This window comes from Enhydra lutris, unplaced genomic scaffold, assembly GCF_002288905.1.
Source record: "Enhydra lutris kenyoni isolate GAN:26980312 unplaced genomic scaffold, ASM228890v2 scaffoldscaffold39, whole genome shotgun sequence".
NCBI lineage: Eukaryota > Metazoa > Chordata > Mammalia > Carnivora > Mustelidae > Enhydra > Enhydra lutris.
In genome coordinates, this window is record NW_019154123.1 from 28,846,822 (window position 1) to 28,917,164 (window position 70,343).

Sequence of the window (70,343 nt, forward strand, 5' to 3'; positions counted from 1 at the left end):
CCGGCTGTGTGGGTGCTGGCAGGCAGCTGGGGTGGTGTGGCCGCGGCTGCCCAACCCTTGCGTCGCAAACACAGCACTGTGCTCTGGAAGTCAGCAGTTCCGGTGCTGGCCTCCTGGGTCGCCTTCTCCTGACAGAGCCACAGAGGCAGCAGCTCCTATGGAGGGTCAGTGTTGCAGTGTTCTAGAAGTCAAGACCTTGACCATCCAGAAGTTCCCAAGGTTCATAAGCAGCTACTTCCCTATATTAAATCCTGTGGTGATTATAGTTCTTGTTTGGAGACAATATCAACAACAAAAACTTTGATTCACACAGGCTTTAACAATTCATTACATCATATGACAAGAACACCAGAGCTTGGTGCCAGTGGGGCTCCTTTGCTACTTTCCAGTGACCCTTATGATTTCTGCCTCTTTGTGTGGACATGGTCCTCAGGCTGGTAGCAAGACAGTTTGTCTCAGCCATTCCATCCAGACACGACAACACTGAGAGAAGAGTCTATAGATTCCTCGTGTATCACTTTTATTGTTGCTTCTTTTGCAACAGTTTTATTCAGATATAATGAACATACTATTCACTCACTTAAAGTGTTCAATTCAGGGGTGCCTGGGTGGCTGGTCCATTAAGCATCTGACTCTTGATTTTGGCTCAGGTCTTGATCTTAGGGTTGTGGGAGTGAGTCCCACATGGGGCTCTGTGCTCAGCACAGAATCTCCTTGTCCCTCTCCTCTCTCTTCCTCGAATAAATAAATAAAATCTTTTTTTTTTAAAGTGTTCAACTCAATAGCTTTAGTATCTTCACATATTTGTGTGACCATTGCCTCTGGTCAATTTTAATCTTTTTTTTTTTTTAAAGATTTTTATCTATTTATTTGACAGAGAGGGAGCTCACAAGTAGGCAGAGAGGCAAGCAGAGAGAGAGGGGGAAGCAGGCTCTCTGCTGAGCAGAAAGCCCGATGCGGGGCTTGATCCCAGGACCCTGACATCATGACCTGAGCCGAAGGCAGAGGCTCAACCCACTGAGCCACCCAGGCACCCCACCTCTGGTCAGTTTTAGAACATTCTGATCACCTCAAGAAGAATAATGCATACCACTGATTTAATCATCTCCCATCCCCCCACTCCCCCCCAACTCAGCCCTAAGCAAGTGCTACCTACTTTCTCTCCCTATTTCCCTATCTCCCAGATTTCCCTATTCTGGACTTTCATATGACTAGAATCATACAGTATGTGGTCTTTTGTGGTTTGCTTCTCTCACTTAAAATGATGTTTTCAGAGTTCATTCACAGTATAGCCTGTGTCAGTACTTACCTGCTTTTATGGCCAAATACAATTCCACTGCTTGTATGTAGCATACTTTGTGTATCCATTCATCTGTCAATGAACATTTGAGTTGTTTCCACCTTTTGGCTATTACAAATAATGCCACTATAAATATCTGTGTGTAAGTTTCTGTGGGACCTAATTTTTTTCATTTTCCCAGGTATTATACCTAGAAGTAGAACAGCTGGGTCATATGGTAACCCTATGTTTAATTGTTTGAGGAACTGCAAGATTGTTTTCCAAGTGGCTGTTCCTTTTTACGGTCCCATCAGCAATGCATAAGGGTTCTAAATTCTCCAAATCCTGGCCAACATGTGATGTTATCTGACTTTTTGATTCAGTCATCCTAGTTGAGTGTGAAATGATATCTCCTTGTGGTTGTCGTCTTCATGGGCATCTTTTTTTTTTTTTTTTAAATTAAAGAAATCTTCCAGAAGTCCCTCAACAGACTTTCCATCAGGTCCCATTGGCCAGAAAGGGATCAAATACCCTTCATAAACCTTCACTGGCAAGGGCAATGGGATAACCAGGGGCAACCGTGCTGCTGGTTTCAAGCTGGGGCTGTGGGCTACCTTCTCTGAGACATACAGAATCCAGAATGTGCTGACCCTGACAACATCAGGTTCTGTTAGGAAGGAGGAAGAAGACAGAGGATCAGTCAGCTGTGTGGCTCCTACATATGGCTTCCTCGGCACCAAGCTTTAGTGGCTTTCCTCCTTCTTCTATAACCATTTGTTTTTATGCTGCTCTTCCTCTGTCTACCCCTGAAATGCCACGGCTCCTGGTGTTCAACTTCCACCCTTCTCAGCCTCTACACTCTTTTTGATCATCTCATTTACTCTCCTAGTTTCAATTTCCATTTGATGACTTCTGAAATTGCTTCTTCTCTGAGCTTCAGATTTACGGATAATAAATAATAACAATGATAAGAGTTGCCATTTTTCAATATGTACCATGTCCCAGACACCGCACATTGTCTCCTTTTATTCTCATTTTATCCCAACCCTAAAATTCTATTACTGTTGCTATCTTATGGATGAATTAACAGGTTTAAAGAAATCAAGTTTCTTGCCCAACGAGACAGAACTAGTAGGTTGATGAAGGTAGGCGCTGGACCCAGTCTGTTTGACCCTGGAGCATGGAGCCTGGAGCCACTGCCAGTTAGGCTTCTGCCCCCACATCAAACACAGGGAAGCCAACCAGAACTCATCACTTTCCCGAAAACCAGCTCTGCCCCCATCCCCTACAGCAGGAAGGGAATGACTGTTTGCCCAGTTATTCAGTCCAGAAATCCAGGGGTCATCTTCCTTCTTCACCCCTGGACTAAGTGATACTAATTTTCTTTCCTCCCTTCTTTCCTGCCTCCCTCCCTCCCTTCCTTCTTCCCTATCATCTCTACACCCAAAGTGGGGCTCGAACTCACTGAACTCACAACCCCACAATCAAGAGTGGCATGCTTTAACAACTGGTAACGGCTTACAAGGCCCACCAGTCCCCACCAGCCCCACTCTCACCCCTGTGGGTGCAGAATTTAGCGCTCCAGAAACATCACGTCCTTCTGTAGTTACCCCTTCTGTCCTGCCTTCTCACCCCAGTGCCTCTGCTCACATTGCTTCCTTGGCCAGATATGCTTATAATATAAAGGTTAAAACCCTCTTTGGAGTCCGAGGCCCAGTTTCAAATCCTTGCTGTCACTTGTTCATGACAAAAATGAAGTTAACAATAGTACCTACCTCAGAGCTGTTGTGAAGACAACATGAAAAAACAAACATAGGGATGCCTGGGTGGCTCAGTCAGTTAAGCGTCTGCCTTCAGCTCAGGTCATGATCCTGGGATCCGGTCCCACAAGGGGCTCTCTGCTCAGCGAGGTGTCTGCTTCTCCTTCTCCCTCTGCTGCTCCCCCTGCTTGTGCTTGCTCTGATAAATAAAATCATAAAAAAACAAAACATAACAGTGGTTTCTTTCATTATTCATTTTGCTTCAACTGCTGAGATCCCCCAGAAGCCCTCCCCAATCTCATTTCCACAGAGTCTTGTGCTTCACGGTGCAGACCCTTGGCGCTGTCTGATTGCTTCTCCGCTTCGTCTGGTTGAGATTCCTCCAGGTCTGGGATCTGCTGGTACCTATCTCAGCCCCTAGAAGCCACCCGGTGTGCTTACTGTGGGGCGAGGGTCAAGGACAGTCAGAGGTCCCCTGAGGAGCTGACAACGCAGCAGGACACTGAACTTAACAAGTGCGCGAAGTTCTCCAGAAAGACCAGGGTGCAGCTCCCCTGTGGCTCCCCAGGCGGAGGCGAGGCTGGCTGCAGGACTGGTCCCTCCGACCAGGTGTTCAAGGGGGAGGAGCCAAAACTACGGGGTGTGGCCACTACTCACCTAAACCCAATCAGGATACGAGGCTGCTCATGCCTGCCCAGGAGCACGCTAAACTACCGGCGTGGAGATCCAGTCCTGCGGCCACAGCTGTGTGGCCCTCTCCAGGACGGGGATGAAGGGAGGGTTGGGGGTGATAGGGTCAGGGTGACTGTCTCCAGGAGGGCAGTGGAACAGCAGGTTCTAGAATAAAGGGACAGCGCCCGGGGCCACGGAGCTCTAATTGCGGGGCCGGGGAGCGGGCGCTGATAACCACAGACCGGGGCATCCCAGCGTGTGTGCGGGGGGGGGGGGGGGTTGTGTGAAGGCGGGCATTAGGGAGAGACCATCTTCGTGGCAGGGGTACTCTGAAGCGGAAACCACTGCTCCGGGCGCGGGGATGGCCGGGAAGCTGCGGACGAGATCGCTTCAGTGGGGCGAGAGGACGGGAAGGGAGACCGCGCGGCTCGGGGTTGCTGCGGGTGTACAGAGACACTGGTCTTTCTCGCTGAGTCAGAGGGCGGGGCCGGCTCTCGGTGCCCCACCTCTCTCCCGCGCCCACTGCTTGGCCCTGGGGACACAGCTGTGAGCGAGCGTGGTCCACAACGGCAGCCATGGTGTGGTGGCTTCTTCCAAGGAATGTCCCTACCTTCAAACTCAGACTTTCTCAACAAAGCTCTGGGGCACCGCTTTACTGGAGGGGGGTGGGGGAATCCCACGATTCCGCCCCTTCTGGGGACCCAGCATTCGGAACAGGTTTTTAAAGACAGCAGGACAGGGAGTGTCGGAGGAAGAGGCCCCGGCCCAAAAGCCAAAGGCATCTTCAGATAAGACGTGCAAGGGCCGTGTCCCTCAAGGCCAAGATCTTGTCCAAACTCTGAAGCCCATCGCACGGGCATAGGGCAAGAGCGCTGTCCTGAGTCCGTTTGCCTGTTCGGCGTCGATTTCATCCTATATCCACCCTGATGGCCCCAGTAAGCCCTGCAGGGCACCCCACCCTGGAAGCCTAGGGAGGCCTGACTCTGGCTTCCTCCTTCCCCAGGCTGGCCAAACGAGTCCCTGTTTATCCTTTGATTAAGAGAGAATGCAACGCAGGGCACGCGACACCCCTGCGGGAGAGTGGAAGGCACTAAGGGATCTCCACTGACTGGCATGTATTCATGAACAACCTATGACCGCAGGGCTCCCATCTGCAAAATGGGAACTCTGTATGGGGAATTTCTGGGTGTTAATAACTGTGACACTGGTTCCCGGTTTTATGAGGCCTAAGTGTCTGAGGGCGAAGAATGACGTTCAAAAGTAACGGTGAAGGATGTCCCCCTTAAGGAAAACTGAAGCCATCTTTGCCATAGAGTATGTTCGCCATCCCCCTCCCCCGCGAAGGTCCAGACCGCCACCAACCAGAGCAGTAGGTGCTCACTCGCAGGGCTACCTGAGCCTCCTGGACTACAAGCTTTTGCCCCTGTCCCTGCGCGCATGCGACTCCTGGGCAAAGAGCCCATCCTCCCAGTCTGTGAAAGGGCAGGCATGACCCGAAGTGCACCCGGCAGGACCGGAAGTGGAGATTCTTCTCGGCTGAATTAATGCAGATCTTTCTGTGCTTCACAGACTGAGTGCTGAGCACTTTGCAGCGTCTTTTGGGTTCGTCCTCACGGGGACCCTGAGAGATAGCATGATATTCCCATTTTATAGATAAGGAAAGTGAGGCTCCGTAAAGTTGCAGAACCACCAAAGAACAGCTGCTCCCAGGAGAGGAGCCAAGCCTAGGCCTCTGTCTGGATCCCAGGCTAGCGCTCTAAATAAAGTATACTCACGGCCTCGCCTCCCTTTCCCGAGAAGGCGTCACGGCCAGGCTCCTGTCTCCCCTAGGCTGGGTCCGGTCAGTGCTCAGAGCCCGCAGACCCGGGTCTGGGGGAAACTGCCCGCCTCACCAGTCTGGAGCATCTGCTGGTCTCCTGGAAGCTAGCAAAAGTGGGAAGGGAAGCAACTGCCCGTCCTCCCTGCCTTGCCCTCCTACCTCCCTGACCCCCATCAACTAACTCTGCTGGAGCCGCCCGGGCCGACTCACCCGCGCGCGGCCTCTGGGCTGCACCTGCGGCGCTGGCGTCGACCGCCCCCCAGGGCCTGCACTGGGGGTGGGCCCGGAGACACCGCGACCACAGCGCGGGAGGCGTGCGGTGTGAGCTCAACGCAGCTGCGGCTCTGCGGAGTTCGGGAAACTAGGCGCACCACGCAGTGCGCCAGACGGAGCGGAGAGGGCTGGAGACAAGTGCGCCGGCGGGCGGGGCCGTCCAAGTGCGTCCCCTGAGGTCCCCTGGTGGGTTGCGGCCACGGAGCGGAGGGCGAGGAGGGAGAGTGATTACGGAGGGTCCGGGTGTCCCCGGGCCTTGGCACGCCGGGCAGTGGTTGAGCTCTCCCCTCCCCGCATTCCAGCCCATGCTCCTAGCAGCCCCCTATTGGCGCTCCACGCCTGGGGCCGCCTTATTAGCTCGAGGAACAGTTCAACATCTCTAGGCCACACTTCTGTCCTTCAAAATGACAGTTTCGGAATTCTGCATGGGTGGGTATTGGCTAAGGCTCTGAGGACCAGCTCTGAGAGGAACAAGGTCCGGGAGGAAAGAGGCGCCTCGGCGTCTTTCGGCGGTCCTTGTCGCAGAAGCGGCGCTAGAGAGGCCCGGGCGGTTTCGCCCGGAACGCAGCTGGGTCCCCGCAGCCACCAGCTGCAGCGCCTTCCACCCTGGAAGCAGACCCCGGCGGGCGCCGCTTCCCCTTTCTGCATTCCGCCAGCCGGGGCCAGAGGGCTGGCCCCACGTTGCCCGACAGCCGGTGCTGGAGTGGGGGGCGGTCATCGTGTGCCCGGAAGCCGGGGCTCCTCTGCCGGGACGCCAGGCCCTCGGAGGTGGCCGGGCAGAGCGTGCGGGTGCGGGTGCGGGACTGCGAGCCGGCCGCTGGGCCGCAGGGGGCTGGGAGGAGGGCGTGGGGCCGCACCGCGCAGCCCCCATCGGCGCAGGACGCCGCGCGGGTACCACCTCTCCGGCCCCCGGCGGGGAAGAGAGGCCCCCACCCGAGACCCCCGGGACCCCCGGGACGCGGAGCTAGGCGCGTCCCGGGGGTCTCGGCGCCACTGCGGGCGCGGGGGACTGTGGACGCGCGATGGGGCCTGGCTGACTACGACACTGCCCCCTAGCGGGGGGAATGTTTCACTCAACCTCCCGATTGAGGCTGACCCGGCAGATACATGAGAGCCTCTCTCCTTTCTCGAATCAAATTCATTTGGGAAGGTCTTTAGCAGAATCCCTTCATCTGTGTTCTCCTTCATGCCTCACAGCAGCTCTCTCATTAAAAAAAACAAAACAATAACCCTACTTTATTGAGATATTATTTACATACGGTAAATACCAGAAATTTTACATACTGTATACCGTTCTATAAATTTTGGCCGACGAACACACCAGGCTAACAACCACTGTCCCAGTTCAAGATGCAGCACGTTTCCCGGTCCGGGGCGGGCTCTGGTTAAGTGACTGCCTTCAGCTCAGGTCATGATCCTGAAGTCTCAGGATGGAGTCCTGCATCAGGCTCCCTGCTCCGCTGGGAGTCTCTTTCTCCCTCTGACCCTCTCCCCTCTCATGCTCTCTCATTCTCTCAAATAAATTAATTAAATCTCCAAAAAAAAAAAAGATATAGCATGTTTCCATTACCCCCAGAAAATTCCCTTCTGCCCCTTTGCAGCCGACGCTCTCTTTGCTGGCCTCAGACAACCGCTTATCTGATTTCTATCACTACACTTTTCTTTTCCCTGGAATTTCCCATAAATAGGACCATACAGGATGTGATCTTTTGTGCCCTGCTTCTTTTCACTTAGCACAATGCTTCCGAGAGTCATCCACGTGACTGCGAGATTGCGTGTATCAGTAGCTCCCTCCCTTCAGCGCTGAGTAGTATTTGATTGTATGCATATGCCATACGCTGTTTGTCCATTTGGAGTTGAGGTGGGTGGACTGGGGAGGCCCAGCTGGGCTGGTGGGGAGGTATCCTCTGAGGACCCCAAAGGACATTTGGGTTGCTGTTGGACACCTGGGCTGTTTTGGTTTTGAGATTTAGTGAATAAAACTGCCTTAAAAATTCCTGGGGTGCCTGGGTGGCTCAGTGGGTTAAAGCCTCTGCCTTCTGCTCGGGTCATGATCCCAGGGTCTTGGGATCCAGCCCCACATCCAGCTCTCTGCTCAGCAGGGAGCCTGCTTACTCCTCTCTCTCTGCCTACTGGGGATCTCTATCTGTCAAATAAATACATAAAATCTTAAAAAAAAAATTCCTATAAGTAGGGCTCAGTTGGTTAGGCCACTGCCTTCGGCTCAGGTCATGATCCTAGAATCCTGGGATTGAGTCCCACTTTGGGCTTCCTGCTCTGCAGGGAGCCTGCTTCTCCTTCTCCCTTTGCCTCTCCCCCTGCTTGTTCTCTCTCTCTCTCTCTGTCAAATAAAATCTTTAAAAAAAAATTCCTTTAAGTCTTTGTGTGTGGGTCCTTTGGTGGCACAGTCAGTTAGGCGAGGCCTTCAGGGTCATGATATTAGGGTTCGAGATCGAGTCCCATGTTGGGCTCTACACTCAGCAGGGAGTCTGCTTCTCTTCCTCTGCCCTTCCCCCTGGTCACATGTGCTCGCTCTCTCAAATAAATAAATCTTTTTAGAAAAAGTCCTTGTGTGTGTTAGGGTCTGTGATCAAAGGAGCAAGACTGATACAAAGCGAAGGTCAAGCAAAGCTTTATTTCATGCCCAGCATCAAGAATCAAACCGACCAGTCGGGGCCACCTGACCGGTCGGGGCCACCTCTTACAGAGAGAGCGAACCCTCCCAGCCTCGCAGACTAACTTTTATAGAGCAAAGGCCACGTGGTTGAGCCTGACCACACACAGGTGGCCAATGAGATTGTAACACACAGAGAAAGCTGCACAGTCATGCTAAGTCACACACAGGTGGCCAATTGAATTACAATTCACCCCATAGTAACTATTTGAACTAGCCTATCACCTTGGTCTGAATTGGTGCCCAAAAGGCGCCCAAAAGGCGGGGCCCACATTCTTTGGTAGTTAGGGAGATAGTATGTGGGCTTTACTGATTGGATGTCTCCACCTGGCCTGACTCGTCCTTGTATTCTGGGCTCTGTTATCAGGGACTGGTCGACCATATTTTACTGGTTTCCCAGACTTGCTTTTAAGTAAGTTCCCCTGGGTGGTGGTGGTGGGGGGAGTGGCGGGCAGGGTCAGTTTAAGTTTTACTGCATAAACAACAAAATCACTGTTTAACCGAGATGGAATCGCTCTGGCTCAATAGACCCTTACGGTGTGGATCTGTGTTTCCATTTCTCTTGGATAAAATACCTACACGTGGATGGGATGGCTTGGTTGTCTGGTGTTTTTCACTTTCAAGGAAGCTGTGTGTTATGAGCACACTGTAAGTGGCACACGTGAGTTGTGTCTTTCTACAATGTCAGCAAGGTTAACATAATTATAAAGCAGGTTCAGGATTCCAAACTCAGTGACATTTCACCGGGTGATTAACTTGGTTTCTTGCGCACAGAGCAGAATGCAGGACAAGCCACAAACAAGATAACAGAATGGCGTAGGAAGTAAACAAACCAAACACGAAGTCCACCGGGCTAGGGCCGGTCAGCTCTGGGCACTTACGCTTCTATGTTTACTCGGGGAAGGATCTCGGCTCCCACTGGAGAATAATCAGGTGGGCAGGAGCTGCCTTTTTTAAGTGGTCAGACATAGAGGGGTCAGGTGTGAAGAGTCTGACAGTTTGCTGACAAAATCCTCTCCCCTTTAAAAAAAAAGGGAATTAAAGTGCTGCGCTCCTGCAGATGTCCTCTGCCTCTGCTCTTGTCAGTTCTGGACTGTCAGCTAATGCTGGTCTCAGTCATATCTCCTAGCTGCGATACCCTTAACTGCTCCGTGGCTGCTTGACACAAGTGACCCCATCTTAATCTCCACACTGCCAAACTGTTTGTCAAAGTGGTTATACTATTTCATTTTAATTCATTAGTTAAATTAACTAATTAATTTTTATTGTTTTAAAGATTTTTATTTATTTATTTGACAGATAGAGAGAGATCACAAGTAGGCAGAGAAGCAGGCAAAGGGGGAGGGGGAAGCAGCCCCCCCACCCCCACTGAGCAGAGAGCCCTAGGTGGGTCTCGATCCCAAGACGTTGAGATCATGACCTGAGCCGAAGGAGAGGCTTAACCCACTGAGCCTCCCAGGCACCTCTTAACTAATTAATTTTTGGAGAGAGTGTGTGAGGCTGCCAGGTAGGGGGGTAGGGTGGGGGGAGGGACTAGAAGGGGAGAGGGAGAGAGAGAATCCCAAGCAGGCTCCATGCCTAGCAGGGACCTCAACCCAAGGCCAGGTCCATCACATGACCCTGAGATCATGCCTTGAGCCAAAATCAAGCTTCCCTCCTTAACCACCCAGGAGCCCCAGCCCTACTATTTTAATATTACCACCAGCCATGCACGAAAGTCCATTGTAGTTTATTTCTGCATTTTCTTAAAGGTAAGAAGCCAGTTTCTAATTATGTCTGTGTCCAATTTATCAAAAACTTTTCTTGGTGATTTATGTTTTTTGCTGTAAGAAGTCTTTGCCTGGGGTGCCTGGGTGGCTCAGCGGGTTAAAGCCTCTGCCTTTGGCTCAGGTCATGATCCCAGGGTCGTGGGATCGAGCCCCACATCGGGCTCTCTGCTCAGCCAGGAGCCTACTTCCCCCTCTCTCTCTACCTGCCTCTCTGCCTACTTGTGATCTCTGCCTGTCAAATAAATAAATAAAATCTAAAAAAAAAAAAAAAGTCTTTGCCTACCTTAAGTTGAGGTCACAAATATTCTCCTAGAATTGTATAGTTTTAGCTTTTTCTTTAGGTTTATGACACATTAAAATTAATTTTTATTAAGGTTCATTTTTAAAAATTTTTAAAAGATTTTATTTATTTATTTATTTGACAGAGACACAGCGAGAGAGGGAACGCAAACAAAGGGAGAGGGAGAAGGAGAAGCAGGCTTCCTACCGAGCAGGGAACCCAATGTGGGGCTCAATCCCAGGACCCTGGGATCATGACCTGAGCAGAAGGCAGACGCTAAACGGACTGAACCAGCCAGGCACCCTTTAATGTACATTCTTTTTTTCTTAAGATTTTATTTATTTATTTGACAGACAGAGATCACAAGTAGGCAGAGAGGCAGGCCGAGAGAGGAAGGGAAGCAGGCTCCCTGCTGAGCAGAGAGCCCGTTATGGGGCTTGATCCCAGGACCCTGGCAGAGGCTTTAACCCACTGAGTCACCCAGGTGCCCCTTTAATGTACATTCTTTATTATTATTATTTTTAAGATTTAATTTATTTATTTGTCAGAGAGAGAGAGCACAAGCAGAGGCAGAGGGAGAAGCAGGCTCCCTGCCAAGCAAGCAGCCTGATGTGGGACTCGATCCCAGGATGCTGAGATCACCCAAGCCAATGGCAGCCGCTTAACCAACTGAGCCATCCAGGTGTCCCCCTTTAATGTACATTCTTTTTTTTTTTTTTTTAAAGATTTTATTTATTTATTTGACAGAGATTACAAGTAGGCAGAGAGGCAGGCAGAGAGAAAGGAGGAAGCAGGCACCCTGCTGAGCAGAGAGCCCGATGTGGGGCTTGATCCCAGGACTCTGGGATCATGACCTGAGCCGAAGGCAGAGGCTTAACCCACTGAGCCACCCAGGTGCCCCCCTAATGTACATTCTTAATCAAAGTAATATACAAGTACAGTTTACAAAGTTCAGACAGACACCAAAAGCTTACATAAGAAACAGCAGCCTGGTATGAGAGCCTTTCCTAAGCCTGAAGATGAAATGGAGTAAGCCTAAAGCCCTCTCTTCTCTGGGTCAGGGCTCAGCCTCCCATCTTCCTGTCCTCCAGTCCCCTGCCTCTTCCTCTGTCCCCCCTCCTCTTTCATCTCCCTACTCCTCCTTGTGGCCATCTTGAATCAGGACTAGATTATGTGGGAAACTGGAAGGCAGGGGGAGAATGCCAGTGCTGAAACCATCTTTGTGCCCTCTGTTCTTGGTCCACATGGGGTGGGACCAAAGTTCACAGGCTGTGAGGGCTCAGGTCTTCCTGTGGTTTTCCTAACTCACAAGGGGCAGATCCAGCGCTTCCCTGGTCCTCGAGGGGCTGGAGTTGGAGAATGAGCTGATTCCGCTGTGAGGTGTGTGACCCCGAGCAGGCTAATGATCCCTCTCTTTGGCAGTCCCAGCAGCCCTCTGGCTCTTGCCCCCAGCTCTCAAGCCTTCAGTGATGGCGGACATCCTGCCTACTCCGCATTCTCCTGTCCCCACGTGCCTCACAGGATGGGAGGAAGCAGCCAGGGCATCAGGAGAAGGAATGTTTGGGCCTTACTATTTAGATATACCATTTGATTCAGAGGACATTTTTACTCTCAAGGAAGATTTGAATCAACACATGTAATCCAAATTACACAAATATTGCTTAATGTTTGGACAGAGAATTTTCCAAAGCAAACTTCACTAAGCTGACACTTACTTGATCAATGTTCTTTTAGCATACAGGTTTTTTTTGTTTGTTTGTTTTGTTTTGTTTTAATGAACAACTTTTTAAAAAGCGTCTTTTTTTTTTTTTAAAGGATTTTATTTATTTATTTGAGAGAAAGAGAGAACAGAGAGAGAGAGAGAGAGAGAGCACATGAGCTGTGGGTTGGGGCAGGAGGGGTGGGAGAAGCAGATTCCCCAGCCAGGACCCTGGCATCATGACCCAAGCCGAAATCAAGAGTGGGATGCTTAACCAACTGAGCTACCCCGATGTCCCTTCAGGAACTATTTTTAATACAGTTTTTAAAAACTACTCATTTAACGGCCTGTCTTGGTTCCACGAACCTCCTCCGTTCCTGTGTAATACAAAGTGCTCAGACATTCAGGAGTGTGTACCTGGACCTCAGCTGGGACCTCCGGGGATTCGGATCTCCAGCGTGGGAGCCTCATGTTCTAAGATGGGAAGGGCAACCGCTGGATGTGAGCAGCCGCGCTCTGAGTCAGGACTCTGGGTGAGCCTTCCTCACTGTGGGATCTTGCAATCCCCGGCGCCTCATTTGACTCACCTCTAAAATGGGGATAAATTCCTATCGCCTACCTCAGAAGACCTATTTGTGGCACATCAAAATAAGTAATTATTGCCATAAGCCGTGGTAGCGTTAAATAATCACTTGTGTAGAGCTCCTAATCCCAGCGTGTAGCCGGGAAAATTACGCCTGTAAACCACCACCCTCGGAGAAACAAGTTCTGTTTCTTCGCTCTGACCACTGGGTGGCAGCACAGATTTGATTCTGTGACTGTTTCCTTCTCAAAGGCAGCTTTTGTGTTTGAACCACAGCCATGTTTTGGTGGGTCAAAACCAACCGATTATTGGCGGTTTCATATAGTTCTACCTGAAGCTTGAGGTGTGACTTGCCCTGGGTGGTGTTGTTTTGGCTTTTTTTTTTTTTTTTAAGATTTATTTGAGAGCGAAAATGTGAATGAGAGAGATCATGAGCAGAGGGGAGGGGTAGAGGAAGAAGCAGACTCCTGGTGGAGCAGGGAGCTGGACTTATGACTCCCTCCCAGGAGCCTAGGATCATGACCTGAGCCCAAGACATACTGAGCCACTCGGGGGCCCCTCGTTTTGGTTTCATCTCAGCTAAACCCTGACCCTTTTCAGGGACTCATCCACTGAAGCTTTTAGGAAGACTGGGCTGTGTCCCTGTTTGAGCCTGTGGAGAATCCCCACTCACTATCAGCCGAGAATTGCTGCTAGACACTTGGGGTCAAAGGACCCATCCAAACTGGAAAGAGAGAGCCAGAAAGATAGCATCAGAGATAAGGACAGAGCCAGACACACAAGAGAAGCAGTAGACTAATGATCACAGGATCTGATTTGCAGAGGCAGAGGTCCCCCATTCGACACACCATGCCCGGTGACCCTGACCTCTCTTCCCTGCTTCCTCTTACCTCTCCCTCTCTCATGAGGATGCTGGCCTTGTACCCCCAGGGTTGTGAAAGAAGTTGAGAAACAGAAAGATCTCAGATCATTAACAGAATTGACTGGTGACCCTAAGAATTGGGAGTGGCTCACCTGAAGCCTGGGTGAGGCTCCTGGGCCCCGTACTCCTGACCCAGGGACCAGGTCATCAAGCAAAAGAGCCCATCTTGTCTGACTAAAGCTCAGCAAGGCTGCTTTTTTTATATGTGCGGCAGAGGTCCTTTGGGCCATCAGTCTGTGGCTCTCCAGCCAAAGGGACCCTGGGATTTCCCTCTCTGTGCTTTCTCTCTCTCTATGAATAAATAAAATCATTTTAAAAATCTTTTAAAAAATTAATATTCAGAAACTATATATTTCACATTTACAAGCAACAACTGTAACCGTCCCTCAGAATAATATACTGCTCAAAATATAACTTTAGATAATGAGGAGTTGTAGCGGTCATGCAAGCATCCTTAGAGATGACCTTGAGAAAGACATGTACCAGCAGCAGCCCTCTGCTGGAGGCCAGCGGCTGTGGCTGCCGGGCTTGCTCAGGGTGGAACTTCGCCTGCTTCCCTTTTTCCTTGTCTCGCCTGCCTCAGAGAAAGCCTGCTGTTAAGGTAATCCCTTTAAGTGCGCTTGCTCAACTACAAATCCACGCCGCTGGACCCCACCACACACCTTACTCTTTTTGTCTACCTCTATTACCTCTAAGACTTGTGACCAACATGTGACTCACATTCCTTCTTGTTTACCTACTAGACCCAGGGCTATTGTATAACCTTTTCTTCTCGGTTGTTGCTATCTTGTATCTGATAAATACGGGACTGAGGAGTTGGGGGTGGGGGCAACAGTCCTTCCAGCTGTGGTCCCCTGCTTCCTCTCTCTTCCAGCTGTCTTGTTTGGGCCTCATTCTTCTCCCGTGCGCCGTTGGGAAAGCAGCAAACAATTAGTTTAAAAAAAAACTAATGGAAGAAAATAATGTACATATACTAAAAAAAAAAAATAATAATAATAATAATAATAACCACAAGACGAAACAGCTGGGAATAAGCCTAATGAGATTTATGCAGTATATTTATGAATAAAATTTTAAAACTCCACTAAGGGATACAAAAGATGATCTGAATGAACAGAAAGACAAAGCCCATTTTTAGAAAGTCCATTTACTCTAGGTTGTATAAATTTAACGAGTCCCCTAAAAATAGCAGCAGGACTTTTTTTGGTAACCAAACAACTAAGAATATCCAAGACAAATGTAAAGGAACCAGACTTTATTAGAGATTTAAATGTCTTACAGAGCTAAAATAATTAAACTAGTGTGATTCCAGGCCAGCAGGAGACAGATGAGTGGAACAGAAGAGAAGGCACAGGAGTATTCCTGTATTCAAATACAAAGGAATTCAGGATATGTTAAAATTTCAAATTGGTGGAGGGAAACTATTCAGTATAAAATTGCTGGGCAAACAGGGTGATCATCTGAAAAACAAGTTTATTGCCACACCTTCAACTTCACAGCAAAATAATTCCGAGACAGACCAAATATGTAAATGTTAAAACATGAGACCACAAAATACTGAAGCAGCAATGGGAGAATGAAAAAATCATTTGGGGCCGGGGAAGCATTTCTAAGTATGGCACGGCACCTATAAGCCTTGAAAGAAAAGGAGAAAACAGTGCTACATACAAGGAAAGAAATTCACTATGCAAAAGACACCGCAGTCACAGGCAAAGTAAAAAAATTGGCAAGGAGGGGCGCTCGGGCAGCTCAGTGGGTTAAGCCTCTGCCGTTGGCTCAGGTCATGATCTCAGGGTCCTGGGATGGAGCCCCGCATGGGGCTCTCTGCTCAGCGGGGAGCCTGCTCTCCCCCCCACCCCCAGCCTACTTGTGATCTCTGTCAAATAAATAAATAAAATCTTTTAAAAAAAAACTGGGAAGGAATCACAGACACATCGACAGATTCATATTAAGAGAAATGTAAATTAGGACTTAGTGAAGTACCATTTTTACCTGTTTAGGAAAAATTATCAAGTCTGGGAGTAGGTTGCCAGAGAGAGAAGGAAATGAAATTTTTTTAAAAATTTTATTTATTTGACAGAGAGAGACAGCGAGAGAGGGAACACAAAGCAGGAGAAGTGAGAGAGGGAGAAGCAGGCTCCCCGCCTAGCAGAGAGCCCTGTGCGGGGCTCCATCCTAGGACCCTAGGATCATGACCCGAGCTGAAGGAAGACACCTAATGACTGAGCCACCCAGGTGCCCTGGAAATGAATAATTTCATATGTTGGTGGTGGTTTTGTCAACCAGGACAATCTCAAGGAGCGTAATTCCGTAATATCCGTAACAATGACTATTATTATTTTTAAAGACAAGTTTTAGTTTATATCCATTATTTCCATACATTTACTCAGCATTCTCTCCTTTATCTTCTGTCTTAGACTCTTCTTCTGAGATCATTTTTCCCCTGCAGTGCAGTTTTCTTGGTGGTAAATTCTTAATTTTTAACCACCCTCAAACCTGGAAGATAGTCTCCCAGAGTTCATAATTCTAATTCTATGTTGACAGTTACTTTGTATCTGTATTTGCAAGATTGTAGTCAATATCTTTTGACTTTTGCTGTTGAGAAGTTGCTGTCTTCTTAATTGTTCTTTACAGGTGACCTGTTCTTTCTGGCTGTTTTTACCATCTTACCTTGTCTTTAGTTTTACTGAGATGGATTTATTTTTATTTACCCTGCTAAGTATATCCTGTTTCCCTTCCTAAACCTCTGATACAATATTTTCTACCAGTTCTAAAAATCTCACGGCCATTCTCTCTTTAAACACTTCAGGTCCTTCATTCTCTCTATTCTCCATGGTTGAGGTTCTGGTTACATACACAGAGTTAAGTAGAGCATTGTACTCTCACCTTCCTGTCTCTTACTCAGTGCCTCCTTTATGTTTCCCCCTCTACTTGTCTCCTTGTTGCTTTTTGCTAGTTTACTTACTCCCAGGTCTGCCATTCTTTCTTTGTGCCTAATTGGCATTTTATTATGAGAATTAGACTTTCATTTCAAAAAATTTGTAAAAATCTGTTCATGTCTGATCATTTGAGTATGTTATGATCTCATCTCTGTGATTGCTTTCAACTTTTCATATACAGCTGTATTTTAAAACTTTTATTTAGAAATAACTTCACATTCACAGAAGAATTGTAAAGACCGTGCAATGCCCTTCATGCTAACATCCTATATGACTGTGGCATAGTTATCGAAGTAAGAAATGAACATCAGTGTAACACTCTTAACCAAACTGCAGATTTTATTCGGATTTCGCTCATTTTTTGTTCCGGGATCCCATCAGGATACTGTGAGGTACTTCGTCATGAAGGCTCTTTGGATTCCTACACCTGTGATTGTATCTCAGTTTTTCCTTGCTCTTCATGACCTTGACTTTTGAAGAATACTGGTCAAGTATTTCTTTTTTCCTTAAAGATTTATTATTTATGGGGGGGGGGTGGGGCAGAGGGAGAGACTCTTCAAGCAGACTCGCGGCTGAGTGTGGAGCCCAATGCTGGGTTGGATCTCACGACCCTGAGATCATGACCTGAGCTGAAACCAAGAGTGGATGCTTAACCGACGGAGCCTCCCAGGCTGCTCAGATATTTCATAGAATATCTCTCAGTTTGGGTTGGTCTGATATCTTCTCAGGAGGATTAGACCTCAGTTTTGGCTTTGGGTGAAGAATATCACAGAGGTGCCCTCCTCATCACATTATATCAGTATCAACCATCACAATATCACTGATTGCAACATGATTTATTACTAGTAACATTAATCTTGTTCATTTGGTTAAGATGGTATCTGCCTGACTTCTCCATGTAATATTATTTCTCCCTCTCCAAATTCTATTCGTGAGAAAGCCAGTCACCCGGTCCAGCCCACCCACAAGGAGAGAGGACTTAAACTCCTTAGCCCAGAAGGAAGAGTATCAAAGAATTCCTGGATGTATGTTAAAACCAATGCAGTAATTAATTTGGAGGAAATACTTCATGTCTATGCAAATATTCTGCTTCTCCTTAGAGTTTGGCTCACTGATGTGAATATTTATTTGTGATCGTACCTGCAGGAATTATCACTAGTGTGCTAATGGTGATGTTCTATTGCACCCATTCCTTCTACACCTATTATTTGAAATTCTTCTGCAAGGAAGATTTGTCCCTTTCCTCCCATTTATTTATTCAATCATTCACAGATGTGTATTTTACATGGTTATATTAAAAAAAAAGACTTTCAAATCAGTGGGAAAAACATTGGACTATTTCATTGAAGGCAGGGGAGGCAAAACCAACAATAAAATGTATTGTAAATGGAATATACAAGACAGAAATAAATCCTAATATAGCAGTATTAACAATAATTACACATAAAATGGGGAGGGGCGGGGGGGAGAGAGAAATCTCAAGCAGACTCCCCGCTGAGTTTGGAGCCAGACTGAGGACTCGATCCCATGACCCTGAGATCATGACATGAGCTGAAATCAAGAATTGGAGACTGAGCCACCCAGGTGCTCCACAGCTGGATTTTAATGAAGCCACCTCCTCAGAAAGAGATACATTGAAGTATTGAATACAGAAGAGATGTATTGAAGATATAGATGATTTGATTGACTCAGTTAATAGTCTTACGAGTGAAGATGTGTTGACAGATGGAGGCCCCGGTTTCCATCTCCCAGAGGTGAAAAGCAGGATGGAATCTCCGAATTAGAAACACACAATGGATATGGATTGTTTTTTGTTTGTTTGTTTGTTTTGTAAAAGATTTTAAAGATTTTATTTGTTTATCTGACAGAGATCACAAGTAGGCAGAGAGGCAGGCAGAGAGAGAGGAGGAAGCAGGCTCCCTTCTGAGCAGAGAACCCGATGTGGGGCTCAATCCCAGGACTTTGGGATCATAACCTGAGCCGAAGGCAGCGGCTTAACCCACTGAGCCACGCAGGCGCCCCAGATATGGATTGGTTTTTAAAACACAGTGTCAAATGCAAGATCAAGTGAGTAGGAGAATGAGATTTATTAGTCTAAGGCAAGGTTTGATAGTTAAAGCCACATGTACATGAAAACATGCCTGCTTTACAAAGATGCAAGGATACCCCTCAAACATATCAGGATGGATGCCCATGGTGGGGGGGGGAGGGGTCCCCCAGGAACTGGGCTGAGGGATAAAGGGAGATGATAAATAAGTAAAACAAGGGAAGGGCCTTGTGGGCTGGTGGCATTCAAGTCTGAGCTGAGGCCCACGATAAGCTCAGCCTTGTCCTTTCCAGACACATACCTGATTGCAAATCTTGCCGATCAGCAGAAAGGTTTGTGGGTCTGTAAATGATTCTAATGGTCATGTGCCCTTCAGACTTGACATTCTCCCTGCAAAATCACAAATACCTGGGGCCTGAAGGCAGCTCTGGAGGTGGGCACTGCCCATTCCTGGCACCAGACACTGGGTCAGCTGCCCTCCCAGCCCAGGCAAAGTCCCCTCAAACTGGATCTGTCTTGGGGGAGGGGACACCCCTGCTGAGTGGGAGCCATCCAGACACTAGCTCCATCTCAACTCGAGCTTCTGGATTTCTTAAGCAGTAAAAGCGTGAAATCCTCCAGGCCAGCTTCCCAGGTGGGTAAGGTTACTCCCCACAACTCCCTCTCCCCCTCACCTCCCGCTCCCACAGGAACGTATGGGAGGGGAGCATGTCCAGCAAGAACTCTCAGAAAGAAATGGTCCCAAATGGCAACTTGCAGAGCATCAAGAAGAGAAGTTTTTAAAAAATGTAAAATCACCGAAGGACTTGAGTAAACATTTTTCCAAAGAAGATACACAAGTGGCCAGTAAGCACAGGAGAAGAGGCTCGGCACCCCTGTTAGGGAGAGGCAAACCCAAACCACCATGAGATCGCACTTCACACCCACTGGGATGGCTATTCCGAAAAAGAAAAAGAGAAAACAACAACAACAATAACAAAACCCAAGTGCTGGAGAAGATGTGGAGAAATTAGAATGATTGTTCACAAAGCATGGCATGTGGGATGCGGCAGCCATCATGGAACAGTAGGGTAGTTTCTCAAAAAAATTAAACATAGAGTTACTGTATGAATCCAGCCATCCCACTTCTGGGTATATACTCGAAAGAACTGAAAGCAGGGTCTCGAAGAGATATTTGTATACCCATGTTCACAGCAGCATTATTCACAATGGCGAAAAAGTGGAAACAACCCAAGGGCCCACCGATGGCTGAGCGGACAGGCAGGATAGTATCTACATACAGTGCAATATTATTTGCCCTTAAAATGGAAGGGAGTTCTGCAATAGGCTACCACATGGATGAACCGGGACCCTGCATGCTAAGTGAAATTAGCTGGTCACTACAGGGCAAACACTGTGTGATTCCACTCACAGACCGTAACGGGAGAGGAGTCAAATTTATAGAGGCAGGAAGTCGAATGGTGGTTCCCAGGGGCTGGGGGGAGAGGGAAACGGACGGTGTATCATGTGTACAGAGTTTCAGTTGGGAAGATGGAAAAGTGCTGGACACGGATAATATGATGGTTGCAGTGCAAAGTGATAGTGACGATTGCCGCAAATTTTTATGTTACATATATTTTACCACAATTAAAAAAAAAAATACAGAGGTGACTAAGAGAAGACTGTGAATGCCTCCTCCACCCCACCCCTTGGGGGTCTTTCTCATTCTCGGGGGAAATCTGAGATCAGGGCTGGAAGCGAGGAAGCCTGGCTTTTAAAAGGTGGTTGAGGGACGCCTGGGTGGCTCAGCTGGTTAGGCATCCGACTCTTGCTTTTGGCTCAGGTCATGATCTCAAGGTCCTGGGTTGGAGCCCCCAGGTAAGGCTGTGCCATCACTGGGGAGTCTGCTTGAGAATTCTCTGTCCCCTCTACCTCCCTCTATCTTAAGTAGATAAATAAATCTTGATAAAAATTTTTAAAAGTTTGTTAAGCTTCTGATGGAAATGGGAATGGGAAGGTGAATGAGGGCTTCAAAAGCCCGTGGTCCTGGGGGAGGACATTGCTTGTCATCCTCTGACAAGCAAGAGCCGCTCCTCTGTCCTGTTGCAGGGGGTAGGCTTTCAACATTTGTGAGGCATGCTTACATTTGTGAACACACATCCATAATGTATGCGTGGGTGCTCGCACACGCACTCATTCAGAACTGGCGTCCTATTGAAACACATCAGCTAAGCAAACCAACCCCTGGGTCTTAGGAGCTGGGGGAAGTGATCAGCCGGGATGCTCCTCCCCCCTAGCCATCTTGGCTCTCCGCTGTGGGGCCGGAGACCCCTCAGCCAGGAGTGCTGATGGCCGAGCACATCTGCAGGCAGAAGGGCTCTTGGCTCTTGGCACCCCTTGCAAAAGGAGGAAGGGACTTCAAGCTTTGCTGCAGGACGCCGACCTCTCCAAGATAAGCTCAGTCCTCCTCCCGTCTCTAACCTCAGCTGGGCCAGCTGTTATCAGTGGTGAGTGTGGGCTCTGAGAAGCGCTGACCCTGGCCTCCTGCTCTGGGTCAGGGGCCTGCCTGACTGCGCCCCTGAGAAGATGCCGGAGATCTGGAACAAGGGAGATAAGGGCAATCATACCTGGACTCTGGCAGGCAGGCCGCCCAGGCAGCACGGGGTGCGGGGGCGGGGGGCAGATTCACTTCGACTGTGGCCTGACCCTTGCGGACTTGCCCCCTCCCCACACTATGCTCTGCGGCTGGCTGGGCCTGTGTTCACATCCCACTGAGTCCCTCGCTTCTCAGAGCCTCCACCTGCCTGTCCCGTAGAATCAGGGCAGTATTAATAGTTCCCCTGGGTGGGAGGAGACGAGGTGACAAGGAATGTTGGTGACCCATTGTCAGGACGGGGGTAGACACTGGCCAGCTCCAACGCCAATAGTGACCCTTTCTTTGTCAGTGCCACAGTCTGGGAGTTGCCAGGGAGGGCCGGGCCACTCAGCACTGGTGGAGCTCCCCGGGAGCAGTTAGCCTTCCAGGATGCAAAATTAACATCGTTATCTCATTCTTTCATTCAGCCAGCAAATCCCTTGTTGGACCCCTGCTATATTCCAGGTGACGCTTGGCCCTGGACATGCAGTGGGCAGAGGGCAGCCTCAGTCTCTGCCTTAAAGGGCTGTTTGGGGAGGCAGACCCTTTCTCTTCAACAGCCTTCTCCAAGAGACCTGATGGGTGATAGGAATGACCCACTGTTCACAGCTCAGTACCCCAACGTGCCTAGAGTCATAGGCAGGGCTCAGTGGAGATCATGGGGCCAAAGTCCAAGCCTCCTGGTTGGTGCCGGCACCCCCGCAACCCCGGATCTGTGTGGACCTGGGCTGTGAACCTGGGCTTGAGCAGGGGTCAGGCTCCTCCAGCTGGGCCTCACTCCTTGGGTGGTGGAAGGCCTCTGAGGGCTTAGAGTGGGGAGTCTCTGGGGCCGCACAGCCCCAAGGCAGGCTCAGCCTCCTCTGGGGGCTGTCAGTCTGCACAGCAATGGACAGCTTGTGGAGGTCAAGGTTCACCATGCTCTCCTCTCCAAACCCCCCAACCAACCCCCCCCCAAAATACACACTCAAAAAAATGCCTGTTATCCACAAGCTCCTGGGCAAGGCAAGGGTCCAATTTGTCACCACGGCTTTATCGCGTAGTGGCTCTGGGATCAAAATGCCTGGGCTGGAATCCCTGCTTATCAGCTGAATGACCTTGAACGAGTCACTTATCATTTCCGAGCCCCGGTTGCTTCATCTGTAAACTGTGGCGATCATACTAACTTCTGAGGCTCATTCAAGAGGTTGACCACAGAGCTTACGGATAGTGTCTAGTACATTGCCCAGCACAGTAAACACACCCTTTAAGTGTCAGACATTCTTACGATTACTGGGATTAAACTGCGGGCTTTGGCCAACCGGATTAAAATTCATTCTATCCTTTACTCCGTGTGATCTCAGGTACATTTCTTCCCTTCTGTGTAGTGGCCACTGTGGTCTGCCACCCAGAGACCCCACCAGGACTGAGGGTCTCCTTCCCCTCCCACTGGGGGTGTTGGGGGTTGATGGGTCTCAGCTGGGTTTCTCTCTGAGACGTGCTCTCAGCTGAAGACAGCCACCTTGCTTGAGGTCACATATGCCCTGAACTTGCATCCACTGGGTGGTCGAGGTAGAGGGTATAAAAGGCCAGGCCCTTGTGCCTCAAGGCAGGATAACTCTGCAGAGACATGGGCATCCCGGGGCCGGATCAGCTGGAGTCTTCCATGCTACCGCGTTGCATTTCGGCTCCTCTCGGCACATTCCAAATTCCCCGTGCTTGCTGAAAGCACTCTCCAGTGAACCAGCACACACATCTCTGTCTCAGAGCAGGTTTTCTGGGGGACCTCCACCTATGACAGTGGTGCCAGGGAAGATCTTAGGAACAGCCTCCAACACAGGATTTTGGTGCCGGTCTCCTGGGGTGAGCTGGCCATGAGGACCCCGGGACACACCTGTGGCGCAGTCGTGAACACTCCTGGCGGTGAACTGGGTGAGATGCTTGTGGAAGGGAAGGTGGGTGCAGGTCGCTGTCCATGGTGTCCTATGAGCCAGAGCTGAGAACCAGACTCTGAGTTTGAGCCTGGAGGCAAGCCCCTAGCAGCAGAAAGCCCCGTCTCCTGAAGGCCTTGGTCCCCAACAGGAGGGGACCGGCCACACCAACTGGACAAGCTGACTCACTGACGTCCTTCCGGTTCTGGCCGCCTACATCAGCCCTGAGCTTCAGATGGGTTTGGGTAGGATGGGAGTACCCTGGAGCCAGGAGTGTGAATAATTGAGAATGGTGGCTGGAAGGAGAGATTTTCTGCAGCCCACCTTGCCCGAGGCAGCCTGCTTGATCCTGAGCTCAGGCCCCCTGGCTTGGCCTCCTCCCTTGCCAAACCCTCCTCCAGGCCCTTCTGATGCCAGGGCACCTGCAGCCAGCCCTGTTGAGCTTGGATTTTTGTCTACGTCCTTCAGGATGACCTTGGCCTCGCAGACATCCCTGTTCTCCCCCCCAGGCCTATCCACTGTCTGGGCAGGAAGCTGTGGGCTCAGGTCACACAGAGTGGCAGAAATTGGAAAGGTCAAAACTATAGTCCACACTTTAATCCCACCCACCATAAGAAGGTCTGACGTTTACGGCTTCTGTTTCCAGTCTGTGAGGCCTTGGGTTTGAGTTCCTGGCTGGGCCGGGGCAGGCGGGGGCCTCATTCTGTCCCCTCCAGAAGACCACGTGGGCTCCCAACCAGCCCAAGAAGCAGACACTCATGGAGGAAGCAGAGGCTCTGACCAGTTGAGGGTCTTCTCCAGGGTCTCACAGCTCCCAGTAGAGCCACATCCACATCCAGGAGCGCGTGGCTCCCTCCCCAGCCCCTCTGCCTCCTGGTCAGGCTGCCTCACAGCTGCCTGCAGGGGCTGAGGAAACTGGAGCGTTTGGACAGGGATCTGGACAGTGAGGGACTTACCCTGTTTTTTGTTTGCTTGTTACGTATTCATTCCCAGCGGATTAGTTATCTTGAATGCTTTAAATGTAGAATAGAGAGTTTAAAGAAGAAAGTAAAAATTACCCTAAATTCCACCAACTGGAGATACTGTTAACAGTTTGGTGAACAGATTTCCAGACGGCTCTGTGTGCGTGTGCGTGTGTGTGATTTTATAATGGGATCATATACTGTTTCATAACCTGCTCTTTTTACTCAACAATATGTCATGGGAATCTTTCCACATCACTAAATATAGCTCTATCTGTTATTTAATGGCTGCATTAAATAACTACCCACTGTATTTCATTGCAAATTAAAGTATGTACCATCTTTTATTGATCCAACCCAATACGGCTGGGCATTTAGGTTGTTTTCAGTGTCTTGCTATCACGAAAGCTCTAGGTCAAACACTACTACATGTCCACCAAGTGTCTTCGGGCACATTCTAGCAGGCTGAGCTTAGAGAAAAATTCCCATAGCTTGGGCCATTACTCTGCGGCCTTGTTCCAGTAGCGGATTGTTTCCCAGGGGATTCTCCCTGACAGGCCAGTGGCCTTCCTCCCAGGGGCTCCTAGGGCAGGTCAGCAGAGATGTGCTCAGGAATGTCCCTTTATCCTTGGGCAGCTCTGGGTAAGAGGTGGGGGTGTGCCCTTGCATAAGCATAGCCTAAGCTGTGGAATTCCCAAGTCCAAATTCCCAAGTCCAAAGACACGAGAATCTACAAGAATCAGTCCTGCTGGGGTCTGCTGGGGCTTCCGGTGGCCTGCAACTCTGAGGGGCTTATCTCTGCCCTCAAAGAGGCAAATGGCCAGGCAGGGGCTGAAGAAACTCAGGCTGAAGGCATGCGGGGTGCCTGCCAGGATGCAGGTCTGGGTTCGGTTCTCCATGGATTCCCGCTTTTATTCGTTCTTGTCCATAGCACTAGCCAGGTTTGCGGTAGGGGCAGATACGTCTAATCGAAGAACACAAGGTTCACAGATGGTAGGGGAGAGACCACAGTCAGATAACCGTAGGGTGACAAGCAATTCTCGTGTGCTTGGCGAGAGGAAGGAGGACTGGAGGATTTTGGGGGATAGTCAGTCCATTATCAGACTTTCGTCTAGATCTTAGCTAGGCAAGACATACTTTAATCTTTTTTTTTAAAGACCTATTTTTTGAGAGAGGGCGAGAGAGAGAGAGAGAGAGAGAGAGAGAGAGATGCCTTGAGTTGACACCTAGCTGACTGAGCCACCCAGGATCCCCAGAGAGAAAGAATTTTAAGCAGGCTCCATGCCCAGCACGGGACTGACTTGGGGCTCGATCTCACAACCCAACTTGAAATCAAGAGTTGGATGCTTAACTGACTGAGCAACCAGGTCCCAAAGGTTCTATGTTTCAGGATCTCCCTTTGGCTGACCACCGATAAGACCCTAGGCCGTCACCATTCCCAGGTGACTTCCTGCCCCATCACTGAAGTCTCCCCACTATGCCTAGACCTTTCACCTAGGAGAGGCTCTGGGTCTTGATTCTGAGTCACAGAAAGGCTTAAAGAGACCCCGAAGACTGGTCATTCATCCCCACAGATGAAGAAACAGAGGCCCAGAGAGGGCCCATGACTTTCCCTGAGTCACACAGCCTGTTCCAAAGCCAGGACAAGTCCCAGGGGCCCATCATGCCGTCTTTTCACCTTTACCGCTGACGTCAGTTAGGCATATATTCAGCTGAAAATACGAGAACACTGGATTGGCCGCCAGGGAACTAGATCAGGCCAGTGCAGGTACTGCCTCTTGACCCCAGGCTTTAGTCTTTCTCGTTTGCTTTGCTCACTGTGCCTTTCGCCGTTTGCTTGCTGCCTCCACGGCAAGGCAGCCTGCTCCATTTTCCGGTTTTCGGCTCTGCTTTCTGGGCAGGAAAGGGGAAAGCCGGTGCTAGCCCCGTTCTTTTGAAAATGCCTTCCGGAAATCTGTACCCTAGAACTCGCTCTGAGGTTTCATCAGCCAGAACTGGGTGGCGTCACCCAAAGTGAACCTTTGTAGCTGGGCATCTTGCCGTCCTGAACCAAACCGCCAGGAAGGAAGTGGGGAGAAGGATCAGGGGTGACCGTAGACGGAGTCTGCCATGAAGCCACCTGGACTGGGATTTTGCTTAGTAGTCACCGGGCCCTCCTCTTCGTCCCCCAGGGCCCCACAGCCGGCCACAGTAGAGAATAGAAAGTGGGTTTTCCTCTGAATTGGAGGTTTCTGGGGACATCGGCCGCTGGGAAGAAGGAAGAGGGCTGTTCTGGCCACACAGCGTCCTTACCCTAACCTTGCAGTCTTCTCTTCCGGAGAAGTCCTCCTCAGAGATGCCTGGCATGGGGCACAGGGCCCTGGACCTGTGGGAGGATGGAGCCGCACGCCGGGCGGGAGTGAAGTGAGAACGCTGCCCCAGCCCCTCAGCTACCTTGCTGGGAGCCCTGGGCTAGGTGTGTCGACATCGTCCAGCCCATCCCACCTCTCCCCGTGGACCGCACCGGTGCCCTGGTCACACGGGCCACTCTTCCTTCCGGCCTGGGCTCAGCGTCCTCCATGAGCACTTCCCCACCACTCACCCTTCCAATCCAAACCCTCGACCCCACTGGGTGGGCACTCCTGTTCTCGTGCCCTGGGAGCTCCCGTGGCCTTTAACAGGGCTCTTCCAAGCCGGGTGGCCTATCAGCAGCATCGGCATCACCTGGGAATTTGCCAGAAACACAAGTTCTCAGCCCTTGGAATCAGGGACTCGGGGTAGCGGCAGCACGCTGGTTTCACAAGCCCTCCAGGTGATTCCAAAGCCCTCAAGTGGGAGAACCATGGGCACATCGTGACTCAGCCTGTGAAACCGTTTCTGGGCTGTTAGCAGCGACCAAAGGCAGCTGGGAAAGGCAGACGTAAAGAAGGGCTCTCCCGGCCCCTCTGTGCTTTGGCATAGACCAGGGGAGAATCCTACAAAGACAGGGACGTTGAGCCTGAGAAGAGCCGTGGAAGCTCAGGACCATGGAGGGGCCATCCAAGACTTCCCAGCATATGGATTTGGGAGCTGAGGTTGAGGCAGGAGAAAGCGTTTGTGAATAGCAAGAGTGGAATCAGCAGGCAAGCTTCCTGAATCCTAGGTGAGCGATCCATTCTTTTCCCCCAATTGAAGTATCTTTAAAAAAAAAAAAAAAAAAAAGCGAAGGCTTTTATACCTAATGTGTGCACCTGTTGCAAGAACACGGACCTGAGGAATACATCGTTATCATAAACATGTGAAGAAAGCTCTGGAGGGGAGTCTGAAGGTAGGGGTGATGTCTCATCTGTGCTGTGCAGGCCAGGACCTGCCTGTCTGTGTTGGGGGGGTGGTGAGGAAGGTCATTCGCCTTGTACCATCGCTGTTTCCACCACATCAACCTAGTGGCCTCTCCAAATGAGACTGAAGGCAGGGGCAGTGTCCCTTAACCTAACTTCTTGGTGTCTTCCAGAACCCAGGGCTGTCTGTGCTAACAGCTATATGCACGGGAGGCCGGCCTCCCCCAACCGTTGGTGGGGACCAGGACAAGAGTACCAAGGGAGGCTCACCTCTCATTGTGGCTACAAATTTATAAGTTGGAAATCAAGCTAAAGAACTTAAAGAAAAAGTCCTTTGACTTTGGCCAATGAACCTTTATAAAGACGTGGCAGATTGAGAGAGGAGACCAGAGGGAAGAGCGTCCCATCCCATAGCTTCCCTGCTTCTCCTCCCAACCAGCTCCAGCCCATGCTTCGAGGGCCTCATGCACAGGCCAGTGGACCCTGCGGCCTGTTCGTCAAGCTCATTCTACGCCTCCTGCGGATGGAACCGCCTGACCACTCTTCGGAGGCAGGGCCTGAAAAAGTCCTGAACCTGGAGGCTGGCTCAGGGCTCTTTGGAACGCGAATTCCAGAAGCATGGTCTAAATGCTGGGTCATGGGCCCTGGGCGCGAACACAGCCCCTTCCCCTGTGATTCCTCCTGCTGCGGGTGGGGTGTGGTCAGAGGAGGGCTTTAGCAGAGGCCTTGGAAGGCTTCTCAAAGTGTGGTTCCCCTGACCCGCTGTGTAGGCCCCACCTGAGTGCCGGGTAGAACTGTCGCCTCACTCCACACCTGTGAATCACGATCTGTTTCTAACCAAATCCCTAGAAGCACAGGCACATCCCCATTTAAAAAGCAGTGCTCTAAAGCACAAAGCCCAGGGGCAGAGTCCCTCTAGGCCGTGTCTAGGGGGTCCTAACAGTAGGTACTAATAAGCAAGTGCTTGACAAATGCCAGTTAGCGCCTGAAGCAGGCCTGGTAGTTACCACATGGGGCTGCCGACTGGTTCCCTATGATTTCATTTCCTCTTTCTGGGGGGCCTCTGTGGCCTGATTCTGAGGACGGCCAGATGGTTGCCTGAGCTAAGTGGTCCAGTAGAAGACACCTGACCCACATTGGGCGATCAGGTGATTCTCCCAGGAAACCCCCAGACAAGCTCTTAGGAGTCCTAGTACTAGCAAGTTAGAGCAAACGTCTTTCCTGCATCTGGGGGTGCCAAGTGCGCTGTGGAATGTCTTACATACAGTAGAATCCGACCTGCGCACCCATCTCACCAGCTTCTGTTTCACATGTGGAGATGGGACTCAGATGCTTGCTGACTCTCCCAAAGTTTCTAGCCAGGAGTGGCAGCCCAGGGAGAGCCATATGGCAGGGAGACAATGTGGACAGTTTCTGAGGGCCAGATCGTGGCCCAGCTTGCTGAGATACGGCGGACCTCCCAGTTACAGGGTCGATAGTGGGAGTGAGACCCAGCGCTGTGGGAGGGCGGCAGAAATGGAGGGAGGGAGGCCTGGAACAGTAGAGGAGCCAGGGAGAGTGGAGCTCAGGAAACCTCCACCTCCCCACCCAGAGCAAGGTACAGGAACCAAGACCAGCTCCCCACTGCTGCACACCTCTGGACAGGGCAGAGGGAGGGCCCCTTCCCTCCTCCAGTGAGTCAGCTGGGAGCCAGTTCTGAATGGAGTAGGGAGTTGGGGGCCTCAGTGGCCCGAGGCCTGGGCTGGTCCCCAACTGTGGCTCTCAGGGAATGGGGCTCTGAGTGGAAACTGCCATTCTGGGCGGGGGAGGGTGTGGGGCAGGTAGGCCTCTGGCCACCTGAGAAGACAGGTCAATGAGCAGCAGACGTTTCTGATTCCAGGCCTCAATAGGTACTGGTTGTTTCGCTTTATTAAAAAAACAAAGCAACATTTTTCTTAGCACTGACACAAAGGTGGCCCCATGTTGCTGTCACCTAAAAACCCAACATCACCTAGCATTCACACAGGTCACACTTTCCATGGCTTATAGTTCTGGTGTCGCCCCAGTGCAGCATAGCCAAACAAATACTCTTACTGCACAAATCTTTAAACAAAAAAAGAAAAAAAAAATCAATCATCAGGTCGGAGAATCACTCAGTGCCTCAGGGGAGAGGGTACAAGGCTTGGCGGTGTCCTCACCGGCTGCTTCCCCAGCACGGTGACTAGGGCACCTTGGGATGGCAGGACTGTGGCCAGGATACTGCCAGGGGCCTCCTTGGCAGCTGGGAGATGGAAGGGATCCGCCCCCACAGCTGGGGGCGAAGCACCAGGAACCAGCCTGTCATCGGCGTCCCCAAGGCCCCCGCAGATCCAGCCGCAAATAGCTCCAGACCCACGCGGCTCCCAGTCTTGAGAGGGTGGCTTGCTCGTTTCTCCTCTTTTTTCTTTCCTCAGGGAGCAAAATTCAGAGGAAGAGCTGGCAGTTCTGGAAACTTTTCTGGCTCCCCAGACAACCATGGCAAAAATGGAGTAGAGAAGACCCTCTGAGGCTCGGGAGAGGAGACAGAGGGACCCTTGCCCTGTCCTAAGCTGGAGCAGGCTAAGACCACCTCCTGCTCACCCCTGAGGAGGTGGGGCTCCATCCAGGCGCCTAACCTGGGCCTGGCACGGCCCGTTCCTGCCTCCTCAGAGAACTTGGGTGGGCTTGGGTGGCCTCGGAGGCCTGGGCCGCCTGCTGCTCCCGGCCTGGAGCTCCCTGGGCAGTCCTCAAGGCTAACACTTCAGCCTAGAGACCACTGCTCTGCTAGATGTCCGGGGGCAGCCGTGGGTGTCACATGGGAGTAGGAGGAGAGGACACTCGAGATGGAAACTTGGGGGAGCTCTGAGGACATGAGGAAAGTCGGAGGAGCCATTTCCTGTGTCCGAGGAGCCCTTACGGATTTCACCCTGTGCTCCTGGGCTCCAGCCTCCCTCCCCTCCCAGCCCAGCCCCATCAGGTCTGGGCCAGGCCAAGCCACAGAAGACAAAGGGCTGTCTGTGTCCAGCAGCTTCACCTCCTGGGCAGGCCTGGTGAAGCCTGATACGGCAGATGCCTCCAGGGACAGACCCAGAGGCCTGAGGAGGGAGGCTGTGAGCGGCAGTTACAGCCCAGACAAGCGGGGCTCAGAGAGGTACTCGGGGCCTGTGCACTGCCTGCAGGGCGAGTGGGAGCCCCCCCAGCTCGGCAGGGCTGGCCTGGCAGAGGGGGCCATGTGGGAAGCCGGGCTCAGCCTGTTTCCTTGGTAACTGGCCTTTTCCAATCCGCAGCCTGGCGAGGCGGAGTGGTGGGAGCCCGCCAGCCCGTGGGTGCGGCGTGACTGGGAGGCCGGCCAGCGGGGCCTCAGGTAGCCGCGGGCCAGGTGGTGCCGGGGAGGCGGGGGCTGCTTCACGCGGGAGCCCTGCTCCGTCCAACTCGGCTGCAGGCGGGGGCCCCTTCCTTTCACATTCGCTTTTATTCCGGTTTGAAGCAATCACAGCAGCTTCTCCCGGTGCCGGCATCGCAGCTCCAGGGAGCTCCAGGGTTTCTCACCCGTCCTCTCCCATCCCCCGGGCCCCCGGAGCGGGTAGAACAGCTTATTTATAGACATTTCAGAGTAGGTTTCCATTCCGAGGGAGGGCCGGGCTTGCCCGGGGCTGCTTCAGAGGGTGGGTTGCAGGAGGCCGGCAGGGAGGCCCAGCAGGAGCAGCGACAGCAGCAGCAGGGACAGCCCGGGGGCCGGGGCCAGGGCCGCTGGGGGAGCAAACACACGCGGTCAGGGCCTCCGCGCTCGTGGGCGCCTGGAACAGCATTTGCAGGCAGCTGGCACTGGCGCTCCCATCGTGACCGGGGCGGGGGGGGGGGTTTTCTGTGACTTCGACTCACCCAGGCTCCCCTTTTCTGCCCTATTACAGTTTTTCTTTATATATTCATTCCTTTCAAAATGAGACCTCACTGTAAGTATGGGGCTGCCTCAGTCCTCTCTGCACCATTCCTTGTAGCCTTCCTTACCTTTACCCAGGTCCCTCTGAGTTACACGGGCACTACTTCTGCTCTGTCTGCGGCCCTCCAGCTCAGACCACCCTCCCACCACGCCCACCTCACCTTGATCTTCTGGAGCCACCCAGGGCATCCATGAATTCACTCAAGGATTGGGGGTGCAAGGCCAGGAGGGATGCTGGGTAGGGGAGGGGCATGTGGCGGGAACACCTGCTCTTCCTCTGGAAAGAAAACCTGCCTGCCCTCCAGGCCAGGCCCTACCTGCGCCTGAGCACTGCTGGGACAGCATGCCTTCCAGAGCCGCCACGTAGGCAGGGCCCAGCCAGTCCCGGTAGGTGGTTTTCTCCCCAACAGGCACCGCCCGGATCGTGGCATCCTTGAAGAGCAGGTCTTGGCCATGATAGTTGGAGGAGTCGAACATTTTGAAGCCGTTCTTATTGTGGTCATCCCCAAACAGGTCCTGAAAGCACCACAGGCAGACCGGCCTTTCATCTGGGCTTGCCCACTGCTACTCAGGGGCTGCTTGCTGTTCATGTCTCTGACAGGGCACTGAGGCTGACCTGACAGCGTTAAGCCCAACCACTCACTGAGCTGTCCTCGAAGGGGATCTGAGTAGATCTACGACAGCAGCTACCCCAGTAAGAAGGTTCCAAGTGGCCACCAATCTTTCGGGGGGGGGGGGGGGGAGGGGGGGGGGGGGGGGGGGGGGGCGGGGGGTGGGGGGGGGGGTGGGGGGAGGGGGGAGGTGGGAAGTGGAAGTGGGGGGTGGTTGGGAACAAAGGGCCCTGTTGTCAGACTGTCTGGGTTCCTTCCAGATGTATATGAAAGTCCAGACAACAGGATTTGCAAAGGGGCTAGATGTAGAATGCTAGAGAAAGACAGGCGTTCAAGAGGAAATGGGAAGTCTGAGGAAATGGGAAGTCTGGGGAAATGGGAAGTCTGGGGAAATGGGACGTCTGAGGAAATGGAAGTCTGGAGGTGCCACCAGAGCAGCTGGGGAGGCTGAGGGAAGCAGGGCAGGCCAGCAGCAGGCTTGTTTGGGCCGAGGAGCCTGTTAGAAATCCTAGTAGCAATGTCAAGCAGACAGTTGTTCAAGATGGAAGGGTGGGATGAAGGCAGGGCGGAGGCTGTGTTTGGAAGCTGTCCACATACAGATGGCTGTTAACGACATGGGGCTGGGGGATGTCAACAGGAGAGCAGGCGCAGGTGAAGGGTTTGGAGTGGAGCCCTGGGACACTCCGTGGTTACAAGCCAGGAAATGAGGAGCGGCTACCAAGCCTGAGAGGAGAGCCAAGCGGGTGTGGCCCCAGAGCCAAGGGGACAAGTTCCTCCAGCAGGTGGGAGCTGTGGTCAGTGCTGCTGAAGGGTCAGGGAGATGTGGGCTGAGAAACAGCCACTGGACTTAGCACCACACACCCCTATGATCTTGCTCAGGGCAGGTCCGGCTGAGAAGGAAACATTAATAAAGCAGGACACAGAAGGGATAGTAAAGGAATGGCCTGATTAAGTGAAAATCTCTGAACTTTCCTGCAGCATTCCTAGGTTTGCTCTGGGTATGCTGAGGCACTGAGGGCCCCAGCTCAACTCATCACCCACCCCCCAGTGATGAAACCCTGCCCTGGCTCACCTGGGCCTTGTCCAGCAGTCCATACACGGTGAAGATGTTGGTGTCCGGCCGGACCATGACGGCGTGGGATGGCATCTGTGCCAGATTGCAGGCTGCAAACTGGGACACCTCAGCCCGGGCCCCATTGGGACACAGCAGCTCATAGTCCTCTGATCTTAGCTGGGCAGCCCAGGGCTCAGAATTATGGCCTGAAGGGAGGGAGCAGAGGGACAGAGGAAGAGAGAGGTTGCTCTCCTCCTGGATCCCCAAATCCTTGGCCACATCTGGCCAGCTTCCCAACTCCATTCCCCAACTGCTCTGCTCCACTGCCAGGACCCGGGAGCCCAGAGGGGCTGCTAACACTGGTTGGAACCACTGCGGGTAGAGCACCTAAAATGACGCAGGCATTTTAGAAGCACCTGCTCTAGCCTCAAGACAGTAACACCAAGGGAGTGTGACCACCCCCCATTTCACAGGTGGAAAAACTAAGACTCTTAATCAGTCCCAGGCAAAGAGCCCCATCTGGGTGTTCCCATGTCTTGGGCCTGGTACGGCTCGGGTGGGGCCCACAAAACTGTTTTAAACCAGCAACCCATTGAGGCTGAAGCAGGGGGTCACAAGGGCTTCCTGAGAAACACTGCTCTTGGGAATCACGTTAGTTTTGTGTCTTCAGGTACTGACTCAATATCCACCCTCTTCCCATTTCCAGAAGAATTCCACATGGGCCCTCAAGTAGAGATAAAAACAAAGGGAAAGGAGTGGACTTGGGAGGTGGGGGCCTCCCTGCAGGTGAATCTTGAAAGGGCCCCTCCCAAGCCTATCACAAGACTGCAGAGGGCTGCGGCCAGACAGGGCTCATTGGCTCCTGAGGGAGCCCACAGCTCCCTCCTCCTGAAGGATCATCCCAAGTGTCCTCAATGGGAGCTGGGCATGGGTGAGGGGTGGTGGCACCAGGGCCTGGGAGCCCTCCCAGCCTGGGTGACCTTCACAGGTAGGGTGGGATCCAAGTTTTGAAATCCTAATGTTTTTTCCCTGCGTGTCTTGCTTCTTCTCCACCAGTCTCCTCCTCCCCTTCGGACCACATTATGCCTTTCTGCACGGAGTTTTTGGAAAGAATTTCTCAGTGAGGAAGACTGAGCCTCCAGCATTTGGGGTTTCAAAGCCTGCATGGAGGCACTGTACGGAGAAAGACCAGCAGGTGCTGAAGGCAAAGTGGAACAGGAGCAGGGAGGGAAGTGAGGCACGCTTAGAGGGCCCCGCACCCTGACAGGACCCAGGTGTGGGCTCGGGGGGGGGCCTGGAGCATACAGTTTCAGGGTGCTTTTTCCCAGGTGGGGCCCAGGAAGAGGACCGCAGAGAAAAAGCCACCCATGTGATGGGAATGGGGGCACGCCCTGCCTGGCATGGCCTACTGGGGGCAGTGGTTTCCTTGCATGAGGAACTGACCCGTTCAGGACTGAAGCCCCGATGCTGATGTGGGCTGAGGACCCCGCCACTCCCACCACACACCTTGGTGCTCCATCAGTGCCCCCGAAGGAATCTGTCCCCATTGACAGAGGTGGAGTTTCTGCCGTCTTGGTGGAATGGAGATTTGGTTTCTAGACTGGTCAAGACTGTCATGTGTCCTACAGACCTGGACATGTGGCCCGAGGTCTGTTCTGAGAGGACCTTGGAGCCCCTGGGATCCCCCATGGGCAGAGCCTTTTAGCCTCTGTCTTCCCCAGCTGCTCTTCCGCCCCAATCCTAGCAGGACCTGGGGCCTGAACCATGCTGTAGATGGGGAACAGCTCTTGGAGGATCCAGCCCTGCTCTGGCCCCAGCCTCCCCACCTCTGCCCAGTCACATACCATTTGTGTTTTCGAAGACAGTCGTGTGCTTGACGAAGGCGACGTCCCCTGCATTCTCAGCCAGGCACCTGCCATGGGAGAGGCCAAGGCCAGTGTTGGCAGGAGGGCCCGGCCTCTGCAGTGGCCCTAGGCATCCCCTACCCCCAGGTGGCCGTGGTACCTGAAGGCGCCGTTGTAGCCGTAGTACCTCTCCTGGCTGTTGCCCACACACTTGTTTCGGCCCTGCTCATCCCCCACACAGAGCGCGCACAGTGGGGATGGGTAATTCTTGGCATTGTTCACAGGCACGCAGCTTGCACTGAAGAACTCGCTCACAGCTGGGGCGGGGGCCAAGGGGAGGGCAGAGTCGAGGGGCCATCAGAGGGAAGGGCAGCAGGGATGGGAGAGCCTCCCCCGCCCCCAGGTCTGCCCACTCTGCCTGGCCTTGTGTCTCCAGGGCATCCATCAGCTCCACTGCCCACCCCAGCTCAGAGGGGCCCATCTCCTCCTGTGAGCGCTGCAGGGATCAGGGAACTACAGCGGCTGTCCAGATACAGGAACCCCACGCGCCACTTCTGGGTTAGCAGTCACCCAGGCTTCCCTTGGACTCTCTCAGGGATGGGGAACTCACTACCTCATAAGCTCTTCTGTTCCAGTCAGGGCAACTGCCCAGCTGTAGAGGAGTGGGAGCGGCCAACCCTAACACTCCATGTATGCTTGTGGAGGTGGATTAAGAAAAAATGTGGTTTTTTTCCTGAGGTGCCAGACGGGACAGAGGTGTGTGCACAGTCAGCCCAGGATCTTGCCAGCTTCCTACTGCCTTCCTTTCCCCATGACTGTATGTGATTTAACACATTGGGGGGGGGCTGGTTATGGCATATGGTAGCTGCTTGGTAAATGTGTCTTCTTCAGCACTTACACAGATGGCTGGCCACTTTCCATAAAGGTCCCCCAGACGCCCAGTGGCTGCCAGGATATGGGGACAGCCCCATGACTGGACAGTGACCCAGCCAGGCCCAGAGCCCAGGCACGCCACCTGTTCCTCATGCCTGCTCAAGCCAGTCCCCCTCTGGGTAAGTGGCAGGGGGCACCATGGCACCCCGCACAGAACCAAACAGACCCCCGGAGATAGTTACAAATGTGGCCAACAATATTTCCCAACCTTCCCAAGAGAACAGGGCACATCAAGGATGAAGAGAAAATCTCTCTGGGCTGCTCTGTGGGCTCCTGCTGGGAGACAGCTCCCGGGCCCTCAGACACCCACACCCTACCCCCGCCAAGGAGTTCACACATGTGCATCTCTGCAGAGGGCAGTACCTGTGAGGACGTCACAGTTCTTGGGCCGGATGAAGCCCCTCTGCACCAGGGCACCCACGGGGATGTCCCAGCCCGCGGGGCTGTGGAACCCAGAGTGGCAGGAGCGTTTGCCTCGGAGCTCGTCCAGGGTGAAGGCGTAGGAGCTGTTCCGCTTTACCACAGCCACCACGAAGTAGGAGTTGCTACTGTCCTCCTCTGTGGAGAGGGGATGCCAGTGAGGCCTCTCACCTGTGTGTTCCTGGCCTGGCCAGGCAAGAGCCTGGGGCGGTCCCCGGGAGCCTTCAACCCACTCCCTAGGGCGCCTGCTGCCTCAAGCTATGGTCCCACCCAGTGCATCTCTCCCCGCTTAGTGTCCCAACCCCAGGGGCACACGCAGCAGTGGGATCCCTGCTTGTCCCCCAACCAAGGCTGAGAAGCAGCCCTTGGCTCCACTTTTCAGAGTTCTGTCTCCCCCAACCTGTCCCCCATCATTCCTCACCGGAAGGGATTTTTCTTTCCTTACACCCAGGTGGTGTTTTTCTCACCTCCTGGGAGAAAGGTGGAGGCACAGCTGAGGGCCGCAGAAGCATTTTTCCTAAGCCCAGAGACTCTTCACATCCAAGTGAAAGGACCTGAAGTCACCACTTAGGAGGACAGAGCACCAAGGCCCCAGCCCAAGCCACTGGAAGGGGCGGTTCCCCAGGGCCGCCATCTATGAGCCCCAGTAGGTAGGCGGGAAAGGCAGAGGAGGCCCTCTCCTTGAGGTGGTGGCAAATACTCTTTTTGTACGACCTGGCTTAGCCGTATAAAACAGTTTTTGTATTTTTAAAGGGTTGTAAAAAAAGTAATAATAAAAAACCCCAAAACCACCGATGAACATGTGGCCTGCAAAGCCTAACGTGTTTACTCTTTGACCTCTTACAGAAAGTTTGCCCACGGGCTGCCTGGGTGGCTCAGTGGGTTAAGCCTCTGCCTTTAGCTCAGGTCATGATCTCAGGGTCCTGGGATCGAGTCCCACGTCAGGCTCTCTGGTAGGCAGGGAGCCTGCTCCCTCCTCTCTCTCTCTCTCTCTCTCTCTACTTGTGATCTGTCAAATAAATAAAATCTTAAAAAAAAAAAAAGTTTGCCCACACCTGCCGGGCTTTTAATGATTTGATGGGGAAACTAAGGCCTGAGGCAGGAGGGCTTGCCTGTGACAGAAAGCAACCCATCCCGGAGAAGGACCATGAAGGGGAGCTTGGGAAAAGGGCCCGGGGGGGGCGGGGGGGGGGGGGGGGGAGACTGAGGATATCCAGATGAAACTCTCAGCTGCCTCCTAGCACTGAATGGGGCCGGGACCCTATACTCACGGGCATAGTGCTCCCCCGCCGCTGGGACCAGGCCGTGTTTCTTTCCTGCTGTGTAGATGTCTTCGCCCTTCAGGGTCACCGCATCGATTTGCCCATTCTGAAGGGGGACAAGAAAAAGTGACTGGGCAGGGGAAGTGTCGGGACCTGACAGAGGTGCTAGGGTTGGGTATCTCGGGCTCTCTCCCCTGGGGACCCCCTCCCCCTCCTTGTGGGATGTGTGGGCCAGAGAGGGGTTTGGAAGACCAGAGACAGGAAAGTAGCTGGCACTAGCACTCCATCCCTGGGGGGCTGCTGCTCCTGTTGTCAGAACTGTGTACTATCCCTGCCCTCCCCAGAGACTGCAGCCCACAGACGCCTGGGGTGCCATGCTCTATCCCCCCACCCCCGGCCAAGGGCTGGCCCACCACACAAGCCAGTATATATTTGCTAAATGCCGATGCGAGTACATGAAGGAGCCAGGACTCAAGAGACAGCAGTTTCGTGGTTAAAGCTCTGCCCCAGGGAGCAGGAAGGGCCCGGGGCTCTCTCCTCTCCACCTGCCTGAAGCCCCCTGGTCTCCCTCGTCCACCCTTTCTTGCCCTTTCTGAAGCCTCTGGACAGGTTGCCCCTCGGGGTTAATAAATGAGATACACTAGTGCGACAAACCCCAAGGGAAAAAAGGGGTGGGGCAGGGGGAGAGAGGGGACACCTGCTTCCCAGGAAGGTGCCCCAGGCCATTCGGGCCCAGAAGCATGACGCTGTGATGCTGGAGTAACAAGCAGTGGCCTTAATTTCTGAGCCCAGAGCATCCACCTCTGGGGGTCCTCTCTTCCCCCGACCCAGGCCTCCAAGCCACTGTGGGGGCAGGGTGGAACCCAGTCAGGCTGACAGCCCTCTTCTGCGGACCACTGTGGCTGGGAAGCACATGGGAGTCAGAGGTCCACTGGACACCACCCCGAGAGCCTGAGAACGAAGCATCTCTGAGTCTCTTGCTGGGGTTCTCAAGGAACCACGCAGTCTGCTCCTTTTCTGATGGGACAGTCCCTTGGCCCTGTTTGAGTTTAGACAGAGAAAAGGCTCTTGCCCATAGGGAGCTGAACCCTCCCTCCTGCATCTCTCCCTGTTTTCTAGCCCATGGACCCAACCCCCCCCCCCCCCCCCCCCGCCGAACAGGACAGCCTGCCCTCCCCCTCCAGTCTCCCCTTACTCCCTTCCAGCTGAGCACCCCTACCTCAGCCCTACCTGTGGTCAGGGTCACGCCAGCCTCCTTGGGCCCCTGGGGCAAGGAGCTCCCCACCCTGAGCTGGGGGACTGTGAGCAGGTGGCTTCTCCAACCTCTGCCAGCTTCAGGTTCCTGGCAGTGGTCATACCCACCCTGTGCTGCTGTGAGGGTTAAGGGAAGGGGTCCACGGGAAGTCTTGGCACAGTGTGCGGCACATGGCACTCACATGCTTGTGAGGCCGTCCTCTATCGTGATCCTGGCCTCCTTTTATTTCTGCCCACTCTTCTCTTCTTGGTCTCTAAGTCAATGGGGGGCAGTGTGGACACCCCTGAGGGGCAGTGGTCTATCTGCGCTCAGGGACTGCCCCGAGAAGGGCTCCTCATCGTAACCCCATAGGCCCCACATACTCGCTCATAAAAAAGAGGAGGGAGGGGGCTCCTGGGTGATGCAGTCTGTTCAGTGTCCCACTCTTGGATTTGGCTCAGGTCATGATCTCAGGGTCCTGAGATCTAGCCCCATGTTGGGCTTAGCACAGAGTCTGCTTGAGACATTCCCCCTCTCCCTCTGCCCCTCCTCCTGCTCATTTGCTCTTTCTCTCTCAAAATAGGTAAATAAAATCTTAAAAAAATCTAAAGAGAAGGGAGGAGTCCAGGAACCAGGGGGCTGCTGGGACACCTGTGACCACTGTAGCCACCTTGCCTTCAGGGCCCCGGGGTCCCCTCCAAGCTCTGGCCTCAGTTTCCAGTCAGAGAAGCACAGCAGGGCAGGGCCCTTACCTGCGGCTGCCGAGCCGATCAGCGGGTGCCAAAGGCCATGTAATGGGCCATGACAAGCTTAGAAACAAGGACTAGGATGGAGTACGATGGAAACTACCAGAGTACACTGTACTTAGTGAGGGTCGGTAGTGTTTCGTTTCATGCCTCTCTACTGAAGGCCACAGGACAAGCAGTGTCTCGCTGGGCCCCTCTCCAATGTTCCTTCTGCTCTCAGCTCACCCACTCAGGGAGGAAAGGTTCCTGAGTTCCCTGAAAGTAAACAGCCCCCCCCACCCCCACCCTCCTCCCTTGAGGTGGGGTGGCTGGTCCCTGCCAGTCCTTCCTCCTCCCTTTTCTGAGGTTGGCACAGGAAACTGCCTATGCTTCAGACCGGGTGGCACAGGGCAAGGGCAAGGACATCCCGGGCACAGCCATCACCTGCCCCTCCAGCCCACTCTTGTGCCCCTAGGCATGGCCCCCACCTGGATCCATTCCATGCAGTGCTGGGGAGACTCGGCCGACACACACTGGATCTCTGGCTTGAGCCTCTGCCGGCTGAAGGCCACAGCCATGTCTCCACACTTCTGGATCTCGGGAGTGGACAGCACACACCAGCGCAGATAGTGAGGCAGCCCTGTGTGTGTGAGAGAGCTTGTGGTCACCACCACACTCACCTGCTTCAGGGGCTGGTCCCGAGCATGGCCTGTGGGGTGGAGTCATGGGGGCTTATACCTCAGTAGGGAGAGCTTAGAGTCAGGCCCAAGGGAAACTCTGGTTCTTTCCCTCATTAGATATGAAAAGGAAGTTATTTTACCCTTGATCTGTTTCCTCTCACAGAAAGGGGATAACTGTGCCTCTTTCACCGGGCTGTGAGGAAGCCTGAGGGGATATCATGGCTGTCGTGTGTCTGAGTAGCATACCGTCTCCCTGGCTATATGGGGCAGAAGGCAAAAAGCCCACGGTAGACTAACAATGGTCCAGTCAACAGACAACGCCCAAGCCAGGGCCTTGGCCATGGGGTGGGCAGGAGGAGGCGTTAGGCACTGAGGAGAGAGCATGCTGGGACTTGATGACTTCCGTGTGGATAGGAAGGGAGATGCTTCCAAGACATGGCCTGATGGTCTGGATCCTACCCCTTGGAGCTGATGGGGCATCTGGGATACAGCAGGCCATCCATCTCTGGAGAAGCTTCCTCTCCAAACCCCTAGAGGCAGGGAGGTGGAGACCAAGGGGCACAGCCTCTAGGGTAAGTGTCCTTTCCCAGCTGCCTCTCCAGAAAGCACTGCATGCCTGTGGTTAGGCTGGGCTGGAGCTCATGGAACAAGAGACAGGTGGACTTACGGTTGGGGTCACAGAGGAGGCCCTTCATGGCGTGCAGGTACTCGCGGCCCAGCCAGGCCTCATAGGTCTGTGTGGCGATGGGCACCAGCTCGGAGGTGGAGTCTTTGAAGAGCAGGTCCTTCCGGCCGTAGGCCTTGGAGCTGAACATCTGGAAGCTGCTGCTCTCATGGCTGAAGAGACGCTGTGTGTCGGGGACAAGAGAGGGGGCTGGGGAGGTGTGGCCAGTGGGGAGGGCGGCATGTCCCTTCCTCTCAGATCAGCCTGTGGCTCCTCTGGCCAGGCACCCCCACCCACATCCTCTGTGCTCCCCCAGCGCACTCTGCCTTGTCACACTGAGGGCCCAGGGGTGGAATGGGACTGAGGACATGGGACGGGGCTGGCCATGGTGGCACAGGTTGGGGGCAAACATACCTAGAGCTGGAGTGCCCAGAGATTGTTGTGCTTGTTAAGTATCAGCTTAACAGTACTCATATTTAATCAATGGTGTCCTTTGACATTTGTTGGCTTTGTCGTTTTGTTCATGGGCTCATAGACTCTGGATTTACTTCTTAAGAGCCACAAACATGAGGAGCTCTCTTGGAAGGGTGCCCGGGTCCCCGGTCTGCCTCTCTGGCTAGCCCTCCTCGCTCCTGTCTCTAGCTGCCAGCTCACACCCTTGGTCCCTCCTTCACACTAAGGCTGGACACTACAGGGACTCCCTAGCTGTGGTCTGGCCCAGGGGAGGGTCTCTGAGTCTCTGGCCAGCCCAGTGATGGCTCTAGCTGAGCTTCTACCCTGGCAAGAGACAAGGAGGTTCGGTACCATCCGGAAAGCCGTGCAAGGGGCGGGGGGTGCCCTGAACTCACCTGGCCTTCATTGAGCAGCCGGAACATGAGGCCCCCATCTGCATCCGCCCGCATCACCACAGCATGAGCAGGCACCCGGGCCAGGTGACATCGCCTCCACTCGGTGACATCAGCCCGGCTGCCATCCCGGCACAGCAGCTCGAAGTCCCGGGACAGCAGTGCCTGGCCCCAGGAGGGAAGAGTTTTCCCTGGAAGATGGGAAGGCTGTGGTGAGCCAACTTCTACCCTCGGAGGGATATGGGAAGGGCCTCAGAAAGGCCCAGGAAGGGTGGGGAGGGACACAGACTCATGGTGAAAACAAACTCTTCTAGGAGGTAAAGACCCAGAGCTGGGAATGACAAGGAGCTTGGGGACTGCATTCCATAAGACCAGATATCTCAAGAGACTGTCATTATTGACTTGTATTTCCAAACCCTCACCAGTTTCCATAAAACTTATACTGGCTTAGACATATGTGGCTTAGAGGTATGTGATGGTAATACAGCACGTGTAAACAGGCCTGTTCATTAACATTAAGACTAAGAGACTTGGGAGCTTAGGGAGAGAGAAATGTGCCAGGAGGTCCCTGCTGCTCTTGGACACTCAATTAGACTCTACGCAGGTGGCAGGGGCCACAGCGGGAACACAGCCGGACAGAATGGACCAAGGATGGTAGCCCAAGAGAAAAGGGTAGCGCTCTCCAAAGCTTTGCCCATGCATTAATCCAGTATTACTCTATTCGTGTTTCAGGAGATTTACTCCAAGTCGTTTTTTCTATTTTCTAACCATTTCTAACACAGTTAAGGACTATCCAATAGGCAATCTTGTATCCTGCTACCCTTTTTTTTTTTTTTAAGATTTATTTATTTGACAGACAGATCACAAGTAGGCAGAGAGGCAGGCAGAGAGAGAGGAGGAAGCAGGCTCCCTGCTGAGCAGAAAGCCCGATGCGGGGCTCAATCCCAGGACCCTGAGATCATGACCTGAGCAGAGCAGAGGCTTAACCCACGGCTGCTCCTACTACTTTTTTAAAAGGTTTATTTGAGAGACAGAGAGAAGGGGAAGGGCAGAGGGAGAGAATCCCAAGCAGACTCCCTGAGCACGGAAGGCTCTATCTCACGACCCATGAAATCATATTCTGAGCCAAAATCATGAGTCAGACACACAACTCAATGAGCCACCCAGGCACCCCACTACTTTTTAAAAAAATATTTAAGTAATCTCTACACACAATGTGAGGCTTGAACTCATGACCCCAGATCAAGAGTTGCACACTCCACCAACTGAGCCAGCCAGGAGCCCCTTGCACCCTACTTTTTTTTTTTTCACTTGTCATTTTAAAGTATTTTCCCCACCCTTTTGGAAATTTTCCATAAAACTCATTTATAATAGAAAGCCAGATTTATTTTAAAGAGGGACTATGGACACCAGATAGGAATATTAAGAAGTCTAATTTTAAAAAACTGTAACTCAACAGATGGTCTTACAGAACAACATTTTTAAGACTTTTAAAATTTTCAAATGAGGAGGATAAGCCTCTACTAGGAAATAGAAGGGGTAAAAAATTTTCATGTGGGATCGTATGAAAACTCTTCACTCCCAAACCCCAAAACTGAGAGTTATAGTTTGGAAGCCTCCACGGAGGTCACGTTTAAGGTCTGTGTGACGGTTTCCGAGAGTTCTTAGCAATCACTCTGTGTCATTCTCGCCTCCCTCCCCAGCTTTCTACTTTTCATCTGTTGCAAAGCCTTTGTATGGAGCTCTGGGGGATGGTCTGGCCTTCCCCCATGACACAAATGCACCGTTTAGGTATTGCAATCTGCCACTCCTGTTCTTCAAACAATTGGAATGTCAATTCCCATTTGTGCTCTTACCAATCTTTTGCATATAGTCTTTAAAAAATTATCTCCTTAGACTTCCTTAAATTATCAACATTTTATCCTATTTAATTAATTAAAATTTTAAAAGATTGTATCTGTCAGATAAAGAGGGAGAGAGAGCGTGTGCGCACAAGCTGGGGAAGGAGCAATGGGGGAGGGAGAAGCAGGCTCTCCCCTCTGAGCCAGGCGGCCAACGCAGGACTTAATCCCAGTCCCCTGGGATCATGCCTGGAGCTGAAATCGAGAGCTGGATGCTCAACCAACTAAGCCATCCAGGCACCCCTACCATCAACATTTTGAAAAAGCTGATTTTAGGGGCACCTGGGTGGCTCAGTTGGTTAAGCATCTGACTCTCGATTTCAGCTCAGGTCATAGTCTTGGGGGCACGGATCTAGCCCTGCACTGGGTTCTGTACTCAGTGGGAGTCTGCTTGAGATTCTTTCTCTCCCTCTCCCTCTGCCTCCACCGCCCCCCTTAAAATAAATAAATGAATAAATAAATTTAAAAAACAGCAAACTTTAACCCAATACACCCCTATTCTTTCTCCAACTTTGACATTTTCCCCTGCTTGATCTTGAGGCCCAAGTCCCGGTTGCCCATCTCCTCCATCATCCTGCCCTGGAGATAATCCTATGTGCTTCCTTCTTTTTCAAATCATTTCTCTTTTTCAAATCTGGTTCATATTGTTTGCCTTCTTGAATGTCAGACCACATGAGATAGACCTTCTGCTTTTAAAGGTAAAGGTTATGATTGAAAAAAAAAAAGATTATGATTTAAAAAAAAAAAAAGACAATGATCAGACATTATTGAACAGGCAAAACTAGAGAGACAAAAGTGACTGGTGAATGCCAGAAGGGGGCATCAAGGAACTTACAGGGTGGGATGTTAGTCACAATCACTATTTGCAGTGGTAATTATGCACCTGTGTTTTTGCCGAAACTCACAGACCTGTAGTTCCAAGAGTGCATTTTATTGCATGCAAATTGTATCTCAACTTAAATAAATGATCCTTATGCAAATCCAAATTGGGGCATGTTCTATAAAGTAACTAGCCTGACTCTTCAAACATGTCAATGCCACAAAAACAAAGATCGAGAAACTGCTCAGCAGTTACAGGAAACTAAAAAGACCTACAACTAATTACCGTGTGTGATCACAGATTAGGTCCTGGACCTGAAAAAAATTGCTACAAAGGAGAGAATTGGGACAAGTAGTGAATCTGGATTATGTGCTATAGATTAGATAATGGTATTTTGTCAATGTTACAATTACTGAATTTGTTAACGGTGCTGTGGCTAGGTCCACATCTCCTTGTTTTTAAGAGATACACACTAAAATATTAAAGGGCGTGATGCAGGCAAATGTATTCTCAAAGAAAGAATACATATGAATATAGAAGAAAATGATAAATCCAACATGGCAAATGCTTAAAGTTGGAATCTGGGTAAAAAAAATATATGTGGGTGGGAGGTTGCCTGGGTGGCTCAGTTGGTTTAGCATGTCTCTTATTTTGGCTCAGGTCACGATCTCAGGATCGAGCGCAGGCTCTGGGCTTAGTGGGGAGTCTGCTTGAGATTCTCTCCCTCGCCCTCTGCCCCTCCCCTACTCTCTCTAAAATAAATCAATCTTTGGAAAAAATGGGAGTTCTCCGAATTATTCTTGCAGCTTTTCTAAAGCTCAATTATTGCAAAATTAAAAAAACTGGGGCACCTGGGTGGCTCAGTGGGTTAAAACCTCTGCCTTCGGCTCAGGTCATGATCCCAGGGTCCTGGGATCGAGCCCCGCATCAGACTCTCTGCTCAGCGGGGAGACTGCTTCCTCCTCTCTCTCTGCCTGCCTCTCTGCCTACTTCTGATTTCTGTCTGTCAAATAAATAAATAATCTAAAAAAAAAACAAACAACAAAAAAAACCTAAATGACAATAAATGGATCTACACATAACACTAACCCCCATTTACTACGATCTCCTTATAGGATCAGGAATGGATGGCTTCTCCAGATAATGAGAGGAAGAAGGGTAGATGAGGATTCATGCAGAGACTTGCAAATGTTTCTGCACAACTGGGACCTAGTCTTAAAGTGGAAGCCAATGCCAGACACAAACCAGAGCAGGGTAGCCGTGTCCACCAGCCCCCCTCGCCCCACGGAGCCATTTGAACTCCACTCAGAACACCCATCTCTTCCTTCCAGGGACAGCTACAGGGCCCAAGATGCTGCTCCCTGGGGCTGGCCCCTCCCACTCACCATCCGTGTTCTCCAGCACCGTGCTGTGTTTCACGAAGGCCACATCCCCGGCCCCTTCAGCCAGGCACCTGTGGGCAGAAACTGTGAGCCTGGGCGGGGCTGAGCTCCTCTACCCTCTGGGAGGCCTGTTCTGGAATGGAGGGGTCTGTCCTGGTGGGCCCATTTGGCACCCCAGCCAGCTCTCTAGGTGGAAATACTGAGGCCAAGACGCTTAGAGGGGCTCTGCAATCTTCCATTCCAAGCCCTGCTGAACAAGCCCTGTCCTCATCTGTGGACAGAGGCAGCTGTCCCACAGCTGCTGGGGACTCTTCTGGCCCCATGGACAGCTTAGCCAAAGTACCAGCTCTAATCAGGTGCAGGGGGGGGCCAGCCCCGAGGACCAAGACGTCAGGGTTCCTGCCACATTTTGCCATGCTCCCCACCCTCCCTGCTGGTCTGAGGCACCAGAATGGGGACTTGAAAGTGGCAAAAGGCTGTTTTTGCCATTTTCTTCTAAGTCCTCATCTCTAAAAATACCAAACATGTTGACTTTGTGAGCAAATCCAGCCTGGCGTATTCCAGTTGACGTTTTTAAACTAAGTAGGCACATGAACTATATAAAGGGCGCTTTGAGGAGATGCAGCCAATGGGCCACTCCCCTGGGGCCCTCGCAGTGCCCTGTTTTCCACCCTCCCTGTGGCCTCCAGGGCCCCCACTCTGCTCCTCCCACCCCTGCCCTCTCACCGGAAGGCCCCGCTGTAGTCGTAGTATCTCTCCAGGTGGCTCTTGTCACACACCCCCTCCCCAGCGGCGTTGCCCCGGCACAAGCGACAGAGGGACTCTGAGTAGCTCGTCTCTCCTGCCCCGGGCACACAGCTACCCCCAAAATAGTCGCTGACAGCTGTGGGGAGGAGGAGGGAGAGGGAGGCCCGTCAGCCACCCACCAGCCCCCCCCAGGAGGGCTCACCCTCCTCAGGCTGCAGCGGGGCTGGGCCCCCCAGGGATGTGCCGGCCCCTCCCAGCTTCAGTCTGAGCAAAAAACAGGGGAATGGGACGGGCCAGTGATTCCCAAACTGGGGCCACAAAAGCAGCAAGGGGCGTTGGAGTGGTGTTATTTTAAAATGGCTCAAGGGAAGGAAACAGTTATCCCCAAACCGCCACATACAACGACTCTTGCATACATACTGTTCCCACTGCAGGTTTCGCTTCCAGTCAGTTATATGTAATCGATGACAGTGGGGGAAAAAAGAAATTATGACATAATGCCTACAGTTTCATAGACAAAGCTTTTCAAAACAGGAGGAGGGCAGGGGTATAGGTAGGAAGGCCTCAATGGGGAAGTGGTCAGATCTGTGTAGTCCCGGGGCCCCTGCCAGCGCCGTGACCCAGCATCCCCGCTGTGCACAACCATTCATCTTGTGCTTGGGTCTCCTCAGTGTCACATAAGGTGAGCCCGACTCTGGTGCACCAGCCCGCTAGATCCAGCTCTGCCCAGTGGGCTGCCTTTCCTGGTTTTCTTTTGGCATCATCCCAGGGGATTGGAAATTCAATACATGCGCCAACTGACCGCCAGACCACCCGTCCCCGGCCACTGTCTGAGAGGACCGGGCCCCCACGCTCCCGTGGGTCGAGCTGGTTGACGTGGTAGCTGCAGCTGCTGGGGGCAGTGTATGAATGTGTCTACGCACAGTCACGTGCTGTACGGGCTTGTGCATGTGTGTGCACACAGCGGTTTGCGTGTAGGTGCGTGCACGTGCCCACAACCAACAGCAAGGTGCCCCCAAGGGGCATGAGGTCGAGCTCATAAAAACAGCAGCTCTGTGCAGCGAGGATGTACTCAGGGACACACATCGCATGGAAACGTCCTCTGAGCTCTTGCAGCCTGGCAGCGCCACAGCCTGGGACTCTGCGTTGACCTGTTGGACAGATGGGGCACTGAAGTTCAACAGGGCAGAGTCGTGTACTTGAAGGCGGCCATGCTGGGAAGGGCCGACACGTACCACTCTCCGACAGCGAAGTCTGGGCTCTCCCGCGGGCTCTCCCACCAACTCCCAGCCCCTGAATTACTGGTCACTGAGGGGACAAACCAGGAGGCAGCACTCATGGACGAACTGTTGGGGGTGTGAGTATGACCCCCCAGAGGGCAGTTCACAAATGTGGCTGTCAGAGGTCAGGGGCCACATCACGTTCTGGAGCACCCTGTGGACAGACTGTCAGAGCGGGGTGGCCAGGAGAAGCCCAAGGCAGAACAAGCAGGGGTTGAGCCCCGGGCCCTGGGCTGACGGCTGGGGACTCCAGCCAGGCACGTGGGGCTTCAGCTCACTCCCCCAGCATGTGTTATTCTCAACAACCCCTCTCAACTCTCACCGTAGAACGTTCTAGTAGCAGAACACCCTCTTCTCACTGTAAGTGAATCAACTGGGGAGCCGTAGGTCTCTCCCCAGTTGTGAGCTTTCTGGGTGCAAGCTGGCAGCTTGTTTGGGGTCCTGAAAAAAGTTTCTCATCTGTCTGAGGACGTGTTTCTGGAAAAAGGGACCTGCACAGGTCTGCAGCAGGTGAGAGCTGCTCTCTGGGCATCACCCCCTCCCAGCTGTGGGTGGGCCTGTGCTTGGCTGTGTCCTAGGGTCCTGAAAGGAGCGATCGGAAGGGTCATTATCAACTACCCCCAAAGGCTGCTCCACCAGAGCTTCAATGTGACCGCCCCAGGCTGGCCAGCACTAACAAGGAAGGGGGGACACCACCACCCGGGGGTCGGGGAGGCCCTGGAGGAGGTGCGATGGTGCTGCTCCTTAATTATGGGAGGCTCAAGGGGAGCCCAAGGGAGGTCACCCATCAGGGGAAGTCAGGGCAGTGGCCAGGAAGGAGACCCAGCGCCCCTGCAGGGGAAGCCCCTGCTGGGCCCAAAGCCCTTACCCTTGAGCACGTCGCAACCCATGACAGACAGGCGGCCGCTCTCCACCAGGTAGCCCACTGGCACGTTCCAGCCCACTGTCCTGTTGATGCCCGTGTGACAGGACTTCACACCTCTCAAGGTGTTGATGGTCACGTGGGAGCCCCTCTTGACCACAGCAACAGCGTAATAAGAGGTACCGACCTCTAGAAGGAGGGACAGGAGAGGAGTGAGGGTGGCAGGGGAGAAGCCATGAGGGGGGCTGAACGCAGGTGGGAAGGCTGTGGGAGACAGGTGTGTATGCGTGCACATGTGTGTGCACAGCTATCTGGGCACGTGTGCACATGCATCCAAGTGTGCAGGGATGTACACAAGCATGTGTACACGGGCTTCCCGGCTGCTGGGAGCACAAGTGGGTACAGTCCACGTTTCAGCATGAGACCCCAGTCCCCTCCTGTCTGACGTGGTGGACACCATCCCCAGAGGCTCATTCCTCTCCTTTCCTTCCCGTCAGCGGGCACTTGGCTAAGTCTACATCTGTCAGTGGGGCTCTGTAGCCACACAGAAAGCAGAAGCAGCCTGCAAGTCTTGTGTTCTCCCAAGTCCAGGCCCCCTGGGGGAATGCAGAGGGATGGAGGGGGTGCTATTGTGGTTATGGGGAGAGAGTGGTGGGAGGAACATGTGGGGAGGCAGGATCTTCACCTCATTAGGTGCTGAGAATGTAGGGATGAGGAGGGAGGGGGAAAGGGGAGGGAGAGAAGAGAGAATATATGAAACTATCAATATTCCAAATCACTCAGAACCGTGAATGGGATGTACCCACGTGGGCAGCCCTGCGAAAGATTCCCCTGGGCCAAATGTGGCCCACAATGGGCCATTCAGGCAAGACAGGGATGACTCATCCACGGGGACTGATGACCAGAGGCATCACATCCTCCCTCACCACAGTCACCCCGCCCCCCCACTACCCTGTAGTGGTGGGATGGCCACAGTCAGAATGAAGTAGACTTCTAGCCAGTGCTATTTCTTGCACAGCGGAGCTAACCCCCCACCAACCTAAGGAGCCTGGCCTGTCCCAACCCTCTGATGGACCCACCATGCCCTTTCTTTCTGATTCCTGGAACATACCAAATTCTGTCCCGCCTGGGACCCTCATCAGGGTTTAGCTGCAAGGTCACTTCAGAGTGAGATGCCTTCCTGTCTGCTTTCAGTAGGTTCCCCCACATTTCTTCCTTTCTTTCTGTGGCCTTTACTTCCTCCACAGCACCTCCCACACTGGTAACTACCATTCTTTGTGTTTATTTGTTCACTACCTGACTCCTGCTGAGGGCAGGAACTGGCTCTCTTTTGCTTATGACTCTGTACTCATAACTGGCATGCAGCAGGGGCTCAAAAGTGTGCTTAATTAATTAAAGAGGGCCACTGAGGCAGGGCAGTTCCTGGCCTCTGAGTGAAAAGGCTGGCTGGGTTAGACTGTGTCCTGTGTCATCTGATGGTCATCAGTTCACCAAGCAGCCCAGTGAGGCCCTGTGCCGGGTACCAGGTACCAGCAGCTTTACAGAGAGGAGCACCAGGCCCTTCCTCAAGGGACTCACTGCGGTGGGGACAAAGACAAAAAAGGAGAGGACAGGATCTTAACAGTGTTGAGTCAGAGCTCTGGGAAAGCAGGAAAGAGAAGCCCTTTCGGGGGAGCTCTCAGGGGCGACAGTAAGCTGGGCTGTGACAGGGGCTAGTTCTCTGGACAACAGAGGTGGGGGGCGGAGCTCCAAAGGGCAGGCTAAATTAGAGGCATGTGTTTGGTGAGGTGCAGGGACTAGGGGAAAGGAACTCCTACTTCTAAGCACACACTACAGGTCAGGTGTGCCCATGCTGACTCATCTGGTCTGTGTGACAGGAAAGTGTCACTGTCCCCATTTTCCAGTCAGGGAAGGAAGGCTGTTCAAAGTCACAGAGGCTCACAGGAATGGGTAGAACTGGGATGCGTTCTTCCTTTGTTGGGCCCTCAGGTCCTCATCAACTCCTCTGCCCTATTCCTCCTCCACGTTGCTTCTGACAGGGCTCCTGAACTTCGGCCCAACTCTGGCAGACATGGGGCAGCCCTTCAGTGAGAGCTTGTGAGTGCAAGTTACAGGGGTGATGGGCTCCCCACAGGAAGAACGGACTCTGGTCAGCCTTCTGTGTCTCTGGCAACCCTGCTCTGAGAGGGGTGTCAAGAGAGACTTAGCAGCGGGGGTCTCTGTAGGTTTGTCTGGCCTGGATCCCAGGACTGTTCTGGGGACAGGGCTCCTGAACAGCTTGAGGGCTGTCGGGTTAGGCCAGGTGCCAACAAGGGCACACTACAGAGAGACAGCCTCTTCTCCTCCTCCCCCCGACACCCCCCGCCCCGCCCTCTGACCTTGATCATATACTTCGCCCACCACGGGCTTCAGGCCGTGCTCCTTCCCTGCCTCATAAATGGCTCCTCCATCCAAGGTGATGGCGTCAGCCTCCCGGGTCTGCTGGGAAATGCGGGTCAGTGCAGGCTGGCCACCCTGGCCCATTCAGCCAGGAGCTCAGGGGCATCCATTAGTCTGCCCAGGGCCCCCTGCAAAGCCACAGAGGTCCACACTGGTCCTGTCTGTCTGGCCCAGGAACCCTGCCCTGGCTTGGCCTTGTACCACCAGGGCCTAGAAGGCTTACCCTTTACCAGGTCCTAGGTGACAGCTCTCCTGGGCTGAGGGCTTGCCTTGTTTTTCTAATTATGTAATTTAAAAATGAGTAATTTTCTAGGGCTTCTAATGGCTTTCCATAGTTAAAAAAAAATAAAGCCATACAATATGGCACATAGTAAAAAGGGAATCTCCCTCTTTTGCCTATTTCTCAGTGCCGACTCCACTGTTAACCTGTTTCTCAGGTTTTCCAGGATGCAGACTGAGTCCCATAAATGCCCTCTTCATTTTTTTCCCTTTTCATTTCAGACACAAATGGCAGTATGCTCTTGGTGTCCTGAGGTGCGTGATAAAATTCTAGTTCAGTGTAATTGCTTTCCTCACCATGGAGCCTACCTAAGCCCACAGCCCGTGTGAGACTTGGATGAGGTCTGGGGAGAAATCAAGGGCCGAGCTGAAGTGAAAACCCAGGTCCCCAAGCTTCCATCCACACCCCATCTTGCCACCAAAGTCCGAGCTCTGAGTAGCATCAGGGCTAGCTGAGCAGATCTGCGGCCTAGCACTTCTTTGCAAACCCCCTTCACTCACCCAGGCCGGGCGGGCGGGGGGTGGGGGGCACTCCTCCTTCCTGAGAACTGCACAAGCCCCATTCTGGAAAACCGCCCCCGCCCCCGAGAGGTCTTTTGTCTGGGCTCCCCTTGGTGGGGTGGGTAGTGTCCCCACTCTAGCAGGGGCCTGGTGGAAGGGAAACTCTGCCTCTTCGATACCTTTCCCCTGCTGGGGCCCATCTGAGCCAGGGCCCTCCTCCCTGTGGCCTCCCAGTGCCTGGGCTGGGTGCTGGCAGGAAACAAGCCCGCCCTTGTTGCCTGGGGAACTCCAGAGAGCCTCAGCCTGGCCCTGGCAGGGGAAGTCAGCACCTTTCTCTGTGAATGATGCTGTTGTGCGCTCCCTCCTGAGTCAGAGACCTCCTGTCTGGCGGAGTGAGGGGCTGGGACTCACCGCAATGAGCTGGATGCAGTGGTCCACTGAGGTGCCCTGGGTACACACAACGGGTGGCTGGATCCCGGCCTCTTGGAAGGCTTTGCTCATGTCACTGCATTTCTGCTGCTCTGGGTCTGAGGTTGTGCACCACCGCACTTCCATCCCGCTGAGCGCTGGGGGCACGGACCCATGAGGCCCAGAGGCCCAGAGGCCCAGTGCCCCTAGCATCCCCAGCCCCTGCCCCTGACCCCCCAGAAGCTGTGTGACCTCCGAGCATGCATAGCCAGTCCCGCGCAATAGCCCTGCCCTCCCACTGGGAGATCTGAGGCAAAAAGAGGTGTCACAGACCACAGAGGTCTGTGCATGTAGGACATGCATCCCTGCATTTGGGGCAGATGAGGCGGCTCAGGACCTGGAACTTTACAGAGGCCAAGGCAGGGGTGGGGGTGTGCGTCTCCTAGGGTAGCACTCGGCTAGTCCCAAGCCTGCTCACTGGCCTGGAGGGCAGCCTGCTGAGTGAAAAGAGGCTGAGGAGTCCTGTCTGGTTCCGTGACCATGCAAGTTCCTGCTCCTGTTCTGGCCCCTTTGGGCCTCTGTGTCCTCCAACCAGAGGGCAGTAGGGTCTCTCACTCAGTGTTCCTCAGCCCTCCTCACCAACTGGGAATTGAGACTGGGAGGTGGCGGCGGTGGCCCTCAAGGAGCCTAGTGGCCTCCTGGAGCGTCTGTGATTACAAACCCATCCTCAGGCTCCCCTACCCCTGCCTAGGGGAAGCTGAGAAATCAGCAGGTTGAGCTCAAGTTTCTGCTCCTACAGAAGGAGCTGGTGACTTCGGGCAACTTATTTGAGCTCTCTGAACTTGCTTTGTCATCGGAGAGCACGGATGAGAAAATCCATCTTCCGTGCTGAAGAAAACCTACGTAGAAAGCCAGGAGGCACAGGTCCTCAGTGGCCTTTTGCTTAGGTCCCTCCTCCCAGTGGGGACCCTATGGGTCCTGGCATCTGACCAGGTCAGAGTCCCAGAGAGCTCCCAGCCTGGGGGCCCGGCAAAAGTGGCGCCAGATTTCCTTGGGGTGGATGCCTTTACAGGCCCAAGCTCCTCCATCCACCACTCATGTGGCCCAGCTTTGGGTCCAGTTCCGGGCCCCCAGGGACCAGGCCATCCTCTTGTGGCAGCCTGTCCTTCCCAACCCCACCCCAGGGGTCAAGACTGCAAGTTCTCCCACAGCCTACCTTTTGTGACTCAACTCCCCACAGCACCCTGTAATGTGAAATGGTCTCCCCCTCTCCAGAGCCCCAGGACTGCCCCTTGGTAGGCCGGGCGGGCAACTGCAGAATTGGGACCGCGGTGGCGGGTTCAGGGTATTCGTGAGGTCAGAGCGGTGAGGCCGTCGGTGTCTGGCGACCCTGCCAGCAGCTCCCCGAGGCCCAACCTCACCCCTCACTGCGCTGGGCCCTTGCTGCCTTGCGAGGGGGCGGTGCAGACACGAAGAGAAGACCCAGCAGCACCTTCCTCCTCCTTGCACCTTGCAGGGCGCCCTGGGGCTGGCTCCCGGTTGCATCTTCCGCCCCTCCCTTCCAGTCCCTTAGAATCTTCTCTCGCGGGGGCTCGGGAGAAGCAAAGGGGCTCCTGGAGCGTCCACGCCTATCAAAAGCGTCCATCCTCCCAGCTCTCCTCCTGACCCTCTAAGGCTCTCCCCCCTCCACCCCTCCGACTGCTCCTCTCTTTGGCCAGTCAGAAGGCCCGCTTTGTCAAGACCCGTGTCAATGCGGTTTCCTCCAAGACGTCCCAAGCAGCTGAGGTCAGAGTTAGTTCCCTCGGCCGCCTTCAGCTGCGGTTGGCGCCCTTCTACGCCTCCCCCCTTTCTGGGGAGATACGGATTCAGGACACACTTCCCCTCCTGCTCCTAAGGCCAGGCGGCCGTACCTCACCTGTGCGCAGAGCGAGGAAGAGCCACAGGACCACGCTTCGGCCCCGCATGGCGCGGTAGGGAACTAGCGGGGGCCGGGGTGCCTGCAGGCGGGTCTACCTCTAGGTCCGCCCGGGGCCGCAGCAGTCGGGGCTTTCCCCCTCCCTCCTCCTTAGCCCGGGCCTGCCCCTACTTAAGCGCGGCCGGGGCGTGCCTTGGCGGGGTCCACGCCCCTGGGGCACATCCGCCCACCCCAGGCCGGACTCCTGGGAGGCCCACACGGGGCTTGGCCCTCTCTCTGGCGCCCCCTGCTGGAACCTCGGCCGCCCTTAGTGACCGAGTCTAGCCGCTGGCACTCGGGGTCCCTGGTGCTCCTCTGTCCCTGAATGTCAGGTGCCTGTTGTCTGGGGGTCTGATTACCCCAGTTCACAGGCTGTTCTAGAGTGCTCTCCCCTCAACCATCCGCCCCTCCCCTTGTTCTAGAAGGATCCTTAATATCATGTGCAACTGAAGAGGGAGAAGCTCAGATTTGGAAGGATGAAGTGGATTCCCGGAGTCTGAACTGCAAGCTGAAAGACCAGCACATTCATTCACCAGCCTCTCTGCAAGTACATATCGCACAGTGTCTGGTGATACAGGGATGAGCCCTGTAGATGTGTTCTGGGGAGGGGTTGGCAGGGTGGGGGTGGGGCTGTCTCTCCTTGGGCCTACACTAGGGAAGTGACTTCACCCTACGGTCACACATTTAGTAAGTGACAGAGCTGGAACTAGAACCCGCAGCCCTGGCAGCTTGGCTCATCCCATCATGTTTGAAAGATGGGAAGAAGACCAAAAACAAGGGGGGGGTTGGAGGAAGAAGCAGATAAGGACAGAGAGGGACATGAAAGGAGAAAGAGAATGAAGATGAGGGAGGAAAGGCTGAGTTGTCTATTTTTCTAGGCCTCGGGGTCTCAAAGTGTGTCCTAGACCCCACAGCATGGGCACCCCCCCGCCCCCGGAACATGTTAGATATGCACATTCTCAGGCCCACCTCTGATCTGCTAAATCAAAGCTCTGGGGGTAGGGCCAGCAATATATGCTTCCGTTTCCTGTGCACAGCACAGTCTGAGAAACACTGTTCTAGGTAGACCGGAAGTGGGGAGTGGGCTGTCGAAATTCTGACTCACTTCTCTGCTTCCATTTGTGTCCTTATGTTTTGTCATTGTCCTCTTGTAAGTACCGGGGAATGAGAGCCTCCCTACCTTGGATAGAGGACACATGTAGTAAAAACACTGAGTATGAGAGAAATATCCGGGGTCTGAGTCTTCGAGTCTGGTCTGCTCCGTGGGGAAGGGAGCTGCTGCTTCTCACACCCTGAGATGATCCATGGCAGTTCCATGGGCTGGACTTCAGGAGACCTGACCAATGTTCTTCCGTGATCACTGGCTCACCATGTGGCCTTGGGCGGGTTCGTTCTCCTCTCTCTGGGTTTCAGTTTCTCCATATGGAAAAGGTAGGTCATGATGGCTCTGGTGTGCCATTCTTCCTCCCCAAAAAGATGTCTGCTCTGGACAATCAGATGGGGACATGTACGGGAAGCTGTTTTTCTGTTCTGAGCTGGATCCATCAGGAGGCCCCTCTGTCTGATTCACACAAACAGACTAGTAGGTGGCCCTGGCAGAGGGGCTATGGCCTGTCCTAAGAGGATGAAATAAATAGAAGCATCCTTAGTAAGTCTCACCCTCCTGGCCATGAGGATGAAAAGGATCATTTTGTTATAGTCCAGGAGCAACCGGAAGGTACTGGCAAGTACCTTTGTGTTCATGAAGATATTCCTCTAGCAAAACTCCAGGTGACACTGATAAGGTGTCAGACAGCTACAACCTAAGAGCTTGGGTGAGCAATCTCGCAATGAGGTCCTTTCCCTATCTCTGGAGAGTCATTCCCCAACTGTGACTCACCAGTGAACTTGCTGTCTCTGGGCTCTAGAGGCTTCTATGTCTGACTCATTTGCTTGGTCGTAGCATGGACATAGCTTTGGCCATGGAAATTACACACATAGATATCTATATGTAATGGGGAACTCTTGATTTGGCTTGAGCCTGGATCCTGCTATTTCTGAGGTAAGGACATCCCTGGGTATATCAGAGGAATGGGTGGGATGCAGTGGGAGAATAATGAACCAGTGATTTAACCTAGAAATAGCTGTTTAGAGGAGCAGAAGCACTGAGCATAGTTTGGGCCCTATTCTGGACTCATACTGAGGACTGAGGAGAGGAAGAGTGCCTTTGAGCTTCCTTCTAGAAACAAGAACTAGTTTCACTAAGACTTCTATAACATGTTGGGACCTAGACAACTCTGTTTTGGGACTACCTCTCTCTCCCTGACTCTACTCCATAACATGAAATACAAAGAACTCTACTACATTCTGCCAAAGACACAGATCTGGGTCTGGATTCAGGGTGCCCCCACCCCCACATGGAGCTTGCTTGCCAGGGAACTGAGATACAGTAGCAGAGGCTATGGGATGGAACACAGTAAAGATAGTCTCTGGGGATTCAGAAAGAAGGGGCCTTTGATGACAGGAGGTGGAGAACCTGTGTTGACAGTTGTGGGCTAAAGAACCAGCAAAATATGGATGCACAGTTCTTTTAACCAGAATCTTAGGAAAATTCATATTTTTTCATCTCAATAAACCATGGTTTATATTTTTCTATTTCTATGAGCTGTGATATCTTTGACTAATTAAGAATAAGCCCAGACTATTTTTATCTGGAGAACCCTTGAATGGACTGGTATGCCCAGAGAATATTAGCAGTGGTGAACATTTCGGCAGAAAATGTGTTATCAGAGGGTATTATGTTCTTACTCCTGACATTGTCCACTGTGTACTTGCTGACTAGCTAATACATCTGAATTTGTTTCTTGAGATCAATGGTAGATATGTTGAGCAAGTTTTGTGAATACGAGCTTTTGCCTCTTAAAAATGTGTTTTCCCTAGGAAGCTTCACTTAGGGGAGCCCTGGTCACTTGGGCTACCTGAGGCTCTGTGTATAAGCTTTTCATAGGCAGATTCTGTGCTTGTTCTTCTCTGTACTAAACACAGGGTCTTGAGTATGGAGGATGATTTCTATTAAGTTTTAGGATGTTACTAATTACTGTTCAGGTGTTTCATGCTGCTAAGGAGGAAGGACTGAGAAGAGCCACAGAATTTGGGGAGTAGGAGGTCCACAGACAGCTTTGTCCAAGCAGGTTCAGTGGGATGGCAAGGGCTGAGGCTTGGCCAGGAGGCTGAGCTTCACGAGAGCAGGGTAGTGGCTTGTCTGCCATCATTCCCAATGTCTAGCTTCATGTCTAAAATACAGTAGGCATTCAACAATTATTATTATAAATCAATGGAAAGTGGACAGAGTGTCTCTTTAAAGATATTTGGCTTAAGAAAGGCAGAGGAGAGAGATTGCTTCAAGGGGATTAGGAGTCAATGGAAAGTTTTTATAGGATAGGAGAGGTTTTTTTTTTGTTTTTGTTTTTGTTTTTACGATTTTATTTATTTGACAGAGAGAGATCACAAGTAGGCAGAGAGGGAAGCAGGCTCCCTGCTGAGCAGAGAGCCCGATATGGGGCTCGATCCCAGGACCTTGAGATCAGGACCTGAGCTGAAGGCAGAGGTTTAACCCACTGAGCCACTGAGGCACCCCAGGATAGGAGAGATTTGATCATATAATCAGAGCACAAGTAACCCATGCAGGAAGGAGACTAAAGATACAGGAAAAGGCACAGGGTGGGGTGGGGCAGTAATTGAAGAGGATGTAAGAAATAAGATCAGGACAAGTGGAGAGGGTAATCTTAAAGGAAAAGGGACAATGCTTCCTCCTTGGAAATGGGAAAGAAGAGGGGTGGCAAAAGCTCTGAGTCAAACCTGCATTCAAATGTAAGTCCAGCATCCCAGAGCTTGGCTTATTATTTTAATATCAAACAAATAAGTATTTTTTTCTCCTGAAAACTTTCCTTGTAACCCAGAGTTTAAAATGTAAAGGAGGATTAGCAGGCTCCAAGATCAGCCCTGGAGATAGAGTTTTTAAGCCATTAATAAATCTCCATCTGTTTCACTTAATATAAGATTTAATGAGTAGAAACCAGTATAAAAGAAGCTAAAGAATAAAGAAATAAAATCGAGAATACTATATTTGGCTCTGTCACTAAGACAGAGGAGTTATTCCTACCCCAGCTACTTCCAAGGAGGGTTTCAGATGACTTATCATGAAAACATATTCACAAGGAAGATAAAATTGACAGAAAGAGAAAAATCACAAAGCATGTTCGGAAGGAAGACTACTATACCAGGGACCAGAAAGGACTATAATTAAATAAAAAACTTTGGTTGATTTAGAGATCTGTAGTCAGACTGTTTTACCCACTCCCATCCACTCTTCCCTCCTAACTCTGACCGATTTGCAAATGAAGTGGCCACTAACACTTACACGGTGATCTTTTCAGGTCATGAAAAGCCAAGGCAGTGAAGACTGTCTTGCTGCACGAGAGGCCCGCAAGCTGTGCACTCTGGTCTCCTGCCATAGGTACCAAACTGGGGCAGACAAACACAAGGAGAAGGCCACCCAAACTGAGACAGACCAAACACCTAAAGAGGTAGAAGCAGCACAGGGAGAACATCCTCGGTGTTCGGTGGACCCCCAGTATACACACACTGCAGGTGTTCAGGTTCCAGGGCTGTAACAGGGAGTCTTCTGCAGGAGGAGGGATTTAGGCTGGGCCTTGAAGAAAGGCAGGGCTTTGCATGACCAACAGCCACAGACAAGAACTGCTGAGATACTGCTGGAGAGGTAGGTGGCGGGACATGACCGATGGACCTCATACTATGTTCCAAAACTGTATTAGACAGGTAAGTTAATTGGTTTGGATTTGGGACCTGTGAAGGTCACTGAGGAAAAACACAATCCAAGCTGCGTTTTAGGAGAAGTCATCTGGTGATGGCTGGGTCAGCAAGGGAGCAAATTAAGAGGCTGAGAGATGAATTAAGAGGCCACCTCAGGAATCAGCGCTTGGGGTTGTGGGTGGGTTCGGGATTAGAGTGATGACAGTGAAAATAATAGCAAGAAGGGGCTCCTGGGTGGCTCAGTGGGTTGAGGCCTCTGCCTTAGGCTCGGGTAATGATCCCGGGGTCCTGGGATCAAGCCCCGTGTTGGGCTCTCTGCTCGGCGGGGAGCCTGCTCCCCCCTCTCTCTCTGCCTGCCTCTCTGCCTACTTATAATCTCTCTCTCTCTCTGTGAAATAAAAAAATCTTTAAAATAAATTTAAAAAAAGAAATAGCAAGAAAAATATGACATTAAGGAATAATCAACAATATTTGGTGACAATATTTGGGGAAGAGAAATGTCAAAAAGCATTAAGGTTAAAATGTGGGTGATGGAAAGAATATTCTATTAAGCACAACCATTATTAGCTACTGGTAGAAAAATAGTTAAAAGGTTAGTAAAGTTTTTTCCTAGTAAGAGTAAGTAAGGAACGTCAGATAAACTAGATCCGAAGCAAGCACTGAACTTTCAGAGAGAGAAAGAAAGAGATTATTAAGACATCTTTTCTAGTCTTAAATACCACTAGGGAAGTAGATATTTTTGATCAAATGACTGTCACAAGATTTAGAAAACCTTTTCATAGAGATTCATAGTGTGAAACATATGGGACTTAAGTCTTGTCTTTAGCCCTCCCATCTGTGAGGTGAATGAACCCGATTTTAGACATCCTAAAGAAAGATTAGATCACTTGTTCTAATCTTTTCTTCCATCAGAGAATTCACCATGTCTTGTTTCACATGCTAATTATTTTGTGCACAGACTTCTATACAGTTTTTAAAAAATCATTTTACTGTAGGTAAAAACTGTCCAAATGATATTGGTCATTAACAGTTGATTTGCAGAAACAGGGATGAATACATGCTCAATTTGAATGGCTTATTCCTATTTTGGGTAACACCAGTAGTTTCTAAGGTTTAGTTTGGCACCAATTAAGAGGAATGACCTAATGTTGTTGTTATTGTTGTTGTTTTTGAAAATACACAAGAGAGATCAAGTCATATTATGATATGGACGGCAAACACAGACAAGGCCAGTTGTGCTATCTGCATGCCATCAGTGAAGGGGACGGGCAGCTCTGGGTCAAGGATTCCTTAAATATGCTGCATTGGAGGGGCGCCTGGGTGGCTCAGTGGGTTGAGCCTCTGCCTTCGGCTCAGGTCATGATCCCAGGGTCCTGGAATTGAACCCCACATCGGGCTCTCTGCTCAGCGGGGAGCCTGCTTCCTCCCGCTTTCTGCCTGCCTCTCTGCCTGCTTGTGATCTCGGTCTGTCAAATAAATAATAAAATCTTTAAAAAAATATGCTGCATTGGAATTAGATTTCTGTTAATCATAGAATATTAGTAATTTTTAAGATACAGAGAAGTTACCAGCTAAAAGAAATTGGTAGTCATTAATTTAAAACACAAGCTACAATCCTTTGGTGTTCAACAAACTAGACTTTTTTGAAAGATTGGGGCTGTCTCAGGACTGCTTCCTAAATTTTAAGGCTATTAATCTCACCTTTAACAAATGGTTCCATTGGTTTCTCAGACTATTTTCGTCTCATCTACTACTATCCTAAGTAGACTACATTTATTTCCCTTGGGACACTAGCAAAGAGAATCTGGCATGGGTCACTGGCACATCCAGCTTTTGGACCATCTGAGTATTATTCCTTGGAATTTGAAAATCTAAAAATTTGAAATTACTTACTCTCGTACTCTCCTACTTTAAATATAATTTTGTTCTATAAACAGGCTCTTGGGATATATTATCCTGCATTTAAAGTTTTAGGATAATAAGCTCCTGTACAACTGCCCAAACGTGTGGATGCTCACAGTAGTGAGAGAGAGGTAGAGGTGGGAGGGCCTGTCACAGCTATCAGGTCAGAAACCCATTTCTGGTTCTGATTCTTCCTCCTGCAGACCTAAAGCTGCAAAGAAGCACAAAAGTGTAGTGGAAAAGACTGAAAACAATCCAAAGTCCTTCAGTGAAGAGACAGATAAATGAATGATACATCCATAAAATGGGCTACTACTTAGCAATGAAAATAACAAACTTGATTTCTGCAGCAACATGGATGAACCTCAAATGCATTTTGCTAGGTCCGAGAAGCCACACCCCAAATGCTTTGTAGGATATGGCTCCATTTAGGGGGCATCCTGGGAAAGGCAAAACTATAGGCACTAAGAAAATATCAGTGGTTATCACAGGTTGGGGGTAGGAGAAGGTATGGACTAGAAGTTTTGGGGGTGACTACACGCTATATATACATGGGTCAAAACTCTCAGAACTGGACACCATAGAGAATTTTACTGTACGTAAGTTAAAAAGATACAAAATTAGGGAGGTGCCTGTATTGCTCAGTCAGTTAAAACATCTGATTCTTGATTACAGCTCAGGTCACAATCTCAGGGTTGTGAGATCGAGCCCTGACTGGGGCTCCACATCTGTCAGGGAGCCTGCTTCTCTCCCTCACCCTGCTCTCTCTCACTAAAATAAATAAATCTTTAAAAAAAGCGAGGGGCGGGGCACCTGGGTGGCTCAGTTGGGTAAGCAGCTGCCTTTGGCTCAGGTCGATTCTAGGGTCCTGGGATGGAGTCCCACATCAGGCTCCCTGCTCAGCAGAGAGCCTCTTCTCCCTCTCCCTCTGCCTGCTGCTCTGCCTAACTGTGCATTCTCTCTCTAGCTGTCAAATAAATAAAATCTTAAAAAAAGGTGGGGGGGGGCGCCTGGGTGGCTCAGTCCTTAAGCATCTGCTTTTGGCTCAGGTCATGATTCCAGGGTCCTAGGATCAAGCCTTACATCGGGCGCCCTGCTCAGCGGGGAGTCTGCTTCTCCCTCTGCCTGTCTCTGTCTCTCATGAATAAATAAATAAAATCTTAAAAAAAAAAAAAAAAGGATAGTGGCTTTCCTTGGAGTAGGAATAATGAGTGGGAGGGAGATGTGGTGGAGTACCTAGGGTGCTGGTCATGTTCTGTTTGAGCTTCATTCTGATTGTTATGTGGGTGTTGGTTTGTAAAAATTCATTAAGTATATGTACACTTGTGATATTTATACATTTTATATATGTATACTTCAATAACAAGTAAACAAAAACAAAAAAAGGTAGTGGGAGAGAATTCCAGCCTTCACTGTCTTCTAGTCTCCTTCCTCTCATCTTCCCCCATCTCTATACTCTACTATACTAATAGAAGCTGCTAGAAAAAATTGTAGTGTGAAACTCTCCCTGGTCAGGTTTGGTGCCTGTTCCTAAGTTTCAAATGACATCAGTTTACCTGACCACAAATGCTGTTCACACTGCTGTTCGGCAGACCAGGATTTGTTTTGCCAACTCTCAGGTAACCATATGAAGAAAGAGCTGGTAGCAGTCACAAAGAAAGTAATCATGGATAAATAGTGACTATTCTATGTCAAACCGAATAAAAGAAAATGTATCTTACCTGGGTGATTTAAATAATCTTTTCCAGGCCTGTTCCTAGACTCTCAATAGAGAGAAAACTGTTAGGTACTGTTGTGTCTAGCACTGTGCAGATGTGAGAATGGCTTATGAAGTCTTGATGTCTTCCAGTTCCATGTTCAAGACTGAGGTAGAGTAGGCAAAAGTCACATCTTTGACAGAGTAGGGATGAGTAAAAATGATTATAAGGACTGAAATGTAAATAATTTCTTCACTGAAAGTCCATCAAAGAAAATTTCTCTACAGTTGATGAAGAACGGTGGACCATATTATTCTGTCTTTTGTTACCAACCATAAACATACTCCAGAGGAAGGCAGAAAGAGTCAAGTATCAGATACTATGATCACTGTTTTGTACACATTACTTTATTTAACCCTTAAAACAATCCTGCAAGATAGTCATTCAAATCCCATTTAAAATGAAGGCTCAAGGTAATCTGTACAAAGTAAGTTGCAACAATTTCAGGCTTCTGATTCTAAAGGAAAAGGGAATTAACTTTTAGAATGCACAGTGTGCTAAGCTCCTTTCTTATTTAAAGTATCTCTATATTATTTGTGTGTGTATGAGAGCGAACGCACCTGCAGGCGGGAGGGGAAGAGGGAGAGAAGCAGACTCCCCACTGAGCACGGAGCCTGCTGCGGCTCAACCCGAGGACCCCAAGATCATGACCCAAGCCAAAACCAAGACTTGGGACACTTAACTGACCGAGCCACCCAGGTGCTCTCAGTATCTATCTCCATTTTAGAGATAAGTAAACAGAAAGAGTGATGACATGACTTGTCCAAGGTTAGTTACATAACCAGTGAGTGGTGGTGCTGGTATTTAAGTCAAGCTCTGATTCCATAGCCTACATCCTTCACATTACAGTACTCCACTGTCAAAGCCAGTAGAAGCTATACTGTACAATTCTGGAGGAACATAAATGGAATCTTTGACATTGGACTAAAACACCAGATAATCTAAACTTAGGTCAGAAAAGTGACATTTGTTGTTTTCCCCTGGTATCTTTCAAACTGAAGCACCTCAATAAAATCTTTTAAGTTTATAGATATTTACTTTTAATGAGTAATTCAAACCCTGAGGGACTGAATAACCCACTAAATTCAGCTTATAGCATGGGAAGAAAAGGAACTGGATGGTAGAAAAACCACTGTCTCAGGATCCTGGAATCAAAGGTTCTAATCCTGGCTCTCTTCCTGATTTGTAGTATAACTTTGGTTAAGACATGGGGATCTCTGGGCTTGTTTTACCACATGTAAATTAGGAGTACTCCAGACAGAATTTTGGAAGTAAACTGTTTACTCTAATGCTTTAGTAAACAAATTTTTCTCATGAGTAAGCCTCCAAATTGCTATCTTGGAATTTAAATACTATGTAGTGGGTTACCTGGTGTGAGAGTCTCTCCTGAAAGCTTGTTTCCATCATTTTTGAAAAGCCCTGGGAAGATGCGAAATAGAAAAGCAACCAGAAATGTGTAGTCACATTTAGGAGGCATTTTAATTTTTGCCAACTCAAAAATATTAAGAAGCATAGTAAAAATATGGAATATCTTATAAAGATTTGAAATACTATTATTCTCTCTGTATCAGACTAATGGACTTTCCCCCTAACGAACACTGTTCCATTCCTCTGCCCCCCGCCCCGCCTCCCCATTTTTGGTTCCAAAGAAGTTTTTTGTATGTCACTGTGATGGTGCTGGGCTGATCTGTCTCCCAGAAACATTTCTTTCAGCTGTGATATGAAGTGACTTGTTCTATGGATCTGCCCTTACTTACTGTGTGACTCCGGGCAAGGACCTCATCTAGGGGTGTCTCTATAAAGGGGCACTAACATAATATGAGTCATAGTGCCTTACATAGTAGGGGCTGAGAAAAACAAGGCAGCATTAATATATTAGAAAGAACATGGGGCAGAGCAAATACCAAGCACTGCCACTTATTAGAGCTAAGTCATCTTGGGCAAGTGATTTCATTTAAGCCTTAGTTTTGGGCTAGTAATTCTTAAATTCTTATCTTTTAAAATTAAATGATAATATACTAAAGCTGTTACACAGTAGTACTAAGCAATTAGTACTTTTATTAATAATTCTATACAATCTAGAAAGCTGAACAAAAGTTGTTTTCTTACAAAAACATCACTTAACAAGGACATCCAAAAGCAATGTAATACACATTGTAACAGATAAATGGCATCATTTTTATAACCTCTTGATATTTTAGAACATGTAACCAGTAAATATTTCAAAATGGCTTATGCTGGGGTCTTGCTGTAGAATGATTTCTGGGACTCTTGAGATTATTTTACAATAATTTTCTTCTAGTCGTTTTATGTTTGGTAACAACCTAGTATAATTATTGTTATTGCCATAGTATTTATTTCAATGTGTTAACATACTCAATTCCAAGACCTACCGAAGAAAATTTGATCAGATTCCCTAATGGCCCATGAATCCAGTTTATAAATTACACGATGCTCCAAGTTGTTTCCAGAAAATGTTTGCTTGTAAACAATATATTCTTTCAGAATTCAAGACACATTTAACATATGGATTTTACAACAAAGTTTATTAGCTGTTCTCCTCTTTCTCATAAATGGAATGGATAATGTTGATAATCCTTTACAAACCAGTACTCATTTAAGAATTGTAATGAGGAGGCTGTCAAAAACACATATTTAATAAACAACTCCAAAAAAGCAAAGGGAAGCCAAACATTAAAAGACCAGAGAAGCTGATTTCTGAAATCATAACTACCTTTCACTAAAATTTCTTAAAATTGCTGTCCATGAAGATCTGTGCAACTCTAGTGCAGAGCAGCTACAAGAGGTGAAAGGTGTGCAGTCTGAGGGGAAAACACACACATGAGGCTTTTGCTTATTTGCCTATTAGTGAAAGGAGAACTGGAAGGAGAGGCAGAAGACCAAATCCAAACCCAATGACAAGAACAACAGTAAAAAAAAAAAACCTCAAAACAGAACCAGGAACCATTTGAAAACTTTTGTAGAAAAGAGGAGAACACGCCTATACTTCTGTACGTAATCTAATTTCCCTAAAGGTTTCTTTCCACAACCACCATACCCCCATTTTCAGTTCACATGATTAAGGAAGATAAAGTGTAATCAATTAATATTTAATTTAAAAACCAAACAAAAAGTTAAGAGTAGGTGGCAAAAGAAAAAATATATTTTAAATATATATATATATGTTTGTGTGTGTGTGTGTGTGTGTGCAACTATGTAAAGAAAATAATTCCCATAGTTACAGAGTTTAGTTAAAGAAAGTTTTATATATTTATATATATATATATATATATATTTTATTATAACAAAATAGGCAGTTACTGTGGGTAAAATATTCATTAAAATCTGATCCCTAAGAATACATTTAAAGTTTTAGACTATGAATTGGACTCCTTTTCCATTGCCATAATGATTACTACATCATCACTGTAATGTCTGTTCTGTCTGTATTTATGTCTATGAAATTTCCTCAACCTTATGTGTAAAAGGTGAGCTCCCCTAGCACCTAAACATGGCCGCAATTCAGAAAATGTGATGATCATTATGTATGAACAACTTTTTTAAGACACTATAAATAGTGTTGTACAAGTAGATTAAAAACATTTATAACACCGCTATTCCTAGCAAATGTATTGAGAAAAAAAACCCTCAAACAATGAGACATGAAGAACTCTTCTGAAAAATGAATATCCCTTTGTGAAATTATGAAAGTTAATGCAGACATTAATTTTGAAATTAAAAAACGTATTTTTCTTATTTGTCTATAATGAAATATTTGTTTGGATAACACAAGTCAATTGAGATAAGGACTTGAAAGTTAATATATTGGCCAAACCATGCTATTAAAGTTAAGCGTGCACTGTTGCTCAAAGTTTACTAAATCACTGATTAACACTTTTCTTTCATTTATACTGAAATTTGAAAAGAATGTATATAAAGCTTTTCTGAAAATCTCTTAAAGTTACTTTCCCTTAAACATTAAGGAATTTTACCACAATTTCCCAGTCTCCCCAAATCCTTAATAGCTGGTCAGGCCATTCCATCTTCAGTTCTGAAAAATGGCCACAAACCAATAGTGACATAGAATAATACAGATGCTACAACTTGAAGGAGACCCTACATGTCAAAACTAAGCACAACTGCAGACAATGATGAGTGGGATATGATTCAATGTGGAAGGAGTATTGTAGACAGACTCCAAAAGGAAAGGGCAAAGCAGTGTCAGAGAAAATAAGATCGTGGAAAAGAGAAACAGAGAAACATCAGTCCTCATAACTTTTCTTTTGCTGGAACCCAGATGTACGGACCAGACTGTTCCTCTATGATCTGCTTCACTTGGTTATAAATGTCTTCCAGCGTATCTCCCTGTACAATAGCTGTAATAATTAAACAAAATTAGAAACTCCATTAATTGTCTATCTTTACAGTAACAATTATTGGTGAAACAGAAGTGAAATCTTAGAATTAGTTACTCATCCAGCAAAAGGCCATTTACGTATTGTTTGCTTAGTAATAGGCACTCATTTCAGTAATTTTCCTACTTGAAAAATGTAAGAATTTTAATTTTAAATATTGATCAAAAGGTGAGATTTGGTGATTTTTGCTTTTGCATATTTGGTAGATATACACCGAAGTATTTAAGAGGCAAAAGGGCATCTGCTTGCAACTTACTCTTCAATGTTTCAGAAAAAAATGAAATGTGGTAAAATGTTAACATTTAGAAAATATGGGTGAAAAGTGTATGAGAATTGCTGGTATTACTCTTGTGAATGTTCTGTAAGTCTGAAATTATTTAAAAAAAAAAAAAGAAAAAAAGCACATGGGTTACACCACCATGGCATTTGATGTACTTAGTGTGAAGAATAATTTAAAGGACAAAATGAATGAGAGATTATTTGGGAATTGCTAACCACTCATTTTTTTTTAAAACAAATAATATTCTAAAATGGATCAAAATTTATAAAGCATAAGATCAGAAAAGTCATTTTCACAGAAGAAATCAAGTCTGAATCTATTTTTCTCCATTCTAATATGTCCTAATGAACCACTTAAGAAACACTAACTTTTAAGATTCCTCATCACCACTGCCTAGGTTAGATGAATTATTCTGAAAACCACAGTATTAATTACATAGTATTAATATATAGTATTAGCCATGTAATTAATTACTGGTAGATGTGGGCATAGTTCAAAGTTCAATGGGTCAGTTTATATGGCTCCAAATCAAAATTCTGTCAGGGCACAGACATACATGATGCCAACCTGTAAAATGTTCAGTAAATTCTTGTTCCAGTTTCATGGCTCTTTCAAATGTCTTTCTGGCTTGTTCTTCTGTTAGACGCTTATTCATTTCCCTATGCAAATAAATTTAGAAATTAGCAATTAGTACATTATAATCCTTTTTGAAAAAAGATGACAAAGAAGAAGATACACATAAAGCATAAAACCATGAAAAGCTGAGCTCTGTTGAGAATATGAACGTCATTAAAAATTAGATTCAGGGGCGCCTGGGTGGCTCAGTGGGTTAAAGCCTCTGCCTTCGGCTCGGGTCATGATCCCAGGGTCCTGGGATCGAGCCCTGCATCGGGCTCTCTGCACGGCAGTGAGCCTGTTTCCCTTCCTCTCTCTCTGCCTGCCTCTCTGCCTACTTGTGATCTCGCTGTCAAATAAATAAATAAAATCTTTAAAAAAAAAATTAGATTCAGTCACTTTAGTTATATTAAGCTTTATGCTTGGATTGACAGAGGGTTTCAACAAATTTTTGCACTGGCTCAAGGCAGCCAAAAAAACTAAGCATTAATTTCATGTTTTTCACTTTGATGAAAATTTCATATTAAGATAGAGCTTAGAGATCTATCTACCAATTTACGGATAACAAAGATAATACATGAACATATGAAACAACACCATGAGAAGGCAATCAGCAAAATATAGTCTGGGGAGAACTCTGCAGAAGAAATGACGTGGTTTCTTTAACAAATAAACTGGAAAAAAAAAAAAAGATATGGAGGGAGAATCTATACATTAAAAGAATTAACAACCAACTGTCACAAACAGATCTTATTTGGAACTTGATTCAGGCAAATAAATTGAAAAAAAAACAAAACAAAACAAAACATAAGCAAAACTGATGAGACAATCAGGAAAATTAGAACTATCTGATGATATAAAAAATCATTTTAAGTGTGACATGAAAGATATTTTCTAATAACATAATTCTTATCTTTCAAATATATACTGAAATATAGGGATGAAATCATATAATGTCTGGGGTTTGTGTCAAAATAATCTGGTGTGGATGGGTAGGGGGTAGGGAGATAGATGAAACAAGATTGGTCACAGCTGATAATTATTGCTGCAGCTGGATGATTGGTATATGAGAGTTCGTTCCCAACTTAAAGGGAATGCTTCCGATATTTTTTCATTAAGTATGACATTTGCTTTGATATTCTGTAAGTGACCTTTTATCAGATAAAGGAAGTTCCCTTCTATTCAGTCTGAAAAATTTTTTTTGTCATAAATGAATGTTTATTTTATTAAATGCTTTTCCTGCATTTATTAAAATGATCCTATGCTTTTACTCCTAAAATCTCTTAATGTGGCACATTTACATGGATTTTGAAAGATTCATTAAAAATAATGAAAAAATATACATAACATAGAAGTTACCATTTTAACCATTTTTAAGTGTACAGTTCGCTAGCATTAGTATCTTCATATTGTTGTGCAACCATTACCACCATCCAACCCTACAATTGTTTGTTTTGTAAAACCAAAATTCTATTCCTATTTAAAAATGATTCTGACCACTCTGAGTACCTCATAAAGGTGGAATCATACAGTATTTGTCTTTTTGTGACTGGCTAATTCCACTGAGCATAATGCCCGCAACCATCATCCATGAACATGCTGCAGAATTTCCTTCCTTTGTATATATGTACCATATTTTGCTTATCAGCATTCACTGATGGACACTTTGATTTCTTCCACATTTTAGTTATTGGGAATAATGCTACCATAAACATGAACGTACAAGTACCTCTTCAAAAAAGCAGCCCATAGAAATAGAATTGCTGGATCATATAGTAACTCTATGAATCTTTTCATGTGCTTATTGGCTGTGGCTGTATCTTCTTCGGAAAAAGGGTCCATTCAAGTCCTCTCCTCATTTTTGAATTGTCTTTTTATTTATTTATTTTTTTGTTCTCTAAATATTCTGGATATTAATCCCTTATTAGATAAATGATTTGCAAATATTTTTCCCATTCTGTGGATTGCCCTTTTACTCTGTAGACCGTGTCTTTTGATATACAAAACTTTATTATTTTTTAAAGATTTTAAGTAATCTCTACACCCAACATGGGGCTTGAATTCACAACCCTGAGATCAAAAGTCACAGGCTCCACTGACTGCCTTCGGCTCTGGTCATGATCCCTGAGTGCTGGGATTGTGTCCCATGTTGGGCTCCCTGCTCAGCTGGGAGTCTGCTTCTCCCTCTTCCTCTGCCCTCCTTGTGCTCTATCTCTCAAATAAATAAAATATTAAAAAAAAAAAATAAAATATTTATGGAAACTAATCTTTGTTGTTGTTACCTC

At 50.0% G+C, this 70,343-nt stretch overlaps 2 protein-coding genes and 1 long non-coding RNA gene across 8 annotated transcripts in view; all 3 read right to left on the reverse strand.

Annotated features, from left to right (window-relative positions):
* The window catches only part of LOC111155093, a 13,450-nt gene extending 13,299 nt beyond the window's left edge, over positions 1 to 151 (reverse strand). The window contains exon 1 of the long non-coding RNA XR_002641120.1: positions 1 to 151. This exon is cut by the window's left edge and continues 12 nt beyond it. This is a non-coding gene — a long non-coding RNA (uncharacterized LOC111155093).
* Positions 152 to 31,139: 30,988 nt separating this feature from the next.
* On the reverse strand, positions 31,140 to 54,287 carry LOC111155086 (melanotransferrin). Its single transcript, XM_022515134.1, has 16 exons — positions 54,239 to 54,287; positions 52,327 to 52,481; positions 51,075 to 51,174; positions 48,703 to 48,885; positions 46,534 to 46,690; positions 45,811 to 45,878; positions 41,708 to 41,895; positions 40,863 to 41,043; positions 40,004 to 40,155; positions 37,566 to 37,662; positions 36,238 to 36,432; positions 35,102 to 35,258; positions 34,942 to 35,009; positions 33,116 to 33,303; positions 31,750 to 31,948; positions 31,140 to 31,242 (listed from the first exon to the last, which is right to left on the reverse strand). The coding sequence occupies exons 1-16, from the start codon at positions 54,285 to 54,287 to the stop codon at positions 31,151 to 31,153; spliced, it is 2,229 nt and encodes a 742-aa protein (XP_022370842.1). The 3' UTR covers positions 31,140 to 31,150.
* A 10,722-nt stretch (positions 54,288 to 65,009) lies between these two features.
* Positions 65,010 to 70,343, reverse strand: part of LOC111155042 (discs large MAGUK scaffold protein 1) — a 263,035-nt gene continuing 257,701 nt past the window's right edge. For all 6 annotated transcript variants that reach the window (XM_022515066.1, XM_022515065.1, XM_022515064.1 and 3 more), the window contains 2 exons: positions 68,011 to 68,102; positions 65,010 to 67,124 (listed from right to left, as the gene is read on the reverse strand). In XM_022515066.1, coding sequence (XP_022370774.1) covers positions 67,018 to 67,124; positions 68,011 to 68,102 — 199 coding nt within the window. In that variant the 3' untranslated portion in view covers positions 65,010 to 67,017. The remainder of the gene's footprint in view (positions 67,125 to 68,010; positions 68,103 to 70,343) is intronic.

Bases quoted from the DNA above. Each gene is read 5' to 3' on its own strand.
- LOC111155086 (XM_022515134.1), bottom strand. From the start codon at position 54,287: ATGCGGGGCCGAAGCGTGGTCCTGTGGCTCTTCCTCGCTCTGCGCACA. The intron at 52,482-54,238 runs GTGAGGTACGGC...CCGTGCCCCCAG, and splicing joins CTTCCTCGCTCTGCGCACAG to CGCTCAGCGGGATGGAAGTG. The intron at 48,886-51,074 runs GTCAGAGGGCGG...CCCTCCTTCTAG, and splicing joins GGGCGAAGTATATGATCAAG to AGGTCGGTACCTCTTATTAC.